The sequence below is a fragment of the Hyperolius riggenbachi genome, chromosome 8 (genome assembly GCF_040937935.1).
Source record: "Hyperolius riggenbachi isolate aHypRig1 chromosome 8, aHypRig1.pri, whole genome shotgun sequence".
Taxonomy (NCBI): Eukaryota; Metazoa; Chordata; class Amphibia; order Anura; family Hyperoliidae; genus Hyperolius; species Hyperolius riggenbachi.
In genome coordinates, this window is record NC_090653.1 from 259,537,578 (window position 1) to 259,609,666 (window position 72,089).

The following is a 72,089-nucleotide window of genomic DNA, read 5'->3' on the forward strand; positions in this document are numbered from 1 at the left end:
CTGCACAATAGATAAAAGAGGTAACATACAAGGTAGAACATACAGGAAACTCACAACAAAACAAGATCATGCAAATGATTTGATAATACAGTGTCATAGGTCAAAATAGAGATTGTTCTAGTCCACAAGAGGGGTGGTTGCGAGTAAGATTGCATAATCAAGCTGGAAACACTGGGGAGGAGGGCCCTGCCAGAGGCTTACAATCTAAAGGGTGGGGGTGGAGACAATAGGTGCATCTGTTGAGAGGGTGTCTAACAGAACATATTATGGTGCTGGTGTAGGGGGGTATGCGCAGGCGCGGAGCTAGGGGGGGTCGGGGTAGGACAAGTGCCCCGGGGCGCCGGGTCCCCAAGGGCGCCCAGCTGAGCTTCGGGTTTTTTTTTTTTTTGCGGAGACGTGAGGAGAGCAGCGCAGAGAAGAGAGAGAGCTGTGCGGACGGTGGGGAAGGGGGGCCATATCCCCCCTCCTTCCCTCACCTTAGGTGCTCTCTCTCCCTCGCTGTCCCCTCCAATGTCTGTCCGGGACGGTGCTGGCAGCGGCGGGCGGAACTCACCTCCGTCTTGCTCCAGCGCCGGCCGGAAGTTCGGGTGCGCAGCCGCTGCTCTGGTCTGGACCAGACCAGAGTAGCGGCAGATCCATCCTGCGCTGCGAGAGACGGAGGTAAGTTCCGCCCGCAGCTGCCAGCACCGTCCCGGACAGACATTGGAGGGGACAGCGAGGGAGAGAGAGCAGCTCTTCCTCTTCTCTGCGCTGCTCCCCTCCTGCTGGGGAGGGGGACACCTGACCTGGCTACCTACTCTGGGCACATATATACCCCTGGCTACCTACTCTGGGCACATATATACCCCTGGCTACGTACTCTGGGCACATATATACCCCTGGCTACCTACTCTGGGCACATATATACCCCTGGCTACCTACTCTGGGCACATATATACCCCTGGCTACCTACTCTGGGCACATATATACCCCTGGCTACCTACTCTGGGCACATATATACCCCTGGCTACCTACTCTGGGCACATATATACCCCTGGCTACCTACTCTGGGCACCTATACCCCTGGCTACCTACTCTGGGCACATATATACCCCTGGCTACCTACTCTGGGCACATATATACCCCTGGCTACCTACTCTGGGCACATATATACCCCTGGCTACCTACTCTGGGCACATATATACCCCTGGCTACCTACTCTGGGCACATATATACCCCTGGCTACCTACTCTGGGCACATATATACCCCTGGCTACCTACTCTGGGCACATATATACCCCTGGCTACCTACTCTGGGCACATATATACCCCTGGCTACCTACTCTGGGCACATATATACCCCTGACTACCTACTCTGGGCACCTATACCCCTGGCTACCTACTCTGGGCACATATATACCCCTGGCTACCTACTCTGGGCACATATATACCCCTGGCTACCTACTCTGGGCACCTATACCCCTGGCTACCTACTCTGGGCACATATACCCCTGGCTACCTACTCTGGGCACCTATACCCCTGGCTACCTACTCTGGGCACCTATACCCCTGGCTACCTACTCTGGGCACATATATACCCCTGGCTACCTACTCTGGGCACCTATACCCCTGGCTACCTACTCTGGGCACATATACCCCTGGCTACCTACTCTGGGCACCTATACCCCTGGCTACCTACTCTGGGCACCTATACCCCTGGCTACCTACTCTGGGCACATATATACCCCTGGCTACCTACTCTGGGCACCTATACCCCTGGCTACCTACTCTGGGCACATATACCCCTGGCTACCTACTCTGGGCACATATATACTCCTGGCTACCTACTCTGGGCACATATACCCCTGGCTACCTACTCTGGGCACATATATACCCCTGGCTACCTACTCTGGGCACATATACCCCTGGCTACCTACTCTGGGCACATATACCCCTGCCTACATATATTGGGCACATATACCCCTAACTACATATACTGGGCATATACCCCTGGCTACATATACTGGGCACATATACCCCTGACTATATATACTGGGCACATATACCCCTGACTATATATACTGGGCACATATACCTCTGGCTACATATACTGGGGACACATACCCCTGCCTACATATACTGGGCACATATACCCCTGGCTACCTGTTCTGTGGACATCTCTACTCCTGGCTACCTGTTCTGGGGACATCTATACTGCTGGCCACCTATTCTGGGGCTACCTATTTTTGGGGAACCACTGCTGTCAGATTGAGTGTATTTTGGGGAACTGCTGCCAGGTGAGAGGTGTCTACCATATTAAGGGGGCATTCTGCCTATTTATGTGAAATGCTGTCTATTTATGTGCCTCATGACTGCTGAATTTGTCTTGTTGGGGGCCTCATGGTTACTGAATTTGTCTTGTTGGGGGTCTCATGATTTGTTGGGGGCCTCAAGATCGCTGAATTTGTCTTGTTAGGGGCCTCATGATTGCTGAATTTGTCTTGTTGGGGGCCTCATGATTGCTAAATTTGTCTTGTTAGGGGCCTCATGATTGCTGAGTTGGTCATGTTTGCTCATGATTGCGGAATTTGTCTTGATGGGGGGGGGCTCATGATTGCTGAATTTGTCTTGGAACATGCTGGAAGGTACCTACTGAGGGAGGGTGGGTGAGCGTGAGCCTGCTAACCTCCATGTACATTTGGCTCCACCCATAACCACGCCCATATTTGGCCACGCCCCTTCACCTTAGGGGGCGCATTAATAGTCTTTGTCCCCGGGCGCTGAAAACCCTAGCTACGCCTCTGGGTATGCGAGCATGAAAGAGTGAGTCTTGAGAGCTTGTGTGAAGGTATTAAAGGTGGGGGCAAGTCTGGTGGCTGGAGGGAGTGAGTTCCAGAGAGTAGGGGCAGCCCTGGTGAGGTCCTGCAATCATGCATGTTTGTTTTTATTTGATGGAGTGGCTTGTGGGCTGTGCAGTTCAGATTCAAAGGCAGAGATGATCTAGTTAGATAGCAATAGTGTTCAGCAATACAAGTAAATCACAACAAAGATAATGTTACCTTAATGTGGTGCTTATTTCTGCTGAATTACTGGTGAATTTTGGTAAATTCATTTTTTCGCCCTTTGAAAGCTGCCCTTAGAAAGCGAACCTATTTGTCGGCGAACCGACAAAAGAATGAGCTCTCAGATACACAGAGCTAATCAGGAAGGCCTGGTCAGCTGGCAGACAATATGCTAATTAATAGAGGTGGGCTTGTCTCCTGCAAGTTCAAACAGATCTGTATGTGATACAGGCTTTGATGGAAATTGCAGGCCAGCCACCAGGAAGTAAAGTGTGAACAAACAATGCCAGAATTCAATAGTAATTACAATAATGTCTGTAATGTTACTCAGGTGCTTAAACTATTACAGAGGAAGATCAAGAAAGCAAAAGTGATCAAATACAAAAGATGGAAATTATCAGACATACACAGGCAATGCAGGATGAGATTAAGCGTGTGGTTGCAGATTTCAGTGCAGTTCAGATTCAAAGATGGAAATTATCAGACATACACAGGCAATGCAGGATGAGATTAAGCGTGTGGTTGCAGATTTCAGTGCAGTTCAGATTCAAAGATGGAAATTATCAGACATACACAGGCAATGCAGGATGAGATTAAGCGTGTGGTTGCAGATTTCAGTGCAGTTCAGATTCAAAGATGGAAATTATCAGACATACACAGGCAATGCAGGATGAGATTAAGCGTGTGGTTGCAGATTTCAGTGCAGTTCAGATTCAAAGATGGAAATTATCAGACGTAGACATACATAGAAAAAAGCAAACATGTAATGGCCTCAAGCTCCATTTCATCTAAGGTAAGACTTGCCCTTTGTGAAGCATTTGGCAATGGCAATGCATTTTGTGGGCTAAACCCACTTCATCAGGCCAAAGATTTATGTCAAAAACAATAATGAAGCCGAGTTTTGAACGTCTCAAAGCACAGCTACATTATTGTTGTTGGCACGAGTATGCGCCATTGGGGTTTATTCACTTAACAGCATTAATACTATCGAGCGCACAGCGATATTACCCTTATTAACGCCAGTAGGTACCGGGAGTTATGCTAATAGTGCGACTCACGTTATTCGAGAAGTGTGACCGCTATTACAGTAATGCTCATTAGTTACGCATGTTACCATAGCAACGGTTGCGATACTCGAGTACTGTGAATCACACTGTGATACACATGTGACATGCCTGTTGTATGTATGTATGTTTAGTGAAAAAGATTACTGTTCACATTCATATGTCTTTCTCAGAGGCGGCCCCAGGCCCCGCACCTAGAGAGGGCCCCGCATGTCATGCCCGCCATACCATGCTCATTTTGGTGGTGGTGAAGAAAAGGTCTACAGAAGTCTAGCTGTTTGTGTTCTGAGCGGTGTGTCATTTACAAATACTCAGATCTTCCTATTTTTTTTATGCACCTTATATTTTGCGCCGACCTCCCTTTTATTGCTTAGGTTTTTGCCTTCAGCATGCTTTACTGTACCATTGCCGTTTGCCGTTTGTAATGAATTTCTGCTCTGACATGAAGCTTGCCAAATGTCAGATTAAGGCAACGTGCAAGAGCCTCAGCCTGAGGGCCCCAGGGACATTTAGGGCAGTCGAGCATGGGCTGGAGCCGGAGGGGGCTCAGGCTAGAGCCTCCAGACTGACTGGGGATTGGTGCTAGGTTTGATGGGGATCTAGGGATAGCTAGAGGCTGGCTGGGGAGCTAGGGATAGGTACAGGCTGGCTGGGGAGCTTGGTGTGTGTACCAGACTGGCTAAGGATGGGTGTTAGGCTGGATGGGGAACTGTGGATGAGTGCTAGGCCAGCTAGGGAGCTGGAGATAGGTGCTAGGCTGCCTTTGAGAGCTGGAGATTGTTGCTAGGCTGGCTGGGGAGCAAGGGATGAGTTCTAAGCTGGCTGAAGAGCTGGGTATGGGTACTCTGCTAGCTGGGGAGCTGGGTATGGGTACTAGGCTAACTGGAGAGCCGGGGATGAGTGCTAGACTGGCTGGGGATGGGTGCTAGGCTGGTTGGAGAGCTGGGAATGGGTGCTAGGCTGGCTGGGGATGGGTGCTAGGCTGGTTGGAGAGCTGAAAATGGGTGCTAGGCTGGCTGGGGATGGGTGCTAGGCTGGTTGGAGAACTGGGAATGGGAGCTAGGCTGGCTGGGGATGGGTGCTAGGCTGGTTGGAGAGCTGGGAATGGGTGCTAGGCTGGCTGGGGATGGGTGCTAGGCTGGTTGGAGAGCTGGGAATGGGTGCTAGGCTGGCTGGGGATGGGTGCTAGGCTGGTTGGAGAGCTGGGAATGGGTGCTAGGCTGGCTGGGGATGGGTGCTAGGCTGGTTGGAGAGCTGAAAATGGGTGCTAGGCTGGCTGGGGATGGGTGCTAGGCTGGTTGGAGAACTGGGAATGGGAGCTAGGCTGGCTGGGGATGGGTGCTAGGCTGGTAGGAGAGCTGGGAATGGGTGCTAGGCTGGCTGGGGATGGGTGCTAGGCTGGTTGGAGAGCTGGGAATGGGTGCTAGGCTGGCTGGGGATGGGTGCTAGGCTGGTTGGAGAGCTGGGAATGGGTGCTAGGCTGGCTGGGGATGGGTGCTAGGCTGGTTGGGGATGGGTGCTAGGCTGGTTGGAGAGTGGGAATGGGTGCTAGGCTGGCTGGGAATGGGTGCTAGGCTGGTTGGAGAGCTGGGAATGGGTGCTAGGCTGGTTGGAGAGCTGGGAATGGGTGCTAGGCTGACTGGGGATGGGTGCTAGGCTGGTTGGGGAGCTGGGTATGGGTGCTAGGCTGGCTGGGGATGGGTACTAGTCTGGCTAAGGAGCTGGGGATGAGTACTAGGCTGCCCTGGAAAGCTGGGAATTGATTCTAGGCTGGTTGGGAAGCAAGGAATGGGTTCTAAGCTGGTTGGGGAGCTGGGGATTGGTGCTAGGCTGGCTGAGGAACATGTCTGGATAGAAATACAAACTTTGGAAACCCCATTCAGCCTAGAACCCATCCCAGGCCAGCCAAGAACCCATCAGTTGGTTAAAGGCCACTAAACCAATAAAGGGAATAAGTATACGTAATGTAATCAAACGGTGAATGTTAGTACCATTGGCCATTTAATTACATTACATATTGTAATTGTTCCTATATTGGTTGGCTTAAACTTTTGGGGACCGACGTAGTTTGAATCTACGTCCAGCAGGTGGTGCTGCCACCCTGACTGTACGTTGATTCCACGTCCGTGCTAATGAACCGTCCCGACGCGATTGTGCGCACCGGAGAGGGGAGATTAAGCTGTCATATGACAGCTGACATCTCCCCTCAGTGATCAGCAGCCATCGCTTATGGCTGGTGATCACTATGATCGCCGATGGATCATAGTGATCACTTACAGAGCTGCGGCGGTAGGGGGGAAAGAAGAGGATCCACTCACCTTCCCGACGTTCCCCCGGCGATCGGCGCTCCCCTCCGCTCTGGCTGGCATTCGTGCTGTAGTGACACTAAGTGCCGGGCCCCGGTTTGATGACGTCATCAAGCCGCTACCCGGGACTTAGCGTCACTACAAGCCGGGAAGCCAGCGAGAGCGGAGGTGTCTACAGTTGCTCGTCGCTGGAGCTTGGGAGGTGAGTAAAGGCTGCCATCAATATGGGGGCCACCTGACCACCCAGGGGGGACCATACCAAAGTGCCCACAGTACAGATCCAGCTGCCTGACCCAACCAAACGCCCCCCCCCCCCCCCCCCCCCCGCATGTAAAATGCCTGGTCCTTAAGGAGGGGGGGTAGGCAGTCGGTCCCGAAGGGGTTAATAGCCTTTAAAAAGTTTTTAAACAATAATAAGGCATACTGCATTAGAGATGGAAAAGCCTGTGAGTGTGGTGGTATGGTATATGGCATACATTTATGGCTCTAGGCCCCGCATATGGCACTCGCCCCAGGCCCTGTGTACTCTAAGGCTGCCTCTGGTCTTTCTTCTACTTGAGTTCATGCTGCAAGATGTTCTGGATGCTACCTGAGTTTACCAAAACATCTCATGGTCACAAAATGTTTGTGCATGAGATGTGCTGGATGATTTTGTTCTCTGTAGCTCGTAGTCACGGAATGTTTGTGCATGAGATACGCAGGCATAGTTACCTGAGCATTGTTTTCACATGTCTCGATCACACAGTCATGCGTTGTTGCTGCACAGGCGCACTGATCTGAACATGGGTCGGATGAAGGGGCTTTCGTAGTTTATCATGTGGTCTCTTCAGTACACTTGCGCAGTAGCCAAGACTTTTCTATTCTTAAAGGACACCCGAGGTGAAAATAAACAAATGAAATTGTATCTATCCTGCTCTCCTAAAAATGACTTTTTATGATATTCCACAATTTTATTTTATATTTAAATCTACTTTTTAAGTTTTTACTGTTTTATTGTTTTTGCTCAATGACACATTCATTGAAGTACGCCAGAGCTAAAAAATCTATAAACTATTGAACCTTTTTATCTCTTTCCTGCTCTGTGAAGCCATTGTCTGCTAGGAAAGTGTTTTAGAGTTGTAATTTCTTATCGGTGAGGATCACACTGTAGTCTGACCCAGTCCTGACTCAGACAGTCCTGACTGATCCAGTCCTGACTTAGACAGGAACTGCTACTTACAAACCTGATGTTTAACTCTTTTAGGCAGAGAAAGAAAAAAGGAACACAGCATGGTTATTTCTGTGCTAGGCCCTGTACATTCACATGTCTATCTCATCATGTCACTTGTCACACAGAAATCCGCAACTCAGAGCGGTAATCCTGTGCTTGAGTGACTTATATGCAGGAGCAGCTGCAGATCTCTCTGTGGTATGTTTTTTTCTTGTTTTGGGGTATAAAAGCTTGTGAAAAAATTGCACGGCTTTCAGACCCTAAATCTAAAAATAATCATAACGCCAAGGAAGGTAAGAGTAAGCACAAGGTTTAAGATATCTCAAGGAACTGAAGGGTCTTCTTATTAGTGTTAGGCATAAGCTAGGGAGAGGGTAGCCTTAGAGATAGTTCAGAGGTGAAGCTTAGTCTTACGCCTGCAAAAGTAGTACAGAGGTGCCAACAGGGTAAAAACAATATTTCTTTAAAATGGATAAAATTAAGTAGCTAGCGGTGGACAGAGGCGCCAGGCTATGTACCAGACCGCATTGGTGATATGCTCCTATTTATTGCCTGAGGAAGTGGGATATACCCGCGAAACGCGTTGCACCTTGTTTGGAGTATGTAAATAAACAGATTTTTGCTTAAAACAGCAATTTTTGTGTCTGTTTTGGAGGGGTAAGTCCACCGCTACCTACTTCATTTTATCCATTTTAAAGAAATATTGTTTTTACCCTGTTGGTGCCTCTGTACTACTTTTGCAGTTGTTTCCACCCCTGGTGGAGGGGAATTCCTCTTTTTTCCCGATCTACAGAGAGCGACTTCTTAACCCTGAGTGGGGACAGGTCTAATCTCCTCACCTGCCTTCATAGTGGTTACCTGGACGGTAACCCTTGTTTGTGAGTATAACCTACCTATACTTACCTTCCATACCCAATTTACAGTACATACTACACTATACTGGGCTCTCTGCGTCTTCCCTTATATTAGTCTTACGCCTGTTCGGGTTAGGCTAAGGGTAGGGGACTGGGGGTAATGGGACGCAATTTAGGTTTATATTTTTGGTGTTACAATTGTGCAAAAATCATACCACTTTAGGAAACCAATGTCCCAAGAAGCATGCTGTGAGAAAGGTGGACACATTTTGCTTTGGTCTCATGGTCTGGTTTGGGTGTTCACAACAAGGACCTCCTATAGTTCTATCTTCTCAGATATATTCTTACTAGTTTGGCTGGGTTCACTTCTATGCTGTTGCATCTTTGCAACAGTAATGTGTACACATATAATACAATGTTGGTTTTAAGGTTCATTCTCCAAACCTTTATATTAACGTCCTGCAGACTAAAAATCTGCTCAGCAGCACTGAAAAGGCTTGGTGTCTCTTTCACAGTGTAACAGCATCAGAACTTTGTTTTTCTTACCCAAGCCTCATTTTTAACTGCACAGAAGCTAAGCTCTGCCCCATCAAAGAAATTTCTCCCCTGATACTGTGCAAAGCATGATGGGATTTCTGATGTTGTTGTCAGAGCAAGGACAAGGTCCTCCAGCACCCAAGGCTGAGACACCAAAGTGCGCCCCTCCATCCCTCCCACCACAGCCGTCACACACTGATTGCTATTAGACTAAGAGGGCCACAGGGCCCACAACCTCCCCAACACCTTAATATCTAGTTATCTGGCTTGCAGTCACTGCGATGTATCCCCTTTTCTTATTTCTTTCTGCTTCATACACAATTAGGAATGACAGCTGAATGAATTGTGCACCCCCTCCTACACTGCTCCCTGAGGCTGGAGCCTCTCCAGCCTATGCCTCGGCCCGGCCCTGGTTGTTGTTCTCCTTCTGCTGTTTTGGCGATTTTTTTTTTTTTTTTTTAATTTTGAATTTGAGATTTGAAGCTTAGCGAGCAGCTGGGGAGGGGTGATCAGGACACGGCACAATTGGAACGGTGTCTCAAGCTCCCTGTCACCTCCTTTCAACCAAAAAGATGGCTGCCCCCATGAAATCACAAACATTTTCCTGTTCTTTTAAAACTTGGTGGGTAAGAGATTATATTACCTATCTATTTTAATTAACATAACTAATGTAACTTAATGACAGAATGTTTGTTTAGGCTGAAGTTCCCCTTTAAGAAGCACTTGAATAAGCTGTATGATAATATTCATCGTTCTTCTCTCTAAGTGATGAGAGAATTACCTTAAAGGACCAGTATGGCAAAAAATTGTAATATTTAAAATACATGCAAACATACAAATAAGTATGCTTCTTCCAGAGTAAAATGAGCCATAAATGTATTTTCTCTTACGTTGCTGTCACTTATAGTATTAGTACAAATCTGATGGAACTGACAGGTTTTTGACTAGTCCATCTCTTCATTGGGGAGTCTCATTATTTAATTTATTCTTTACAATGGCACTCACTGGAAAGGATTTGTACAAAGATGCAGGCCACTACTCCCACCTGTTTTCACACTATTCCGGCAGTTGGATTCAGACTGAGCAACTCCCGTTCAATAAGTGCTTTTGAAATTAAAGAAAACCCTGAGAATCCCCCATGAGGAGATTGGCAAGTCCAAAACCTGTCAGTTCTGTTATAATTCTACTATCCACTGTAAGTGACTGCAACATAGGAGAAAAGTAATTTATAGCACATTTTACTTTGGGAGAAATGTACATTTTATTTATGCGTTTTCCTGTATTTAAAATTTTTGGCAATAGTGGTCCTTTAAATAACTCTAGATCGCTTTCCACTGGTCCAAGTCAGTAGCTCACCATCACTAGCTATGGCATACTGATGTTGTTTTAGTCAACTGAATTATATTCTATCACCACCTAAAGTTCTTCCACTTTTAAAACCAGGAATAAATGCATGACAAACCAATCTTTTTTGGTGTTTTTATTTATAAAAGGTCGACAAGCAATCTCTGGCACTTTGCTGGACCTTAATGTGTGGTTAGTGGTAGACTTCGGCATACAACGCAGGCTGTGTAAATTCATAAAACATGATATTAACCTCCCAAGGTACGTTCACACGTCCAACAAAGTGCACGACCAACACAACAACAACATGACCGACCCCACGACAAACTGTTTTCGCGACTTGTATTCTTCACGCACCAACCAACTGAACAACAAAATCATTAACATACTGCACACGCAGGTGGAACGATGGACTGCATGACATGGCCGCATTCAAAACAAGTACATTGCTCAAACAATGTTGTACACATGTGGCCAACTGCATGATTTCACACCTACAGTTGTGTGAGTTGATCTATTGGATGGATCGGGCAAACTACCTGTTATCAGTCGCTCGTCTAGTCACTTGCCATGCGTACACACGCCTGATTGTCATCTAACAGACCAAAATCAGACAACAATCAGGCGGTTAGGTTGAGCGTGTGTACGGGCCTCTAAATGTCATTCGTATGAGAATTAAGTGAAGCTGGTCCAGAAAAGTTTTGAAATACGCGTTTCAGTGGTTTTATGCTACTCACTAATCAGCCCAGAGGTATTGCTCCTGGCGTGCAGCAGAAGAAATGTCTACTAGAGCAAGGTCAGCCTCATATATTAACCTGACCTATTTTGAGAGACTGGCCTGGTTACTTTTTGACTGGGTTGTCTGGCATTTGGGCAACATTACTTCAAATAACTCATTAACCTGAGGATAATCCATCCAAGTGGGAAACACCATACCAGGGCTCATGAAATTAAGATTTTTAGCTCACTAACTTACCTTTTGAGGTTAACCAACTGACCTCCAACTAGTTACACGTTTTATTGAAAGCAGCTTTACAAATAACTAACGGAGGTCAGAAAAGAATGGACTCTTGCTTCAGCCTTGTACCAATAGCAAGCAAAACCTTTTCACAGTACAATTGGCACCATTAAAAGGATAGACCCTTTGTAGGGTGTTAAGAGCATAGACCTCTTCAACTTGGTCTCATATCTGGTCCAACCACAGGTTAGTGTTGGGTCTTTGGCCTTCCTATTCCTCAAAAGAACACCATGTTATGTACAAAAAAAATCACAACTTATTATCAAAATACAAAATAAAGTGTTTAACATAAATAGTTGAGGGTGGGGTTGGTGATGTCAAGGGTTTTGAGTCCAGATGGATTCTGGTCAGTCTTTTGGGGTGAGAGGCACCCTCATAAATCTTGAGATAGAACAAAGTCTGGATTTTCATAGCAGTTAGTCTCGGGGGATGGAGTGTCCTTCACTGGGAGAGGCTGCTTTGATTTTTCTTCTTCTTCATCTGTGTGCTGAGAGCACTTCTTACAGCAGCACCCACACATTTTGTAGATCAGCTTGTCATAGGGTGCCAACGAGTGAAGCCAGATGGGTAAGAAATCCCAGTTCCTCAGGAATGGTGGTAGACACCGTGGTCGCTTCTTCTGAATGAAATTGATGATGATGACGGTGATAATGAGCACTATAATTGGAATGCCCACACTGGCCAGGACAATGACCCCAGCCATGGAGAGACCAAAGACAGCCAGGGGTAGGAGAAGGAAGCTGACAAGCAGGTACAGAACCGCAAACCAGCGGTATTTTGCTGTAATATCTCCAAATTTCTTTGCTATATGTATTGGAATACGCAGGTAGGGCACAACATACCAGAGGACAATGCCAGTGAGGTTGAAGAACAGATGGATGAAAGCCACCTAGATTTAAGAACAAAAAAGTCAATAATATGGCACAAGAAAGAACTTGCGTCAATCATAGCTCTTTTCATAACTTTTGACATCTTGTATATCTGATAGAAAACCTGTGCTCAGAACTTCGAAGGTCATCTTGGGACAGTTCTATCTTTATCTCCTCATGATGTGACAAAGTTCACTAAGGAACCTTATAAGTTAAACTTTCTAACAGACTTTGGACAGGAGCTGGAAAGTTGTATTTAAGAGGAAATTGTTTCTTGGAAATGTACTGTGCCAAACACCCTATCAAGTAATAAATATGGTGGGTTGCCCATTGGACTATTTGAAACATCAGGCTTACAGTAGTTTACCAAGGCCTATACTATAAAAGCTAAAGCAAAAGTGCAGTGGTTGCCTAAAGCTACCAATTAGAATCAATATACATTAAAGTGGACTACATGGACCACGTGGGCACAGCAGACAGGTGAGAACCAGGTCCTTCTCAGTGACCTACAGCTGCCTGCGAACTCTGTCAGTCTGAAACACTCCCGTTTATTAACTACATTGGCTATTAGGGAGGAGAATGCTATGTCATCTGAAGACTAACTGATAGCCGGTCACAGCTGCCAGTCTCTAGTATGGGGCAGTAGCTCTAGACTGGCTGAGAGAGAAGTAGGCAGGCAGCTGGTGAATGGTAGAACATCTTACCTGCACTGACTCGCTCAGGGACTCGGCGGGACTGGCCAGGGCCGCTAGCACAGCTGTGGTCGTTGTTCCGATATTAGATCCAAGGAACAGAGGGTACGCTCTCTTCATACTGATGACACCAACACCTGCAAAGAGAAGAAAGAGAAGCTAACATTAAATACTAGAATGTCAAATACAGAAATGATGCTAGAATAGTAGCAGATGAGAGCACAAGGCTGGGGGCAAACAACTTCGCATAAAAAAGTACAAAAAAGTTGCAGTTGCTTCTATTCCTCTTGTTTTAGCCTCATACAGCAGAACAAAGACTGTCACCCACCACGGATCGGGACTCTCCAGACAACCAAGGCTGGATTTACACTTTTTGTGCCATAAGGCCAAGTATGTTGTGGCTCCCCTTTCATGTGCAGCAGTACCCCCTCCCATTCCATGTGCAGCCCCCTCTTCCATGTGTACCATCCATGTGCAGCAGTACCCCTCCCATTCCATGTGCAGCCCTCTCTTCCATGTGTAACATCCATGTACAGCAGCCCCTCCCATTCCATGTGCAGCCCCCTCTTCCATGTGTATCACCCATGTACAGCAGCCCCTCCCATTTCATGTGCAGCCCCCTCTTCCATTTCTATCATCCATGTATTGCAGCCCCTCCCATTCCATGTGCAGACCCCTCTTCCATGTGTAACATCCATGTACAGCAGCCCCCTCTTTCATGTGTATCATCCATGTACTGCAGCCCCTCCCATTCCATAGGCAGCCCCCTCTTCCATGTGTATCATATCCATGTACAGTCAGCAGCCCCTCCCATTCCATGTGCAGCCCTTTCTTCCATGTGTATCATCCATGTACAGCAGCCCCCTCTTCCATGTGTATTATCCATGTACAGCAGCCCCCTCTTCCATGTGTATTATCCATGTACTGCAACCCCCTCCCATTTCATGTGCAGCCCCCTCTTATCCATGTGAATCATCCATGTACTGCAGCACCCCTCCCATTCCACGTGCAGAACCCTCTTCCATGTGTATCACCCATGTACAGCAGCCCCTCCCATTTCATGTGCAGCCCCCTCTTCCATTTGTATCATCCATGTATTGCAGCCCCTCCCATTCCATGTGCAGACCCCTCTTCCATGTGTATCATCCATGTAGCCGCCCAAGGCCCGGGCCTTTTTGACTTTTCCAGAAACCCGGCCTTGCAGACAACGCCATTTTTGTTTACAATTTCTCCCTCATTACATGCCTGTCCCTTGTCACCATCCGTCTCCCGAAATAAATGAAACATGCCACCAGTTCCACTGCACATTCTCCACACCCGCCTCCTCCCCAAAACATCCCCCTTCCCCACTCACTGGCTCAGCTATTATTATTATTACTGGTTTATATTGTGCCAGCATCTTCCATGGTGCTATACTACAGAATACAAAGTATAACAATACAATATAAACAATTAACAATAATGAACAGTACAAGACAATGATGGATTATAGCTGGTGCAATGAACAAATCAACTACAGATTTTTACATTGGGGTGGAAAATACATACGCAAATTACACAGCATTAAGAGACAAAGGGGGAAGACAGCCCTGGCCAATCAGCCTTACAGTCCAATGGGTTAAACCACTATCACAAAAACGATAAAAATGTATAATACATGTAAACACAATCAAATAAGAAGTATGTTTCTTCCAGAGTATAATGAGCTGAAAATTACTTTTCTGCTATTTTGCTGTCAATTACAGTAGGTACTAAAATTCGGACATATCTGACAGGCTTTGGACTAGCCCATCTTCTCATGTGGGTTCTCAGGGTTTGCTATCATTTCAGAAGCACTTAGTGAATAGCAGTTGCCAGGGGCATAACTAGGCCCCACCGGGCCCCCCTGCAGAATTTCATTGCGCCCCCCCCCCCCTCCCTGGGGTCCGCTCGGGGCCGTTTGTGGGAGCTGGAGGGGTGGCTGCATGAGGGGAAAGCCTTGGCCACAGTCGGTGGGGAGAGGGGAAGTTCTCCCCCCTCTCCCTCACCTCGGGGCTCTCCCCTCTGCGCTCCCCTCCAGCTAGTTACAGTGTGGGCAGTGGGCAGCGGCGGGCAGATACATACCTTCCGTGCGTTCTACCGCATACTCCTCGCTCTAGCGTCTGCTGTCACTTCCGGAAGTGACGTCAGCCGCTAGAGCGAGGAGTATGCGGTGAAACGCACGGAAGAAGGTATGTATCTGCCCGCCGCTGCCCGCTGCCCACACTGTAACTAGCTGGAGGGGAGAGCCCCGAGGTGAGGGAGAGGGGGGGGGGAACTTCCCCTCTCTCCGCCGACTGTGGCCAAGGCTTTCCCTTCATGCTGCCACTCTCGAGCCCCCACAAAATGGCCCGAGCGGGCCCCAGGCCCCCACGGGAGCAGGAGTTGCAGGGCCTATTGTTATGCCCATGGCAGTTGCTCTATCCAACTACCAAAATATTGTGCAGCGAGCAGGGAGGCTGGCCAGCATCTTTGTATAAATCCTTTTCTTGGATTGTCTCTTTAAAGAATAAAGGCCATGATCAAAATCCCCCATGAAGAGATGGACTAGTCCAAAGTCTGTCAGTTCTGTCAAATTTGACTACCTACTGTAAGAGACAACAACAACATAGGAGAAAAGTAATTTATGGCTCATTTTACTCTGGAAGAAACGTACTTCTTATTTGTTTGTGTTTACATGTATTTGAAATTTTACAATTTTTTTGTGATAGTGTTCCTTCAAGGGTGAGGACAATAGGCCAATGGAAGATGTGTACAGTATGAGATGGTACAATGGCGGTCGGTGGCCTAAGCGTCCTAAGTGAGATAAGTATGCTTGCCTGTAGAGGTGAGTTTTTAGGATGTGCCTTAAAGGACAACTGAAGCAAGAGGGATATGGAGGCTGCCATATTTTTTTCCATCTAAGCAATACCAGTTGCCTGGCATTATGCTGATCCTCTGCCTCTAATACATTTAGCCATAGACCCTGAACAAGCATGCAGCAGATCAGGTGTTTCTGACATTATTGTCAGATCTGACAAGACTAGCTGCATGCTTGTTTCTGGTGTTATTCAGACAATACTGCAGGGAACTAGGCCAGCAGGGCTGCCAGGCAACTGGTATTGATTAAAAGGGAATAAATATGGCAGCCTCCGTATACCTCTTACTTCAGTTCCCCTTTAAAAAGGGTAAGTCTGGGTGAGTGACGGATGTGTTGAGGGAGGGAGTTCCAGAGGAGGGGAGCGGATCAGGCCTGTATCAGTGGCGTAGCAATAGGGGTTGCAGAGGTTGCGAAACGCATCAGGGCCCTTGGGCCAGAGGGCCCACCGAAGAGCCCACCATCAAACATTGTATTAGCTCTTTATTGGTCCTGTGCTGGTAATAATCACAAGCTGTTCCCCATCCACCTCTGACACTGTGGTTGTCCTTGGCAGGTTTTGTGGTGCCGTATCAATTGTTATGTATACAGTGCTTGGGGGGCCCAATGGAAAACTTACATCGGGGCCCATAGCTCCTTAGCTACGCCACTGGCCTGTGCCCAACTGGAACATATTACTAGCTTTGTACAATATTTCATCTCAATCTTTTTCTTTATTGGTACAGGCAACAGTGCACTTAACTATGTTCTTATCAAAGTGCACCTGTCCTTGAAGCCTGCTCTCCTATATCATTAACTTTGATGCTAACTACCCTGTAATCATTGACAGTGCAGGCATGTATCTCTGGTATGGGTGACATGCTGCAGTGTTTATCTACGTGCCTCGGAACACACTTTAAATAGAAAGAGTCCTCTCCGCTGACGCAGCACAGTTCCATAAATAACACTCAGACATGCTGACACTCAAAGCCTGGTACACACATTGCATTTTACCACCTCCATGTAGACCATACATATCAAACTCCGGCCGGTAGGCCAAATTTGGCCCTCAGGGCCATCAGATTTGGCTCCCAGGTGGTTTCCCCACTTTGCATTATGTTTGGCCCACTCTAGATCACCAAAGAAACTATATTGGAGCCAGGGCTGGGCCGAGGCATAGGCTGGAGAGGATCCAGCCTCGGCGCAGTGTAGGAGGGGGCGCAGAATTCATTCAGCTGTCATTCCTAATTGTGTTTGAAGCAGAAAGAAATAAGAAAAGGGAATACATAGCAGTGACTGCAAGCCAGATAACTAGATATTAAGGTGTTGGGGAGGTTGTGGGCCCAGGGGTGCCTCTTAGTCTAATAGCAATCAGTGTTTGATGGCTCGGGTGGCAGGGATGGAGGGGCGCACTTTAGTGTCTCAAGCTTGGGTGCTGGAGGACCTTGTCCCGGCTCTGATTGGAGCGCAAGCCCTAGAACACCAGAGAAGCCATATGGGGAGGGGGACAGCACTGGATACCAGGGAACTGTATAGGAGAGGGAAGTTGGGTGCTACACATCAGGGAACTGTATAGGGGAAGGAGGGGTCACTACACACAAGGAAACTGCATAAGGGAGGGAGAACCAATAAACATCAGGGAACTGTATAAGGGATGGAGAGGGGCTATTAGACACCAGGCAGGGCCGCTTGGGGCCCCATTTAGAGTCAAAGGGGCCCCATCAGCACATAAACCAGCCCTCGCCATCCTGTCAGCGGTGGCTGGATGGTATGATGGTTAAAGGGACTCTGAGCAGTGCAGTAACTATGGAAAGATGCATATCATTTTAAAGCTCTCTTTCTCCTCTTTCCAATGATATATAAACCTCCACTCTATGCCTTTTAGTTTTCGCTATTTTCGTGATCGAAATCGATCATATTCATCCTCATAAGAAAAACTCCATATAGTGTAATACTGCTTAAAAAATTTATTTATAAAAACGCAATTGCACTCACATGTATCCTCTTTAAAATAGCGCGTAGAGTGTTGTTTGAGCGGGCTCTCCCCCGCATAGGTGGCCAGGCTGGCAGGCTCGTCTAGACGTATTCCCCCGTCTTCCGCCGCGCGTACGGAGATCAGGAACGCCACACGTGTCCTCCTCGCCGCCGCTCACCCACACACTGCACTTCCGCCTTCACGTCAGACTCCGCCCTATCGATTTCGTCACACAGTGACTCATCAGGGGCATGGAGTCTGACGCGTATGGCGGACATTTTTATGCCTGGTGCGCCCTCCGCGCAAACTCAGTGCCCCTCTGTGTAGCCTGCAAGTCTGCCGCCATCTAGGGTACAGTTTCATAATTACATCTTCCATAAAGATAAAAATTCTCTCCATTGCTTCTAATACCTAACACTTGTATACATGATAAAACTACTTAAAGAGACATTTATATATATTTGATTCCCACCCATACAATACCAATCCCTCATTATCACATTATTCCTTGCCATGTGTGCCATACAGTCCCGCTCATCGCACCCTCATGTATAAATTACACTCTCCCATATAGATCCACCTCCCCTCCATCCTTCCTACACCCCCCCTCCTCTCACTACTGTGCCTAAGCGGGGCTGCATGCTCCACATTTACATAAGTATTACATGTTGACAATTTCATCCTAGTTCCAATTCCATCCACCTATTACCAACTGTATGACCCCATTAGAACCCAAGAATACCACCCTTACTACCCAAACATTATGTATAGCCTAACAGGATGAATATGTTTTACTCTCCTCCACCCCCCATAGAATGGACTCAGTAGCACCTGCCCGCTATTTCGGTTATGGAGCGCATGCGCACACATCACACTCCTATTCCCCCAAAAAACAGACTAGGTCAATGTCTATATTTAGACCATCTGGTCTGAGTGTACCCATCCGGTGGATCCACTTGGTTTCCTCTTGTGAAACCTTTTTGATTTTATTGCACCCCCTCCAGTTTGGTATGATCTTTTGCAGACCACAGAAGGACAACTCCTTGGGGTTACAATTATGATGACTCCCAAAATGCGCTGAGACTCCATGGTTGGGGTACCCCTTAGTGATATTTCGTACATGTTCCCCCATCCTCTCCTTGAGGGTACGTGTTGTTCTACCAATATACTGCCATCCACATTTGCACCAGGCAAGGTATACTACAAACTTGTCATTGCAGGTAATGAACTCCTGAATTTTAAAATTCTTACCATTGCTGAAGGACACCACCCTATCTGTTCGGACACCATTTGCTTCCCTGCAGGCCTTACATCCTCTGCACGGGAAGAAACCAGCTGTTTGCCACCCCTGCATACGCGGAGTTTTCTTAGGCTCCACAGCTTGGTGCCAGAATTTGTTTCAAGTTTTGGGCCTTCCTATAGATAAATTTAGGTTGGGCTGGGATAATACTTCTAAGTGTCAATGCAAGTTATTTGCAGGATTTTGTAGGGCATTTCTTCTGAAAATGGATGCATTTGAACTAAGAGCTCGCAGAATTGTTAATCTTGATGAAATATTTGTAGATAGTGGGGAGATAGGTGGGAGTATGGAACAGGAGTTTAGGAAACTTCAAAATGTAATGATAAAGGAACAAGGCACTTGGTGGGACCTGGCCACACTGACCAAATATGATAAAGAGGGTATTATACCTAAAAGATTAAGATGGGATTTAGCAGCTAATGATGGGGAGGATGATGAGGAAAATGATAAAGAATGGGAGGATTATTTTGACAAGTGCGGTCAGGGCCTAGTCAAGTTGCTGATTAAAAGGAAGAATAAGAGATTGGAAAGGCTGGGAGGTGAAATAGAGAATATTAAAACCAAGATGACTCCCCTAAATAGTTCAGAAGAATACAAAAGCCGATCCAAAAGACTTGGTGAGATTCTAGAAAAAAATGAGAAAGAGATTCGAGTAGAAAAACAGAAAAAGTTCCAGCGAGACGCGGATGCTACAAGGAAAAAGGAAGTATATAGATGGCAGGTAAAAAAGAAAGAGGAAATTAAGGCAGCAGAAATAGCAGCTAAAATAGAAGCCAGCAAGCAGCAAAATCAAAGAACACAGGTGGAGGATCAGGGGGTGGAACAGAGACCGGTCCAAAAACCAGTGTATGCACCTAATCACGAGCAAGGAATAACATACGGCCACCATGGGGGTGAGGGGAGAGGTGGGTGGGTTAATGGGAATAGAGGATGGGGAGCTAATAGGGGTGTAGCTAGAAGCCCATATGGGGCACCCGATAGAGGGCAGGGGAGGGGTTACAGAAATGATCCTTATGGACAGTACTCGGTACCAACCTACAATCGATATGACCCTATCAGACAACACAAACAATTGGAGCCTTTTTTAGAGATTGCCCCGAGATATGGAGAGAGGGAATGGAGACAGGAGGGGGCAGGATATGCACCTTATCAGAACCAATATGGAAAAAGAGAGCAAGACGAGGCACAAGGGGTGGGAAGGGGAGCAAAAAGGATGAGACAGTAATAGGGGAAGGAGTATTCAATATTAGTGGCACCACCTTGAATGTTAGGGAGTTGACACTATTGGATAAAGGTTTGAAACATGCACCCAGGCAAGGTATGGATAAATTCACTACCTATATTGATATAAATAAATTTGCACGAAAACTTCACTTAAAGAAGTATTTTGCGGGTGGTCCCATACGAGATACTAAGAAAAGGGATCAGGATGGTTACATGCACACAAGTTTACGCACAAAATCTACTTTTAATCCACAAGATAATAATTATAATGCTATTGAGGTGTTTAAGAACATGGTTATTAAGGACATGAATAAAATTCCCGAAAAAAAAAATGGACAGGTTAGGGAATTAGCTAGAGAGATGTTAGAGGATAAAGGTTTGGTGGTGAGACCGGCAGATAAGGGGGGAGGGGTAGTAGTTCTGAGTAAGGCTCAATATAAAGTTGAACTGGACAGACTGGTAGGGGATAGAGAGGCCTACACTCCATTGAATGGAGATCCAACAGGCAAGTATATGGCTGAATTGAGGGAGATACTTAGGGAGGGGATGGATAGGGGTTTGATCACTGATGAGGAGTTCAAATACATTGTTCCAGATGTTCCAAGGATACCCATCATATATCAAGTCCCCAAAATGCACAAGAACAAAGCTGAACCCCCAGGGCGCCCCATAGTGAGTGGGATAGGGTCAGTGACCCACCGGTTGGGGCAATATTTGGATGAGTTCCTTAAACCTATGGTAGCAAACTTACCCAATATTCTCAAAGATACAAAACATATGCTTCAGATTATGGAAGGGGGGGAAATAAATGCGGAAGAAATAATGGTTACGATGGACGTTTCGTCTTTATATACAAATATAAAACATGAACTGGGGTTGGAAGCAGTAGACTTCTACTTTAAGAAGGAGGCAAAAATTAAAGATGAACAAAGGATATATATACTCAGGTTGCTTAAATTTGCCCTAGAAAAAAACTATTTCTGGCATGACGGAAAGTACTATAATCAAACTAAGGGATGCGCCATGGGGGCGAGCTATGCTCCTAGTCTCGCAAATTTATTCATGGGAAAATGGGAACAGGAGATACTTGAGAGGGGGGGACCAGTGAGAATGTGGCGCAGATTCATTGATGATTTGTTTTTTGTGTGGGGAGGTGGGAAGGTGCATCTGGAACTGTATCTGGATAGCCTAAATGACAATGATGTGGGTATTTCCCTCACTATGCAATCCAGTAAGGATAGCATCCAGTTTTTAGACCTAGAAATAATGAGGAGGGGGGATATTATGGGCACTAAGAGCTACTTTAAAGACACAGATAGAAATGGGTATATATCCACGGAGAGTTGTCACCATCCAGCATGGATTAAGGGTATCCCAAGGGGGCAGATCTTGAGGATGAAACGAAATTGTTCAGATATACAGGATTATTACAGACAGGCTGGTATTTTAAAAAATAGATTTATGGAAAAGGGATATAAGGGAAGAGAGCTCGATGAGGAAATACAAAGGGTTGGAAATATGGATAGACGAACAATGTTGGAGGACAGAGGAGAAGAACGGAAAAAGGGTGAGTATGAACTAGCTTTCATTACAGGATTTAATACCCAATATAAGAAACTTCAAAATATCATTAGACAACATTGGGGAATCCTGGAGACAGATTTGACACTTAGAAGTATTATCCCAGCCCAACCTAAATTTATCTATAGGAAGGCCCAAAACTTGAAACAAATTCTGGCACCAAGCTGTGTGGAGCCTAAGAAAACTCCGCGTATGCAGGGGTGGCAAACAGCTGGTTTCTTCCCGTGCAGAGGATGTAAGGCCTGCAGGGAAGCAAATGGTGTCCGAACAGATAGGGTGGTGTCCTTCAGCAATGGTAAGAATTTTAAAATTCAGGAGTTCATTACCTGCAATGACAAGTTTGTAGTATACCTTGCCTGGTGCAAATGTGGATGGCAGTATATTGGTAGAACAACACGTACCCTCAAGGAGAGGATGGGGGAACATGTACGAAATATCACTAAGGGGTACCCCAACCATGGAGTCTCAGCGCATTTTGGGAGTCATCATAATTGTAACCCCAAGGAGTTGTCCTTCTGTGGTCTGCAAAAGATCATCCCAAACTGGAGGGGGTGCAATAAAATCAAAAAGGTTTCACAAGAGGAAACCAAGTGGATCCACCGGATGGGTACACTCAGACCAGATGGTCTAAATATAGACATTGACCTAGTCTGTTTTTTGGGGGAATAGGAGTGTGATGTGTGCGCATGCGCTCCATAACCGAAATAGCGGGCAGGTGCTACTGAGTCCATTCTATGGGGGGTGGAGGAGAGTAAAACATATTCATCCTGTTAGGCTATACATAATGTTTGGGTAGTAAGGGTGGTATTCTTGGGTTCTAATGGGGTCATACAGTTGGTAATAGGTGGATGGAATTGGAACTAGGATGAAATTGTCAACATGTAATACTTATGTAAATGTGGAGCATGCAGCCCCGCTTAGGCACAGTAGTGAGAGGAGGGGGGGTGTAGGAAGGATGGAGGGGAGGTGGATCTATATGGGAGAGTGTAATTTATACATGAGGGTGCGATGAGCGGGACTGTATGGCACACATGGCAAGGAATAATGTGATAATGAGGGATTGGTATTGTATGGGTGGGAATCAAATATATATAAATGTCTCTTTAAGTAGTTTTATCATGTATACAAGTGTTAGGTATTAGAAGCAATGGAGAGAATTTTTATCTTTATGGAAGATGTAATTATGAAACTGTACCCTAGATGGCGGCAGACTTGCAGGCTACACAGAGGGGCACTGAGTTTGCGCGGAGGGCGCGCCAGGCATAAAAATGTCCGCCATACGCGTCAGACTCCATGCCCCTGATGAGTCACTGTGTGACGAAATCAATAGGGCGGAGTCTGACGTGAAGGCGGAAGTGCAGTGTGTGGGTGAGCGGCGGCGAGGAGGACACGTGTGGCGTTCCTGATCTCCGTACGCGCGGTGGAAGACGGGGGAATACGTCTAGACGAGCCTGCCAGCCTGGCCACCTATGCGGGGGAGAGCCCGCTCAAACAACACTCTACGCGCTATTTTAAAGAGGATACATGTGAGTGCAATTGCGTTTTTATAAATAAATTTTTTAAGCAGTATTACACTATATGGAGTTTTTCTTATGAGGATGAATATGAAGGGTGATTCCTTCTGAAGAAATATCTGGTGTCATCAGTGGAATTAACTGGTCGCAGAGGTGGGGGACGACCCGGTAATGGTCCCAAGGCGTATATAGACCATTGGTTGGTCTAGGATAGCGGTGAGTGGACCACAAAGGGTGTTGGTGGAGGTCTGCTGTTGAAATATTAGCCAGGAGTGTACTACTTGTGACATCAGGAAGAGGATTTATCCCAGCCATAAATTTGCTTTTAATTTTAGGGCTTAAGCACTTGGACATTGTAACTTTCATTTGATATATGGACTACAGAGGGATTACATTTTAACTGTTGTATCATATATGTATTTATTAACCCAAACCCATTGAGGGGTATGAGTATCCTGAGCGCCAACCTCTTTATATATATTATCATTGTTTAAGAGGAGGCGAACGGGAGTGCTGCCAAAGTTTATCTTTCCTGAATTAGCTGTGAGCGCTTACCTCTTGTGGATATACACAAGGATTCCTGTCTGTGCCTCTTCACTCGAAAGTGTCCCGGGCGGGGGCGGAGCTTCCTGCGGGTGGGCGGGGCTTATCACGGTCGGGACGGAGCTTATTTTCCGCGGCTAGAGGGGCCTTTTTTTGAAGATTTTAAAAAGGGGGGTGCCTGGGAACCCAGAGCACCCCCCTGTGCACGTGCCTGTTTCCATAGTTACATTGTATTACACAGGACGCCTTTTCTCCAAAGTCGGCAGCTCGATTCAGCACAATGCAATGAAATATAAGGAACCCAGGGGGATATAATTACAAACATCATGCTGGTAGGTGTGAGGATGTAATTAATTAGTTGTGGGTATGCTTAAAGGAATACCCACAGGCACTGCTCAGAGTCCCTTTAAGGGCTCTGCCTCTGACACAGGAGACTAGGGTTCGAATCTCGGCTCTGCCTGTTCAGTAAGCCAGCACCTATTCAGTAGGAGACCTTAGGCAAGTCTCTCTCACACTGCTACTGACTATAGGGCACTTCCTAGTGGCTGCAGCTCTGGCGCTTTGAGTCCGCCAGGAGAAAAGCACGATATAAATGTTATTTGTCTTGTCTTGCCAAATGATGCCGTGCGCTGCTGTTTGTCTTCAGAGCCAGGCTCTCCTCCTAGGTCCCCCTCCTGCTACTGTGCACTCTGCCGCTGCCCACTCCTCCCTCCCTTCCCACAGAGAACCACAGCTGCAGCAAGAATGATAGCAGCAGATGGTAAACACTCACTCACCTATCCATGATCCAAGCTATAGAAATCCCGTCATCTGAAACCCATCTGTCTCTTCTACAGTGCAGCCACTCGCTCTGAACTTCCTGATTCTCAGATCAGACAGGAAGTATGAAGTAGTAATAGTAGTGGTAACAGAGCAGTGGCACTCTACAGGAGTCTGATGGGAACTCTATTGCTTGGATCGCAATAGGTGAATGCGAGTCATCTGGTGCTGTCATTCTCCCCCGCTGCGGCTGCCTTCTCTGCTGGACTATCGTATTCACTGGGATGGAGGCTGCATGGTGGCTGTCTAGTTTGGGAGGAAATCGGTTGTTCGGTGTTGGGGGTGATTATGAAATTCTGTCTGGGGAACGGCTTCCGGTTTGGCGGTGTCCAGAGCTTTCTGCTATTGCCAGGCTGGAAATGCAGGGGGAAAGTGCTGCTGGCCTGCTGCTGTGATATCTGGCGCCCTCTTCACAGGGTTGCCCCAGTCCCTGAGTGCAAATGTCCCAGCCATTCATCTCTCACTCTGCATTTTGCTGCTGCTATTCCCTGCATTGTGCACCCACAGAGGAAAGCGGGCTGTTGCCCATAGCAACCAGTAGCTTGGCTGCCCCGTGTGTGCGGCATGTTACTGTGCAGCTGCATCTTCTGCTTCTATTACGACATGATGGGGAGGCCCAAATCAGTTACTTTGCTTAGGGCCCCATTTAGCCTTAATCCGGCTCTGACACCAGGGAACTTTATAAGGGAGAGCGGTGGCCCCTAGACATTGAGGTCGGCCCACGACTTGGTCCCAGAGCTCAACTTTGGCGCACTTTGTATGTCAGTTTGACACCCCTGATGTAGATGAAAGAAAAAATAGGGACACCGTAAGTCCAATATAGAGCAGTAAGTTGTGATACCAAAATACGAGTAAGGACAATATATATACTCACAAACCAGGGTTACCGCCAAGGCAACCACTGTGTAGCAGGTGGGGAGATTAGACCTGACTCCACTCAGGTTAAGAAGTCGCTCTCTGTAGATCAGAAAGATGGGGTAACACTCCTCCACCATGGGTGGACTAGAGTAAAAACTGAAGTGTTTAACAGAGGCGCCACAGTAACCAGTGGCGTAGCTATGGAGCTATGGGCCCCGGTGCAAGTTTTTCATTGGGCCCCCCAAGCACTCTATACAATTGATATGGTGCAACAAAACCTGCCAAGGTCATCTACTGTATTAGAGGTGCAAGAAGGGGATGGGGAACAGTTTGTTAATGATTACCAATATTCAAAGCATCTATAGAAGTGATTATTACCACCACAGGACCAATAAACAGCTTATACTGTGGTTTAGGAAGGGCCCCATGGGGCCCGATGTGGTGGCTACCTATGCAACCCCTATTGCTACGCCACTGACAGTAACATAAAAACAATATCCGTTTGAAAAGAGGAGGCAGTGGTGGACACCAAATATTGTTGGTTTAAATAAACAACAATTTATTCACAATGCTCCAAGCATGCAACGTGTTTCGTAGGTGTAATCCTGCTTCCTCAGGCAATATGATGGAGCCTTAACGATAGGGTCAGTATAAGGGCCAAGCGCCTCTACCTCTGTCCAGTATGAGGGCAAAGAGATTTTTTTGAATACTGTGAACAGATTGTGCAGGTACGATCTCATACTACATGGAGGTGGTACAATTGGTCCATCACTGGCCAATCAAAATTGGATGTGTGTACCAGGCTTAAGGTGGCCACTAAAGATACAATTTTATGAACGATTATTCATATGAAGGATCAGAAATGGTCGTTTGGGACCACTAATGCACAAAAAACTCCTAACCCATAAAATCAGATTAAAGGTGGCTACTAACGATACAACTTGCTGAACGATCGTTTGCAAATGATTCTTCGTGTGAATGATCAGAAATGATCGTTTGTGACCAAAAATGGAAAAAAAAAACTATTTATTTCGTCCTGGGTTTATTTAGGCTTTGATGACTACTCACCCATTAGTGGTACGATGGCCGCAGTGAAGACTGAACTGCTCTGGACCACAAATGTCATGATAGCACCGATGAGAATGGCCAGGTATCCAGTGAGCCAGCTGAATGGAAATGGGAAGTCTGTGTAGGTAAAATTACAAATCGTTATCTTGTAACTCTACGTCTCTAACTGTCTTACGCTAAGTATTTCACCGTAGTGGTTGTACAAAGTCTCTACTCTCTCACCTGCATTGATGATCTTCTTGATGACCTGTGCGATCTGACCCTTCAAGACAGAGTTGAGAATCTTGACGATGAGGATGAGGCAGGTGCACAGCACCAGCAATGAGGCCGTCAAGAGGATAAAGCCAACCGCCATATCCGGGAGGTTAACATACGTGAAAATATGGGTACCTGTTAGAGGAAAGAGAGCTTTATTATGGCCGTCCATCCGATTAGGTGAGAGGGATAGAACTGCTAATGGTATGTAGACAAATAACATTGTTGCAGAAAATCATGCGCAACCAAATGGAGGGCTAAAGAAGGATTCCAGCATTTGCTAAATGAGCCGCTTCTGGACTGCTCTGATTAAAATCTACGCCCTGCCGCACGCTCCCGCTGCTACCGCCGACTGTGCAGCTCTCTCAGCGCTGCAGCCCCTTCGCTCTGCCATGGGTATGATGCCAGAGCTCCTTGAGCCATTCAGAAGCAGTTTTCATTGGCTGCTGACCCTGTGATCACCGTGAGCCAATTACATTGGCTTACATTGATGACAGTCTCAGGAGCCAATGAAATCGGCTGGCTCAGGGAGCTCTGCCATCATAGGGACGGTAGAGCGAGTGGCCTACAGGATCGGGAGAATGACGTGAACAGCAGCAGCTGCAGGTCAGTCCGGCATGACTTCGGCAAGCACTGTTTTTTCAAACCAGCAGTCTCTGGTCCTTAAGGGGTTGGTACGGAAGTAGTTAAAGTATCCTTTTGTTTCCATCAGTAATTGGTAATCTTACATAATAAGCCCCACTTAGTAACTCTACACAGCATTATCATTGTATAGTACTTCGTAAACCATAGTCCTCTACAAAAACAAAAAACACTTACATCTCTCCAGGTTCTCTTTAATGGTGATATTTTTTTCTTCGAAGGTTCCATTTTCATTGGTGATGCAGGTGACCTGGCTACAGTTGGTCAGATCAGTGACTGGGAAGTATTCCGTCATCTGGAAAAAGTCAACATATTTAAATCTTTGCTAATTTCCTGGCACTGTATGAAGACACAAAAATTTAAAAACTGACCCAATATTAGCCCTCAGAACTAATAAAAGTTTGTCTGGAAACGCCAGAACCCGAACAGTCTGGATAATTGATTTGAGCAGTAAAGTGGCTTCGTTCAATGACCAGCTTTGCTTACTTACCACTGTCACGTTGGTGGAACACCATCTCTTGATCAGACTTTTGTTTGCAAATTCAGGATCTCCAATGGCATTTCCAGCGATGACTGAACTGTCCAGCTAGGAGGGGAGATTACAGTGATAAGTATCGATAAGATGGTTCACGGCCTACAAAGCTAAGATTTTACTATAACAGTCAACATAGAAGACAGTGTTCCGGGGCTCAACAGTAATAGTGGGCACAGTTTATTTTCCTCCCTCCCCTCCCTTTAGACAAGCTGCTCTATTAACAATACTGCCTGTGGAGCCCTCTGCAGGTGAAAGACCCATAGATGGGTCTATGGGTCAGTGAAAACCACCCAGCAACTTTCCAAGGTGAGGCTCTGGAACTGGGTTTAACCTCCTCGGCGTTCTATTGAGATCGCCAGGGAGGCTGCGGGAGGGTTTTTTTTTAATTAAAAAAAAACTATTTCATGCAGCCAACTGAAAGTTGGCTGCATGAAAGCCCACTAGAGGGCGCTCCGGAGGCGTTCTTCCGATCGCCTCCGGCGCCCATAATAAACAAGGAAGGCCGCAATGAGCGGCCTTCCTTGTTTTGCTTAGATCGTCGCCATGGCGACGAGCGGAGTGACGTCATGGACGTCAGCCGACGTCCTGACGTCAGCCGCCTCCGATCCAGCCCTTAGCGCTGGCCGGAACTTTTTGTTCCGGCTGCGCAGGGCTCAGGCGGCTAGGGGGGCCCTCTTTCGCCGCTGCTCGCGGCGAATCGCCGCAGAGCGGCGGCGATCAGGCAGCACACGCGGCTGGCAAAGTGCCGGCTGCGTGTGCTGCACTTTATTTGATAAAAATCGGCCCAGCAGGGCCTGAGCGGCAGCCTCCGGCGGTGATGGACGAGCTGAGCTCGTCCATACCGCTCAGGAGGTTAATACAATGGGCTCAATTTACAAAATATTACCGCATGTTGCAAACTTGTCAGATTTCAGCCATTATAGTTTACAACTAAAATGTGCTACTGTAGATAAATCCCACTCATTTGATTTGCCAATTTGTCCTGGTTATTACAACATTTAAATTATGTTGCTGGTACAATGTATGGTGACAATATTTTATTTGGAAATAAAGGTATATTTTTAATACTATATCCCTAATTATAAGCCCTTATTTGCAAAAATAACATGCAGTATACCCTCATGACTAATATATTAAAAAAAGTCCCTAAGGTAGCTATCTATTTATTTAAATGCTGTCACTTTATTTTGTTACATGTGCTTTATTTTGGTTACTATGGTGAAGGGGGTGGAAATGGTTAACCCCCTCCCGATCGCGGCAGAAGGGTGGCAGCCCCAGGACTACCTAACGGCGATTGGCTTCAAGAGTGGTGGGCAGGGATTAGCAGGGAATGCGCATGCGCGATCCTCCCCATAGAGAAGACCAGAGCTGTGCGGGGAGGCTGTGCTGATCTCTGGAACCAGGCTTGGTAATGTATAAACGGCTAGATCGGGGGGAACAGAGGCAATCGGGAGGTGCTGGCAACCTATACTAGCTAGGCTAGTGCTAGCTAAACCTTTTGCAAGCATTAAATCTATTAGATTCATTCTTGGGGACTCCTGATGCTAGCGAGCGCTGTGCCTGGTATACAGTAGTGTTGGGCGAACAGTGTTCGCCACTGTTCGGGTTCTGCAGAACATCACCCTGTTCGGGTGATGTTCGGGTTCGGCCGAACACCTGATGGTGTTCGGCCAAACTGTTCGGCCATATGGCCGAACTAAGAGCGCATGGCCGAACGTTACCCGAACGTTCGGCTAGCGCTGTGATTGGCCGAACGGGTCACGTGTAGTGTTGGGCGAACATCTAGATGTTCGGGTTCGGGCCGAACATGGCCGAACTCCGAACATAATGGAAGTCAATGGGGACCCGAACTTTCGTGCTTTGTAAAGCCTCCTTACATGCTACATACCCCAAATTTACAGGGTATGTGCACCTTGGGAGTGGGTACAAGAGGAAATTTTTTTTTAGCAAAAAGAGCTTATAGTTTTTGAGAAAATCGATTTTAAAGTTTCAAAGGGAAAACTGTCTTTTAAATGCGGGAAATGTCTGTTTTCTTTGCACAGGTAACATGCTTTTTGTCGCCATGCAGTCATAAATGTAATACATATAAGAGGTTCCAGGAAAAGGGACCGGTAACGCTAACCCAGCAGCAGCACACGTGATGGAACAAGAGGAGGGTGGCGCAGGAGGAGAAGGCCACGCTTTGAGACACAACAACCCAGGCCTTGCATGAGGACAAGAAGCGTGCGGATAGCAATTTGCATTTTGTCGCCATGCAGTCATAAATGTAATACAGATGAGAGGTTCAATAAACAGGGACCGGAAACGCTAACCCATCACAGATGTTCATTGTTCATGTTACTTGGTTGGGGTCCGGGAGTGTTGCGTAGTCGTTTCCAATCCAGGATTGATTCATTTTAATTTGAGTCAGACGGTCTGCATTTTCTGTGGAGAGGCGGATACGCCGCCGATCTGTGATGATGCCTCCGGCAGCACTGAAACAGCGTTCCGACATAACGCTGGCTGCCGGGCAAGCCAGCACCTCTATTGCGTACATTGCCAGTTTGTGCCAGGTGTCTAGCTTCGATACCCAATAGTTGAAGGGTGCAGATGGATTGTTCAACACAGCTACGCCATCTGACATGTAGTCCTTGACCATCTTCTCCAGGCGATCGGTGTTGGAGGTGGATCTGCACGCTTGCTGTTCTGTGTGCTGCTGCATGGGTGTCAGAAAATTTTCCCACTCCAAGGACACTGCCGATACCATTCCCTTTTGGGCACTAGCTGCGGCTTGTGTTGTTTGCTGCCCTCCTGGTCGTCCTGGGTTTGCGGAAGTCAGTCTGTCGGCGTACAACTGGCTAGAGGAGGGGGAGGATGTCAATCTCCTCTCTAAAGTCTCCACAAGGGCCTGCTGGTATTCTTCCATTTTGACCTGTCTGGCTCTTTCTTCAAGCAGTTTTGGAACATTGTGTTTGTACCGTGGATCCAGAAGGGTATAAACCCAGTAATTGGTGTTGTCCAGAATGCGCACAATGCGTGGGTCGCGTTCAATGCAGTCCTAGGCCGAAGAGGTCATAGCCTAGGGTCACAAAACCTGTTTATTGGGCAATTTCAATGGTGGCGAGTCTGACGTACATAAATCGCAGCAATGGCCGTTAGCAACGTCTGAATCTCACGAAATGTCTCATGCAGGTAGAAGACATATTGTTAGACTTGGGCTCCAAAGATGGGTTCCCTACATCTCTGCAAACCAGAGTTACAGGGGTCCAAAATTGGTAAAAACCCCCATAGGATTTCATTGGCTCCCTATTTCACTTTCCAAAATCTCACATCTTTTCAAAGGGCAATGGCTCAGCACTACCAAATTTTCTAGCATTGTAGGGACCCTTAGGGGGAACATGACTGGTGAGTTTCGGGCCCCTAGGCCGAAGAGGTCATAGCCTAGGGTCACAAAAACCTGTTTATTGGGGCTATTTCAATGGTAGTGATGGTGACGTACATAAATCGCAGCAATGGCCGTTAGCAAAGTCTGAATCTCACGAAATGTCTCATGCAGGTAGAAGACATATTGTTAGACTTGGATTCCAAAGATGGGGTCCCTACATCTCTGCAAACCAGAGTTACAGGGGTCCAAAATTGGTAAAATCCCCCATAGGATTTCATTGGCTCCCTATTTCACTTTCCAAAATCTCACATCTTTTCAAAGGGCAATGGCTCAGCAGTACCAAATTTTCTAGCATTGTAGGGACCCTTAGGGGGAACATGACTGGTGAGTTTCGGGCCCCTAGGCCGAAGAGGTCATAGCCTAGGGTCACAAAAACCTGTTTATTGGGGCTATTTCAATGGTAGTGATGGTGACGTACATAAATCGCAGCAATGGCCGTTAGCAAAGTCTGAATCTCACGAAATGTCTCATGCAGGTAGAAGACATATTGTTAGACTTGGATTCCAAAGATGGGGTCCCTACATCTCTGCAAACCAGAGTTACAGGGGTCCAAAATTGGTAAAATCCCCCATAGGATTTCATTGGCTCCCTATTTCACTTTCCAAAATCTCACATCTTTTCAAAGGGCAATGGCTCAGCAGTACCAAATTTTCTAGCATTGTAGGGACCCTTAGGGGGAACATGACTGGTGAGTTTCGGGCCCCTAGGCCGAAGAGGTCATAGCCTAGGGTCACAAAAACCTGTTTATTGGGGCTATTTCAATGGTAGTGATGGTGACGTACATAAATCGCAGCAATGGCCGTTAGCAAAGTCTGAATCTCACGAAATGTCTCATGCAGGTAGAAGACATATTGTTAGACTTGGATTCCAAAGATGGGGTCCCTACATCTCTGCAAACCAGAGTTACAGGGGTCCAAAATTGGTAAAATCCCCCATAGGATTTCATTGGCTCCCTATTTCACTTTCCAAAATCTCACATCTTTTCAAAGGGCAATGGCTCAGCAGTACCAAATTTTCTAGCATTGTAGGGACCCTTAGGGGGATCATGACTGGTGAGTTTTGCCACTGCTGAGCCATTGCCCTTTGAAATGGTGTGAGATTTTGGAACGGTAAATAGGAGGCCCAATGAAAGCCTATGGGGGATTTTACCAATTTTGGACCCCTGTAACTCTGGTTTGCAGAGATGTAGGGACCCCATCTTTGGAATCTAAGTCTAACAATATGTCTTCTACCTGCATGAGACATTTCGTGAGATTCAGACGTTGCTAACGGCCATGGCTGAGATTTATGTACGCCACCATCACTACCATTGAAATAGCCCCAATAAACAGGTTTTTGTGACCCTAGGCTATGACCTCTTCGGCCTAGGGGCCCGAAACTCACCAGTCATGTTCCCCCTAAGGGTCCCTACAATGCTAGAAAATTTGGTACTGCTGAGCCATTGCCCTTTGAAAAGATGTGAGATTTTGGAAAGTGAAATAGGGAGGCAATGAAATCCTATGGGGGATTTTACCAATTTTGGACCCCTGTAACTCTGGTTTGCAGAGATGTAGGGACCCCATCTTTGGAATCCAAGTCTAACAATATGTCTTCTACCTGCATGAGACATTTCGTGAGATTCAGACTTTGCTAACGGCCATTGCTGCGATTTATGTACGTCACCATCACTACCATTGAAATAGCCCCAATAAACAGGTTTTTGTGACCCTAGGCTATGACCTCTTCGGCCTAGGGGCCCGAAACTCACCAGTCATGTTCCCCCTAAGGGTCCCTACAATGCTAGAAAATTTGGTACTGCTGAGCCATTGCCCTTTGAAAAGATGTGAGATTTTGGAAAGTGAAATAGGGAGCCAATGAAATCCTATGGGGGATTTTACCAATTTTGGACCCCTGTAACTCTGGTTTGCAGAGATGTAGGGACCCCATCTTTGGAATCCAAGTCTAACAATATGTCTTCTACCTGCATGAGACATTTCGTCAGATTCAGACTTTGCTAATGGCCATTGCTGCGATTTATGTACGTCACCATCACTACCATTGAAATAGCCCCAATAAACAGGTTTTTGTGACCCTAGGCTATGACCTCTTCGGCCTAGGGGCCCGAAACTCACCAGTCATGTTCCCCCTAAGGGTCCCTACAATGCTAGAAAATTTGGTAGTGCTGAGCCATTGCCCTTTGAAAAGATGTGAGATTTTGGAAAGTGAAATAGGGAGCCAATGAAATCCTATGGGGGATTTTACCAATTTTGGACCCCTGTAACTCTGGTTTGCAGAGATGTAGGGAACCCATCTTTGGAGCCCAAGTCTAACAATATGTCTTCTACCTGCATGAGACATTTCGTGAGATTCAGACGTTGCTAACGGCCATTGCTGCGATTTATGTACGTCAGACTCGCCACCATTGAAATTGCCCAATAAACAGGTTTTGTGACCCTAGGCTATGACCTCTTCGGCCTAGGACTGCATTGAACGCGACCCACGCATTGTGCGCATTCTGGACAACACCAATTACTGGGTTTATACCCTTCTGGATCCACGGTACAAACACAATGTTCCAAAACTGCTTGAAGAAAGAGCCAGACAGGTCAAAATGGAAGAATACCAGCAGGCCCTTGTGGAGACTTTAGAGAGGAGATTGACATCCTCCCCCTCCTCTAGCCAGTTGTACGCCGACAGACTGACTTCCGCAAACCCAGGACGACCAGGAGGGCAGCAAACAACACAAGCCGCAGCTAGTGCCCAAAAGGGAATGGTATCGGCAGTGTCCTTGGAGTGGGAAAATTTTCTGACACCCATGCAGCAGCACACAGAACAGCAAGCATGCAGATCCACCTCCAACACCGATCGCCTGGAGAAGATGGTCAAGGACTACATGTCAGATGGCGTAGCTGTGTTGAACAATCCATCTGCACCCTTCAACTATTGGGTATCGAAGCTAGACACCTGGCACAAACTGGCAATGTACGCAATAGAGGTGCTGGCTTGCCCGGCAGCCAGCGTTATGTCGGAACGCTGTTTCAGTGCTGCCGGAGGCATCATCACAGATCGGCGGCGTATCCGCCTCTCCACAGAAAATGCAGACCGTCTGACTCAAATTAAAATGAATCAATCCTGGATTGGAAACGACTACGCAACACTCCCGGACCCCAACCAAGTAACATGAACAATGAACATCTGTGATGGGTTAGCGTTTCCGGTCCCTGTTTATTGAACCTCTCATCTGTATTACATTTATGACTGCATGGCGACAAAATGCAAATTGCTATCCGCACGCTTCTTGTCCTCATGCAAGGCCTGGGTTGTTGTGTCTCAAAGCGTGGCCTTCTCCTCCTGCGCCACCCTCCTCTTGTTCCATCACGTGTGCTGCTGCTGGGTTAGCGTTACCGGTCCCTTTTCCTGGAACCTCTTATATGTATTACATTTATGACTGCATGCCGACAAAAAGCATGTTACCTGTGCAAAGAAAACAGACATTTCCCGCATTTAAAAGACAGTTTTCCCTTTGAAACTTTAAAATCGATTTTCTCAAAAACTATAAGCTCTTTTTGCTAAAAAAATGTTTCCTCTTGTACCCACTCCCAAGGTGCACATACCCTGTAAATTTGGGGTATGTAGCATGTAAGGAGGCTTTACAAAGCACAAAAGTTCGGGTCCCCATTGACTTCCATTATGTTGGGAGTTCGGGTCGAACACCCGAACATCGCGGCCATGTTCGGCCTGTTCGGCCCGAACCCGAACATCTAGATGTTCGCCCAACACTAGTATACAGTGTCGGGCATACCACTCAGGAAGTTTTTTATATAAAAAAAAAACTAATGATCGCAGCAGCGATCAGAGACCACCAAAAGAAAGGCCTCCTAGTCACAAGAAAAGGAGGTAAGAGTCATTTGTGTGCTAAGTTATATGGCCCTTCAGCGAACTGTTACAGCTGCACAGTGCTGAATTGTGAAAAATCACCTGGTCACTGGGGAAGGGGGGGGGGGGGGTCGGGGAGTGTAAACCTGTGGTCCTCAAGTGGTTCATAATAACGGGGGATTCATATTTTAATTTACTTTAATGTATTTTACATGTATTTTTACTTTCTGTCCACTAGATGTGCCCCCGCACCGTTGCCTGTGTACTGACAAGTAATGTGTGTTTTTTTGTGAATGACCACAGGCATCTCACTGATGCTGGTCATCATTCACTACAGGCACTTTGATCAGCTTTGGGAACATATGTTCCCATCCACTGATTGCGGACTGGCGGGACGGCGACGGGGGCACGCGTGCCAAGCGCGAACAAACAATGATGCATATCTATGCCCCTGATCTGCCAGTGAAGTTTTGAAATATAGGTGACAAGGATCTAGAGCAGGTTAAGCTGATAAAAGTTGTATGTTCATTTTATACAGCTTGGACTTGCTTTACTTGTCAGTACAATAAAAAATGCTTTATGTATCGATCTGGCTTCCACTTTCCCTGAACTGCAATAATCTATCAAATACAGAATGAAATATCATGAGATAAATCTTTATGAACTGTCAAGAAGTTGTCTGATAATTTACCTCACATACATTTTTTTCCAAACAAGTCTTAGTGAATTGAGCCCAAAATCTGTTTGGGCACACTTGTGTCTCTCCTGGAACCTTATAGAAGGAAATGCCTCTTCCTGTGCGCTATATATATCTCATTCATAAACTCCTCACTCATGGGTTTGTAGATTATAAGGTGCCTAGTCTCTTTACCTTAATAATGAGATCGGTGAAGGGTCGGGTGATGACCTTCAGGATATCGGGGGCCTGGCCTCCTGCATGGATGTTGAAGCTCTTGATGATAACGTTTGAGAGGTGGTAGAGATATCCTGTTCCCAGCTCGATAGGGAGGAGGATAATGACCGTCATCCAGTTGAACATTCCATGCACAGCGGAACCACCAAAGGCCCTACAACCAATCAATTCACATCTTTACATTCAACTCTGGACATTTGTTTTCCTCTAAAAAGTCAATGGTAATGACAACAAACCTCACACATTCAGCTGTGAGTAGCACAAATTTCTCATAATTTAATTTTGCATTGTGATTTGTAATTACGATGGAAACACGTAAGGCAAAATTTCTCCAAAAATTATAATTTCACTTGTAATCAGGAATCATAATTTTATGCTAAATTAAGTGGTTAATAGGAAAGCTCCCATACATGCTATCATCACCAAAATGTTACAAGCTATGTATGTTAAGGAGAATAGATGGAACAAGATAAATAAAGAATTTTTCAAAAAAAGTTGTAGTTTTTTTTTTTTTTTTAAGATTCTTAGTTTTTTTTTTTATTGATTTTTAACATGCTTAAGAAAAATGGTTTTTGAACTTTTTGAAAAATTGTTCCGACTATTTTGCTTAACATACATAACAGTTTTGGTCATCATAAATGGAGGCTTTGCAATTAACCGCTAAAGCTGGCATGAAATTATGAGAAAATCATGCAAAATTATTAATGGATTACGCAAAATCAATTGTAAGTCCAAATCAAAAAACTATGTATGGCTATAATTAGGAAAAATTATGCTAAATTTTGTGCAATCTAAATTAGCAGATATCCGATTATCACTAACTGGGAGCCTAGAAATGGGGACAGATTTTTATAAGAATGGGTGTAAAGAACTGGAGAGAATTCAGGACACTCCCACATCAAGTTTAACTGAGCCACATAAAAAGATATTCGGATGTGTTTGGTGTATCTCATGTAGTATACCGTATTTACATCTTGCAAAGGGGGAGGAAAGCAGAGGTAAAAAAATGGTAACCTGTTCATCGAATTTTACATTTTAAGGTGACGCATAAATATAGTTTACCTTCGAAACTCGTTGCGATCTCCTGACTGTGCTAGAGATACCAAGGTACTGGTCACTGACGTTCCAACATTCACCCCCATAATTATGGGGATAGAGGCCTTCACATTCAGTACTAACAAAAAGGGAAAAGGCAAGTGTTTTTGATTACATTCTGATGAAGCAAACCACCAAAAATATGCAACTAGTTTGTATTTAAAGCTGTAACACAGGAAACTCAACAGTTGGGTCAGGGATTGATATTGACCCCAGGAGCATCACAGATATCTAGTGAGGGAATGAACCTGGGACCTGCTCCACCTCCAAAAAAGGCAAACAAATTTTAATAATTTGGGGTACCATTCTAGTTTCAGTCATTGAGCTTTATTTGATAAAGTCTAAAAATTCTAGTTTCAGTCATTAAGCTTTATTTGCTAAAGTCTAAAAAGGGAATTGTGCAAGTCGAGCTTGGAGTATTTAAACACTTGTCTGCTTTTGGATTAAACCTTTGTAGCCCTCAACTGGGTCAGAGCTGACCAAATATGAGGATTGTTAAAAAGAAAAGTTAAGTAGTGGTTGAGCTGGGTGAGTCACATGCTGGAATTAAAATAGCCAGCAGGAATATTAAAGGGACTCCGAGCAGTGGTTAAAAACAAAATCTGAACTTACCTGGGGCTTTCTCCAGCCCACCGTAGGTCGGGAGGTCCCTCGGCGTCCTTCTGGCTCCTCTCCCGGTCCCTCCGCAGAAATGGCAGCTGGCAACACAGGGACCGAGTGTCGGACTCCCTCTTCCTGAAAGATGACGTTAGTCGTCATCACGCCGGCCGCCACGGTGGGCTGTAGAAATTCACTGGTAAGTTCAGATTTTATTTTAATCACTGCTTGGAGTCCCTTTAACAATCTGAGATATGTCGATAATACCACTCTGATGGCTGAAACTGAGGAAGAATTGAAGAGCCGAGTCATGAATTTTAAACAAGAAAGTGCCAAAGCTAGTCTATTGCTTAACATCAAGAAAACTAAAGTCATGTCATCTGCTCCAATGAACCATCTGCAAACAGTTGGGGAAAAAATAGAAATTGTAATAGATTTAATCTTCCTGGGATCGAAGATCTCTGCAAATGGTGACTGCAGCCTTAGCCATGAGATTAAGATAGCGACACTGGAAAGCTGTGGAAAATTTGGACAACATACTAAAGGATAGATAGCTCACTTTACCAGCAAAGATCAGGATGGTTAAAGCTATGGTCTCCCAGTAGTAACATATGGCTGTTAAAGTTGGACTATAAATAAGGTCATGCATAGAAACAGTGAAGCTTTTTAAAATGTGGGTGTGGAGAAAGCTACTGAGAGTTCCATGAACTATTAGTAGATCTAACCAGTCAATACATAAAGAAATAAGGCCAGAGTGTTCGTTAGAAGCATTGCTAATGCTATTAAAACTAAGATACTTTGGTCACATATTGAGAAGACTGGATTCTTTGGAGAAATCCTTGATGCTTGGAAAAATTGAGAGCAAAAGGAGAAGAAGAAGGCAGAGGCTAAGATGGGTAGACAGCATATGTGAAGCTACAAACATGCCTATGCAACAGCTGAAAGAAGCAGTGATTGACAGGCACATTTGGTGTGAAAAGTATATATGGGCACAAAGAGTTGAACTTGACTAAGCAAATGAGGAGGAGGGATTGATTGAGTTCTTTCAGTAATGGCTGAAAGTTACCGTACTTAAATAGTGTTGTTTCACAATTTCTACTTCACTAACATTTTTCGGAATTTCCTTCCGTGGTCAACCTTGACCCAGGTAAAGCCTGCAAAATGCTTCATCCACTAGTTTTTACAATCTCTAAGCCAGGTATGTTGGATTCCTTAAATTCTCTAAGCTAGTCCTGGAGAACAACAGTTAATCAGGCTCACTGCATTGCAGTAGAGTTGAATCCAACTGAATTGTCTCTCTGGCCAGTTTCTGTGGCCTACAATTGGGAAAGGATGCTTACTTCCAGAGGATACCATGCTGACGATGATGGAAGATGATGTACTGGAGCTCTGCACCAAGACTGTTACCAGGACACCAATGACCAGGCCAGCAATTGGGTTAGCCAGGACGTCATTATCACTGAAGATGTCGCCAGTAAGTTTACCTGGAAAGGAGAACAAAATGGATGAAGATTTTAATGTGAAATGCATTTCGATGATGAAGGAGATGACATGAAATCAACTTGAAGAGTTTAAAGTGATTCATTGATCTGTCAGAACTTCATTCTAAGCATGATTTGCTTATGAACTAACCCTATAACACAACATCAACTCAGCAAGATGGAAACCGTTCTTGACTTGTTAAAGGGAAGTCTTACCTGTCTGGGATGATGGTCTGCTTATCAGTTCATTGTGCTACAATCGCAATCTTTTGTCAAGTGTCAAATGAATTCCCTTAATGAAGCTGTCTAAAGGTGGTCACACACGATACAATAAAATGATCCGATTTTACGGCAATTCGATAAAAACGATCGGATCTCCCGAAAAAATCAAAGGCTTTTTTTCATTCGACCGAAAAATCCGATCCCTGTTTTCTTTGATTTTTATCAATCCGGAATGCCAGATATTTTTCTTCAATTTCTCTAAAGATTGTATGGTGTGTGTTAGATTGTCAATTTATTAATATACACACCCTAGCAATTTTGACAGAGTTTCCAATCATTTTTATCATAATTGGGGAAAAATTGAACATGCGTGTGTGGTACATTGGTCAGATTTTTGAAATGTTACAATCAGTTAGAAAAATTGATTGCAATTCTTACATTGAACAGATATTTAAAAAATTGTATGGTGTGTGGCCACCTTAACATGGTGCCTGTCTGCCTGACCTTTGTGCTGCTCCTCTGCATTATATTTGGTGTACTTTGAAAGCTGCAAAAGTCATACACCTTTTTCATGTAGCACTCTTGCCTTGCAACATTAGAGAGCTAGCTCGATTCCCACTCAGGACAGGAGCCCATCTGTATGGAGTTCCTATGTTCTCTCCACATTTGTGTATAATTCCTTGGAGGACTGTGGCCCTTACCCACATCCACAAGACATTCTGGTAAAAAATGACCATAGAAAGTGATGGGGGTTGTAAGCCTGAGAAACAACAATGTGAATTGTTCAGTACTTTGTGTAAGGTGCTCTGTAATTTTTTGTAATTTTAATGAAAATAATTATTTAAAGCTGGCCATACTCAATCAATGTATGGCCAGATCGACCATTAGATAGATCCCTCTTTGATTGAATCTGATCAGAGAGGGATCTGGTGCCTGCCCATACACTGTCCAGTAATTTTCAATAGATTTATAGATTTCAGCATAGTACCGGTGCATGCGGTGACACTGAAGACCGAAGGAGGACAGGTCTCCAGTGAGACTTTAACCCTTTAGCAGCCAATTTGTTTAGAGGCCTGCAAGTGCTCCAGGCCAATTTATTTTAGCACATTTTTTATTTATTATTTGTTGCATTTCCCTGCTTCTAATTAGTACTGCTGTAAATGTGTATTTATGGCCACTTGTCACTAGGGGCAGTGTGAGCCAATAGCAGAGGACTTCTGTTTTTAGTTTCTATATTCTCTGCTAGTAGAGAGAGATTAAAGCATTAAGATTAAAGCATTCCAAGAATTTACAGCACAACAAGTTCTGCCGACTGAGGGCAAAAGCAGTGCACTTATCTCACCCGAGATAACTCTATTGAAGTTGCTAATAGGTTAAAACACTGCACTTGGGCACGTGTGTGTGTGTGTGTGTGTGTGTGGGGGGGGGTACATTTTACGCTTTTGGGTCTGTCAAAGTCCATTGATTGTTAAAGGAGTACTGTAGGGGGGTAGGGGGAAAAAGAGTTGCACTTATCTGGGGCTTCTAATGGTCCCTCGAAGCTGTCCGGTACCCACGCAGCCACTCACCGATGATCAGTACGGTCTGCACCTGCGCAGTACGCTCCTGGTGACGTCAGCGGGAACGAGGACACGGCCGTGCAGGCACAGTGGTGAACCGGCGGCGGGGACCAGAGTATTGATGAGAGGCTGTGTGGGCACAGGACGTCTGCAGGGGACCATTAGAAGCCCCGGGTAAGTTCAACTCTTCTTCCCCCTACCCCCCTACAGTACTACTTTAAGTGATATCGAACACCATTACCACTGTGCCCTCGATTGAGCCTTTGCAACCAAGATTTTCCAGCATGTCTAATTGATCCTTTAAAACGATTTTGGCCAAAAATTGATTGCAAGATCGATCGGGTGTCTATGCTGCAGCACTAATTCTCTTCAGATTCAATAAAATGATTGAATAGGAAGATCAATCAGGCCACAGTATCGAGTGATGTATGGGCACCTTAAGAGTGAGTATTTCGGTTATCACAAATGCCTCAGATACCCATTCATGGCGGGATTAATATATTGCTTTACCATTTTAGTGGAGCCATTGTTTCATGGCTTACTTACTTCCAACCAGCTGGAAGGCTGAGCTCAGAACATCCAAGGAACAGATGAAGAGGTAGAGGAACCCAAGCAGTAGACAAGTCTTGACCACAGCCATCACAACTCGTTTCACCCTCTGCTTATTATTTAGCTCTAGAAAGAAGATCGCTCAGATTAGCCAGTCTTTATGGCATGTTATGGCATGCTGCTCAAGTATGAACTGAAACTGTTGTAATGACCCACCTTTCCAGGAAGGGCCAGCAGCTTGAAGTTCCGGCAGGGCCCAGGGGTCTTCTTCTGACACCCCATGTGGCAGTTCGTAAACAGGGTCTACAGAGAGATATTAAGATGTAAGATTTATAATTGTAGATCCAAAGTTGTAGCTTTATCAGAGTATATAAATAACTATTAACAACCATGTCCCCCACACCATTCGTTAATCTGATTTCCATGCAGTGGGGAATTATGGGAAAGTCACATGATTTTAGAAAGCTGTACCGAAAACTTTGTGACAGTTGTGTACACACTGGCTTTTGTATTTTTCTTTTGCTGTGTTGTGCAATAACATGAATAGGTATGGAAAATAAGTAAGGGACTCCATAGGGCTATCATATAATTTAGCTCACAATCTTATTTTACTGTAATCGATTGGCAGTATTATATCACTGGAACATTATATTGTAATATCATATGCAAATCAGTTACAGTTCAATAAGGTTTTAATCTTGACTAATCAATATTTATACATTTAAATATGAAATATATAATGAAATATTAAATAATATATAATATAATACATATAATCGGGATATATATATATATATATATATATATATATATATATATACATATATACAGTATATATAAATATACACACACACGTTTAATATAGTTTTAATATTCATATTATTTCAATCATACCATCCTTGTTTATATACCAATATATGTGTGTGTATATATATATAATATATATATATATATATATATATATATATATATATATATATATATATATATATATATATATATATATATATATATAAACACATGTATACACTAATAATTATAGTAGCATTGCATTCATTCTGCTATATCATATTGCTAATGTTTTTTTATTTATTCTTGGACTGTAAAGAAACGTTGGAAATCAGTGATATCGTAATATCAGTTTTAATGCATAGTTATATAGTAGTATACACTTATCTCTGTGTAATTGCCATTATTGTTCATAGCTATAATTCCCTATCAATAATTGTCCTCACTGTTGATAATAGTGCTATATTAGCACATTATATATCTTTTTTTTACAGCCGATGTCTGAGAGCGGAGGAGATGTTTGTGTTTTATGATGAGGTGACCTGGTTCCTTCCCAGCCATATGGTGCTCCACAAGAGTAATTCTGCACCGGTGAGAATATCCTAAAGGACAGGACCTCTCCGTGTGTCAGCAGAAGAATATTATACTGCAATGCCATAGGTCACCATTGGCAGACACGAAGGAGGAGGAGAGATTGGTATCTTTCAGCCACGGCTGCTGACACTTGTGTTTCAGAGGCGCCAAAATTAAATATAATAGTTAAAGACAGATTAAAACAAGGAAAAGGAGGTAGATATGAACTTACCTCCTCTCAGGTAAAATACTCAAGTGCTGATCTAGTTTTTGGCTCTTTTTTAGATTTTACTCTTGATATTTGCCTGATGAAGTGGGAACCTAGTCCTAAGAAACGCGTTGAATTCTATGAGAGTTGTTTTTTGGAATATTAAAGCTAATTATTTATCTCACTATTGAGTGTTTCCCCTGAGATGGCTTAAGTTCATATCTACCTCCTATTTTAAACTGTTTTAAACTATTTTATTTCATTTTGCCGCTGAAATTTTTTACCGCATTGTGAGGCAGATTTTTCCCCTGGATTTTGCCCTACCCACCTGCCTACTGTGTGGCCACTGCTGTGGCACATTTTTGTGAGTATAACAGTTCACATTTATCTTCCCCCTGTGGTAAATTAAAATTGGCCCGCTGCCTCTTTCCACATTCCCCTCCCTTTTCTTCTTTTTGCGTCTCACCTGCTGGAAGCTCGTCCAATGGGATCTTGACTGGGGTGTCATCTATGGGCAATTTGATATCCGATAGAGGAATCTGAGGGTTGTTGCTAGTGAATGGCATGTTGGAGGCGTTCTTTTCAAACTCTTTTTACATTTACGGTACTTGTATTTATGCTGAACAGGAAAAAAACAAGGTTTTAGACTCAAGAAATTTTGGTAAGAAGATGCAGTAACATATGACATTCGAGAATTCCATTCCAACAACTCAACAGATGAACATCAAGTTAACATGTAGTAGTGTTTCTTAAATTGTCCATGGAGTTGTACTTGATTGTCTACAGTCACCAGCTAGAACACTTTTTTACAGTGCTTTACTGAGTACACTAAATAATTCATATCACTCATTGTCCATCAAAGGACCTCAAAATTCAGTTGGTTGGTGCACGGAAAATACAAGTCGTGTAAACGGTCATGTCATGGTGTTGGCCATGCACTTTGCTGGACGTGTGCCCATACCTTAACACGTAATGGCAAACACTTTCTTAATATATCCAGGTCAGATCAGCTGAAACCACTTACATATTCCAATGAACTTTAGCCTTGGTAAACTAGATTAAATCAGGCATAGAGTGTTTACAGAATTTGGCTCTGGATGTCATTTCTTGGCACCTTCCTCTGGTTTGGCCAATTTGTGCAGTGAACCTGAAGAAGGAATTTCTCTCAAGGTGTCACCACCAGTAATTAACTAACTTTTCTTTGACCAAAGCTCTGGTCTGATAAATCTAAGGCAAGGGTCGCAAGCTTTAGCTACCTAATAACAAATGGTGTTAAATCACTCCAGACCTGGTCTTTAGGATCATGTATGTTTTCCAATGAACTTCAGGCTTGAAGAACCACAATAAATTATGCCCTGAGTGTTCAAAAATTGGCTTCTGGGCTCCACTTTTCTTTATACCTCTCCAGTTTAATAACATTGTGTAGGGAACCTGAAGAAGGAGCTTTCCTCAAGTATAATTAAAACCACTTTTTGAACTGAATACTGGTTGGCAGTCTGTCTTCTCCAACCCCATGAAAAATAAAGTTTAACCGTATGGGGAACAAGCAGCAAAAAGTAAAACATTTTTCGTACACTAGAGAACAGTTAAACCTTCTCTAAAAAAAAACACAAAAAGGTAAGAAAAACAAACAAAAACTATAAAATATAATTTGTTCTTTGGACGTAACATTATTTTATTTATTTATTTATTTTTCTGGTTTACCTTGATGGTCGAATGTTTTTTTTTTCAACCAAACTAACTATGTAACTGTAACAATGGCCTAGATAAATATGAACCTTCACAGACCTAAACCCTAACTCACTTTCTCCTAAACTAACAGAAAATGGATCGCAGAAGTTGGACTTTTTTTACATTTCCTACAGTGCAGGGAAAGTCAAACCGACAACAAACTGGAAGTTGAACTCCAACTCTAAAATATAACCTGTGCCTCGATGTTGCTGTTATCTCAGAGTCTCTCTTAGTTATCATCTCCGCAGTAAAAAGAAATATTTTCTCTAGTACGTGTTACTAGAAGTAAAATATATACTGCTCAGCAGTTAAGTAGTGCTGTTGTTTTACGTGATTGTTTTATACTTGTACAAAGTGCAGCCGGGGAAAGGAAATTCTTAGAAGGTGCTTGTAATAATTTCTAAAAGTTTTCCCTCTTTTTCCCTCTTTAGTGGTAAAAGTTTTCCCTCTTTGTGAACTTTTATACATAGTGTCAGTCAGGGCTGGGTTTGCATCACTGGAGCCTTAAGGCACAGAAGTCCTGACACTTTACCTCCACCCTCTGGCAAATCAACGAACACACAAATCCAAGTACCAAAGCGGGTTCATGGATCTGCTGGCTTCAGTTGTTCCCTAGCAATCTTGCCATCATCTCCTCCTCTAGTGCTCACCATCTTGAAGTCGAACTGTCACTGCCCCTGGACCATGGAGAGCTGGTTAGGTGGGCTGGATGCTCAATCCCATGTGGTCTGCCCATCCAGCTCTCTATGCACCAGAAGTGGTGACATCAGCATGGCTCCAGAATGATGAGCGTGGTTTTGGGATCCCATATTACGCTCACCTCTGCACACACTAGCACCTCTAGGTTTGTGCCTAGTGTGCTGTGTGTTAAGTCCAGCCCCGGTGTCAGGGTACTCTCTATTGCACAGAGAGCAGAGGAGCCAACATATAGATTTTAGATTGTAGTTTGACCTGTAAAGTGCCATCTATCCACGTGGCCAACGACAGCCTGGATTAGCCGAGTGAGCATATTGCTTCTCATTGACAGTGGAGAGGAGCAGGAGACCTCTCATGACACCTCATAGTGTTAGGGTTACCATAAGGAAAGTGTTAACTACATTGTGAGGGCCAGTGTTAGTTATGCTATGTAGGTTTCATGTGGCAATCTAATGTGTGTACAGGTGGCCTACAATGTTGGCAGCTGCCTCCGGAGAATTTGGCCAAGTTGGTACATTTCTCAGCCAAACTTTAACTGGACTTCAACTGCTCATCATCCCCCTCTTCGTAGAATAGAATGGGCTGTTTGGCTCTATCTTTACAGTGGTGGGTCAACTAATAATGATCGCAAAAATTCACAGCATAGTTTCCAGAAAAGTTGCTACCCAATAATGGCAGTTGGCAGTGCTTGAATCATCGTCCGGATGATGATTATTATTATTATTTATTAGATTTATATAGCGCCAACATATTGCGCAGCAAATTTTGTATCAAGCGTATCGTCCAACTTCAGAAAAAACAAGGTTTCAACGAGGCTGTGGGGAGAAGGGGGGATTTTACAGCACTTTTTAGGTGACCCTTCCTAGCTCTTCCAACAAGACCGGAAAAAGGAGTATAAACAAAACTCAGATCACAGTTCAGAACTACCAAGCAAAACCTGCTATTAGCACAGGAAATCAGCACTGCAAACCCAGGCAGTCAGGTAATAAAACACAAATAACACAAAACATGGTTTAGGTGCAACATGCAAAAAACTCAAAAGTCTGGACTACAGCTTTAAAATAATACTGAAGCGGGAAAAAAAGTTTGATACTTACCTAAGGAAAGAGAAGGCTCTGGATCCTATAGAACCATCCCTGGCATCTCTCGGTTCCGTCATTCCAGGGCTGCCATCCCCGTTGCATGAATTCGACCAACAGGTGAACGCCGCATGCGGGAATACGGAGCTGCCCGTCTTCGGGAGCACTCGTGAACACAAGCATTCCCGAAGCCTTCCGAGGACTCCCGGAGCGGCGGTGAATTGGAACGGCAGACAGTGAGGGAACCAGGACACAGAGAGAGGACCGGGAAGGCTCTATAGGATCCAGAGTGTATCTGCCTTTTTTTTCTCACTACAGATTTGCTTTAACCTTTGTGTGCAGTAAAGACATCTTCACTATCAGTACATTGATTAGATAAAAGAACACATACTGTATCTACTAAAGGGGCCCATACACTGGTCGATTTCAGCCATCGATCGATCGATCAATTAGATAGAATCGATCGATCAGAAATCGATTCTATCAAATTCCCCATTTGATCGATTTGTGGCCGATTTCGATTTGATCTATCTGACAGGATGGAAAATCTAGGTCTGCCAGCAGCAGATCGATGGCCCAAAGAGTTGCATCGGATCTAATGGTGCAATAAAGGTGGCCATACACTCGTTAGATTAGCAGCAGATAGATCATCAAATAGATTTCTGATCTATCTGATGTGTTTAGGAACATTTTTTACTAGGAACAGATTCCCAATAGATTTCAGTTTGAAATCTATTGAAAATCGATCTGATGGCATTTTTTTTTGCCATCAGATTTCCATTAGGGCCAATGCAAAATGATAAGCCATCTCAACACATCGACCTAGATTTTCTAGCCTGCCAGATCGATTGCAATCGACCAATCGATCGACCGATTTTGACCGATCGGCCAAAAATCGGCTTAGTGTATGGGCCCCTTTATGCATTTAGATCGCTTTCCAATAGATTTCCAATAGATTTAATTCTAAAATGTATTAGAATTCTGTCCCTAGAGTGTGGCACACATCATATTCGACTTCGACAGACATCTGCCAGAAATCTATCTGATGGTCGAATCTGCTGCAAATCTATAAGTGTATGGCCACCTTAAGGTCTATTAGTGTCCTAATGAATGGTGCAATGAGATACCAAAATCATAGTAGACGCCACCATTTTTAATACTGTAATTATTTGTTCAGTATTGACGACAGACTATGTCATTTCTGACTCCACCCAGCTTCACACAACAGATTTAGAGACCTAAATAGAGTTGATTTCGCCAACGCTGATTGTACAATTTTACCACATCTATAAATGTTGGCGCTTTATGAATCAATAATAATAATAATATAAATTGAGTAACTAAAGTATTTAAAATATATCCCTTCAATTTACTTTTCTACTATATAGATTTGGTATAATCAAGACTGTATTATTGATGTGCACCTTAAAGCTCCATACACCATGCTACATGGGGTGTATGGCAGCTCCCAACCCCTAACGATTGCTTGACCAGCGATTCAACATGGTGGATCGTGTAGGCCTGAGATACAGCCGAGAGCACTGTTTACCGGTTTATCCCGCCCGCCGTGTGCCAAATTGTGTTCAATTACGCTTTAGCATATTTTCCAGGTGACCGTTTTTTTCATCTAAGACACTCAAAACTAATATGTCTGCAATTTTTGAAGAACATCAACATTTTCACTTATTTTACTTAACAAAATAGTTGGTTTAATTTAACCATTAATTTAGTTTTTTTGTTAACACTTAAGATTACGCTAAAAATATTCTCCCAAAATCTGTTTTGTAGAAAGGTTATCAATATATATAACGTCACTAAGGAATGTTGTAAACTTGGTGTATATAATTATATTTAGAACAAAGAAATTAAGGAAAAAATAATTACAGAAAGCGATGATAGAGTAACATGTGTCCTCAACAATTTGTAGATTTTTCTGACTTAATTTGTACCTCATAGGAAGATTTTTACTAATTTGTGAAAATTTTGGTACCCGTCTGCTGCTAAATTTTTTTGGAAACCTAAGCATGTTAAGTATTTTAAGTGAGTGAAATAAGATATTAGAAAGGAAGATATTTTGAGGCATTTATTTGTGTCACAAAATGTATGAGGATTTTTATTGACTGTTAATTTTCATGCAGGAATGGGAAACAACTGGGTAAGTTAAAAGGGTTTTTCAGGCAAAAGGTAAGAGAAGGGAAGGGTGAGGTCTGTGACAGGAATTGGGATAAAGGGTTTGTTAACTATAGAGAAGTTTGCAAAGTGCTTCAATACTTCTGCTTAAAAGCACAAAGCTTTCACATGGGCATTTTTAAGTTATAATTTACATTGAAGTAATAAACTGTGCAAATAACATTATTTGGGCTGGTGCACACCGAGCGGGTTTTCTCACGTTTTTACAGCCGCTTGTGGCTGTGGAAATGCGTGGGTAATGTATTTCAATGGGGTGGCTCACACCAGAGCGGGAGGCGTTTTGCAGAAACGCATACTCCAGGGCTGAGGAATTTTTTGGATTTCGGAGCCGTTTCTGCCTCCTATGTAAGGTATAGGAAAAACACAAACCACTCCGAAAAACGCCAGTTCAGAGTGGTTTTGCAGGCGTTTTTGTTACAGAAGATGTTCAGTAACAGCTTTACTTTAACAATACTGTATATGAAATCTAGTACACAAAAAACGCCACTCAAAAACACAAAACGCTAGGTGAAACGATTCATAAAAATAAGAAAAAGCGTTTCAAAAACCGCTAGCATTTTGCGGATCTGCTAGCGGTTTTTGGTGTGCACCAGGCCTCATTGAGTATTTATATAGCACTGACATCTTCTGCAGCACTTTTTAGAGTACATAGTCATGTCACTGACTGTCCTCAGAGAAGCTCACAATCAAATCCTACCATAGTCACAGTCTAATGTCCCACCATATTATTATGTATTTATATAGCACTGACATCTTCTGCAGCACTTTATAGAGTACATAGTCATGTCACTGACTGTCCTCAGAGAAGCTCACAATCTAATCCTACCATAGTCACAGTCTAATGTCCCACCATATTATTATGTATTTATATAGCACTGACATCTTCTGCAGCACTGTACAGAGTACATAGTCGTGTCACTATCTGTCCTCAGAGGAGCTCACAATCTAATCCTAACATAGTCATAGTCTACTGTCCTACTATATATTATTATGTTTTAATATAGCACTGACATCTTCTGCAGCACTTCATAGAGTACATAGTCATGTTGCTGACTGTCTTCACACTCTGATCCCTAACATAGTCATAGTCATATGGCCCATTGTAGCTCAAGGCCAGTTTTTGGAAGGAACCGAACTAACCTAGCTGTAAGTTTTTGGGATGTGAGAGGAAACCTAAGTGCCCTGAGGAAACTTGTGCAAGCATGCAGAGAATATAAAACTTCATGCTAATATTATCCTGGTACAGATTTGAATTGGGGACTCTAGCTGCAAGGCGAGCGTGCCTATGACGCCATTACAGAAACATATATTCAGCAGTGTTGCTCTGGGAGACATCTCAAGCTCACTCCAACCTGAATTATCGCAAATTCTTTCTGTTTTAGGAAAGCAAGTTTTTGTTTTTCTTAACATCTTAGTAAGGGGGCTTTTGGGACCATTGTAGTCCCTTACACACTCCAATGAGTTCTGGGTCACCATGAGCTTGCTGGTTAGTCTGTGCCTCACAGAAATATCAAGGGTACTTTATGTCTAAACAGAATCTATACCTGTCCATATTATATTTACAGATAATGTGAGCTTTGAGTGGGCATGGATTATTCAGTCTTACTTTCAACCTACCAAGAGGCCATCCAAGCCAGAACAAACCAAACCAACAACCGGTAACCCCAGTCAGAGAAACAATGGCTAATTCTATGGCTTGGAAACTGCAATGGTAGTAGTAGGGGCTTTATGAAGACAAGACAAATAACATTTATATTGCGCGTTTCTCCTGGCGGACGCAAAGCTCCAGAGCTGCAGCCTCTAGGACGCACTCTATAGGCAGTAGCATTGTTAGGAGTCTTGCCCAAGAATTCCTCACTGAATAGGTGCTGGCTCACTGGACAGGAAGAGCCAATATTCAAACCCAGGTCCCCTGTGTCAGAGGCACAGCCCTTAACCAGTACACTATTCAGCTACCGCCTTCTAAAGTATAAATTAGAAGAGTTATTATAAAACAATGAAATAGCAATTTTCACGGGGTAGTGTTCTCCTTTAAGATTGTGTGTTTCCTTTACATGATAACTGAAGTGAGAGTGATATGGATATTTATTTATTTCCTTTTAAACAATACATGTTGCCTGGCTGTCCTGCAGATCCTCTTCCTCTAATACTTTTAGCCATAGCCCCTGAACAAGCATGCAGCAGATCAGATGTTTCTGACATTATTGTCAGATCTGACAAGATTAGCTGCATGCTTGTTTCTGGTGTGATTCAGACACTACTGCAGCCAAATACATCAGCAGGGCTGCCAGGCAACTGGTATTGTTTAACAGGAAATGAATGTGACAGCCTACGTATTCTTCTCAGTTCAGTTGTCCTTTAAGATTGTTGCTATTTATGGCCCATACTCACGAGGGACTTTTGTCGCCTCAACACGCGGCGCGCGCGTGTTGCGGCGACAGGTCGCCCGTGAGTATGGGCCGTCGCGCGCGCACCCCGAACTGTCGCCCGTCGCTCATGTCGCCATGCGATTGAAAGTTTCAATCGCATGGCGACAGTCGCCGCCGCACCTCCCCCGCAACTGTCGCTAGTCCGCGTGAGTACGCGGACTAGCGACAGCAACCTCCATTGTGGTAAATGGAGCTTCCGGCGGGGGGAGGAGGAACGTCGGCGACAGCTTCCGTCTCGCCGCTGGTCCCTCTTCCGCGTGTGTACGCGGAGGGACCTGGCGAGGAGCTGTCGCCGGCCTGTCGCCCACACGCTCACGTGTGCTGGCGACAGGCCACTTCTGCAGCCCGTGAGTACGGGCCATAGACTCAAAGCACCAGAGCAGCAGCCACTAGGATGCGCTCTATGGGCAGTAGCAGTGTTAGGGAGTCTTGCCCAAGGTCTCCTACTGAATAGGTGCTGGCTTACTGAACAGGCAGAGCCGAGATTCGAACCCTGGTCTCCTGTGTCAGAGGCAGAGCCCTTAACCATTACACCATCCGGCCACCACCAGATGGTGTATAAGCACTACCATTTTTTTTTTTACTGATTTTAAATAGCCGTAATACTTTATGAACAGGTGGACCAAAGTTTTTCAGACAAAAAATAAATAAATAAAAAAATTTTATCAATATAAATAACCCCTTTCTATCCAGTCCATATATACTCATGACCAGTAGCTGACATCATACATGTACAGTAAACTACTTGTAAACATATCAGAATCAGAATCATTTTATTCTCGCCAAGCTCGACTGGGTCATGCCCGGAATTGGTTTTGGCACAAAAACAGGGCTTAGCACATAAAAGGACACACAGTAGAGATGCAAGGATAGACAGGGTAGCATACATCAGGCATATAATCTCAAGTCTTACATTTCATAATAACCCCCCTTCCCTGCCCACCACCACCACCGCCAACAGAGGACCATTCACTCACCTGGAGAGCAAGGTGTTCAGCCAACCCAACTGCAAAGAGAACAGCATGGTGACTTCTATATATAAGGCCCAGAAGCAGGGTCAAAGGTTTCTGCACGATCAGCACTTGTCTCTCTTCTATTACTCTCATTATTATTAATGTTTACTGAGAACATGCAGAGAAACAATCATCTGTACCTTGCATGTGTCGCTGTCCTCATTTGTTGCTGGAGTATATGGCTGTGTTTACTGTGGCATGGCTGATAATAAATTGATATGTTTGTAATACCTGAAAATATAAACCTTATTCAAGCCCAGAGCATAAAATACAAAAACAAGCATTAATATCTCTCCAATTGCTTACTGAGCTTTGCTGGCTGACTAGTCCACCTCTCTTCTTGCTTCTCAACTGCTGCTCCTCTCTGTCAAACTCTCCCCTGGGTGCCAATAAACAACAGGATCCACTTCAAGCCCCTAACTCTGTCCTACAAAGCTCTCCTCAATCTGTTTGCTCCATATAGCTCCTAATTTCTAGACACAATCCTAACGAAAACCATTTTTTTTTCAGATTGCAATAAAATCACCACACATTTCCGTTTTCAGGACTTCTTGCAAATGTCTGCACACCGGTGGAATTCCCTTCTAAGAGCTGGTGCACACCAAGAGCGCTTCTTGAAAATTCCAGCGCTTTGAAAAGTAGAGTAGTACAGAGGCGCCAGTAGGATAAAATTTGCTAAAATGTTTAAAAAGTTAGGGTTGCGGTGGTGGACCAGCCAACCCAAGACAGACGCAAGTACTGTCAATTAAAGTAGTAAACAAATTATTTATTTATATACTCCCAAGAACAGTTGCAACACGTTTCGCAGGCAAAATCCCGCTTCTTCAGGCAATAAACAACAGGAGTGATACATTCCTGTCTTTATCGCTGCTATTTATCTCTGTCATTTTCAGTGTATCACTCCTGTTTATTGCTTGAAGAAGCGGCACTTTGCCTGCGAAACGCGTTGCAACTGTTCTTGGGAGTATATAAATAAATAATTTGTTTACTACTTTAATTGACAGTCCTTGCGTCTGTCTTGGGTTGGCTGGTCCACCACCGCAACCCTAACTTTTTAAACATTTTAGCAAATTTTATCCTACTGACGCCTCTGTACTACTCTGCGTATCAAGAATCCACCCTTGGTGGAAGGATGTTATACCCTCTTCTTTCCTCCTATCCACAGAGAGCGACGTCTTAATCCTGAGTGGGGACAGGCTTGCTCTCCCCACCTGCCTTTTCAGTGGTTGCCTTGGAGGTAACCCTGGTTTGTAAGTATAATACTAACGTTTCACATTACTTTTTCCACCTTCCAATACTTACTACACTATATTGGGCTCTTGATTTTCTACCTCTTATACCGCTTTGAAAAGCGCTTGGCTAATGTATTTGAATGGGATGGATCACACCAGAGCGATGTGATTTTCTCCCAAACGCGGGTCCTGCAGCAGTTCTGCTGATTTCTGAGGCGATTCAGCTTCAATGTTACGTATAGGAAAGTGGAAAATCACTCTGAAAAGCGCCCAGATCAGAGAGATTTTCCAAGCGTTTTTGTTACAGAAGTTGTTCAGTTACAGCTCTACTGTAAGAAAAAATAAATGCCACACCAAAATGCTCCAAAAATCTCTAGGCATGATTAGAAAATCACTAGGCACATGCCTAGAATCGCCTAGAAAAATCACTTCAAAAGTGCTGAGCGTTTGCGATTACGCTAGCGCTTTTTGGTGTGCACTGGCCCTTAAACACATTTGTCACTCTCCATCCCTTGAAACCTTAGGTGTCACAAACTTAAAATAGTAAACACTTACCTAAAAAGAGGGATTCTAATGAGGCTTCGATTGCTGTCCCAACCAAACCATGGATCAATAGAAAAAAATTGCCTGGTCCAATGGATCACATTTTATTTGGCCTCCAATTTCCCATGCCAATTCGATTAAGGATCTGTGGGTTGTGCTGTAAAACCATGTCCAAACCATGGCGACTCCAACTTGAGTAAAAGCATAATGGGTGTATTCAGTAAATTAAATTCAAAGGATTAAGTCCAGGAGCCAAAAAACACAAGAGAGAGAAACCAGGAGCATCAATATAGTGTAGTAGTCTAACCGATATAAGAAATACTACTTACGGGTTGCTGAAAGTCGACCACAGTGACAGGGATGTAAAGCATTCCATCTCCACATAGTAACCTTCTCGCAGTACGGTGTTTCACCCTTTGTAGAAAACAAGAAAAAAAACCTGCTGGATCTAGTATCACAGGAGAAACCCCCAAATAGGGCGACCAAACTAAAATAGGTAGGAGGAAGCCCCCGCCCCCCTGAAGTTGGAAACAGTTGGGAAGAAGGCCCTACCAAAGCGCTCTACAGTTTCTAATTCAGGGTTCAGCAGCAGTAACAGGCACTGATTAGCAGCTGCCACTGCACTACCTGCAGTCGGTATATGGGTCGTTTCCCGAGGAAATGTTTTAGCAAAATGTTACAGGCAAAGTGTACCTAATGGCAATCAGAAAAAATTATGTTTATTTCGCTAGTTTGGCTAGCAAAAAACATTGAAATGGTCCTTGTCCTAAACAGTTTGGCAACCCCTGCTGTAGGTAATATGGTTTATTTCACAGTGTTTCCCAGCTGTTCACAATTGTTTAGGACGTCTCCTCCCATGTCTTTGAGTAAAAGGATCTTTAGCTGAGATCTTAGTGTCTGATACCACACCTTCACAGGTCTCGTGGAGTCCATGACTGTTGAGTCTAGGTTGGTTACCATGAAGTTTATCATTCCATTCTAAACAGAAAGTAGAATTCTAACCATAAACAGAAAACTACAGCGAAAGTTTTTTATTTTTCATTTTTGGAAAAGAATGCATAAAGATATTTAAAAATGGCAAACCATTAGTAACCAACAGGCTATGTTCATTGAACAAAGCTAAATGCTTCATATTTACCAGGTATGAAGATGTTCAGGTATCTTCCCATGATTGGCCACATCAAGTTTGAAGTTGTACCTCTTTATTTTGACCAGATGGCTGAAAGATGCTAACCACAAGAGCAGTATTACAGTTAGCAGTCGGTGTATCCGGCAAGGAACCCTCGGATGATGAGCTCCAATACTGCAAAATAAAGAAACAAACAAATAAACAGGAGTGCCAATATAGTGTAGTGGGATAGGAAGCAAGTAGAATGCTACTCACAAAGGTGGATTGCTAAAGGCAACCACAGTAGAAGGCATGTGAGAAATTCCTTCTCATTGCGGATAAATCTTAGTTCTTCTCTTAACCTATTAGCAGCTTCAGACTACATTTTTTGGTTTGAAAGCTGCTGTGGATTCTAAACCTCTGTCAGCATATCTAGTTTGGCTGCCTAATGCAGGGAGCAGTTATATCTACCTGTTCCGTACGGCTTCTTCTCTTCCTCCACTGGCAGCTCTGAACAGGGCCGGTTCTATCTCCAATGGGGCCCCGGGGCAAAAGTAACTGAGTGAGATGGTTCCTGAACACCCCCCCCATCCCCCACTGCTGAACCCCCTCCACAAGTATTCCTCGAACTTGTAAATTGTGATCAAAGAGAATAAAATTATACATACCTGAGGCTTCCTCCATTACCTTTAGGGTAATTGGTCCCTTGCCATCACCTAGATCATCTGGTAGATGCCCTGTTATCTTCGCCAGTCAAGGCATGCTGTGCGTGCACAGCCCGGCTGCCCCGCCGTCACTGTGAGTGTTCTGCGCCTGCAGGTGCAGAACACTCCCAGCCGCTGGATCGTGACCTTCACTGACTGGAGAAGATAATGGAGCATCTACCGGAGGATCTAGGTGACAGCGAAGGACTGATTACCCTAAAGGGGCTGGAGGAAGCCCCAGGAATGTATAATTGTATTCTCTTTGATCATCTCAGGTGCACTGTAATCTAATTCAGTGGTGCTCAGCAGAGCTCGAATATTCGAGTAGCTTGAATATTCGAGCTCTTTTTCAGCTATTCGAGCTCGGTATTCGAGCTCCGAATAGCTGGAGCTATTCGAATAGGCTATCCGAGTACACTCGAATAGCCCATTCACTATTCGAGCTATTCGAGCAACCCGGCGCTATTCGAGCTCGGTACCGAGCTCGAATAGCGTCATAGCCCAGATTGATGTCCTTAGAGCCAATCAGAGGGCTCCCAGGCCCTCTGACGGCAGCCAATCACAGAGGGGGACCCTGGCCAGCCCCTACCCTATAAATAGCGGCCGCCATGTTCCGTTTCTCCGTGCTTGCCTGAGACTTGTACAGAGAGAGAGTTGCTCCTTTGTTCTTTGGCTTAGCAAGAGCTCTATTGTGGTCATTTACCTAGCGTTTTTGCTCACATACACCTCCTATACACACCTATATTGTTGTTAGTTATTTAGACATTGTATTTTAGTTAGTAGCTTGTGTGTTACATTAGAGACAGGCAGCTGCTGCAAGCTTACAGGTTTAGGCCTCAGGGGGGCCTTGCCTCTGTGGGCAGCTGTCCTCTGTTTATTTCTCTCATCTATACCAGTATTTCTGCTGTCCTTTACTAATAGTATTGTAGTTATACTGTACTAGGAGTAGGACACTCACTGACTGTCACTGTTTATAGGCTACTAGCTAGCTCCTGCGTGTGTGCACTCACTCACTGTCTGTGTGTACACACACTCTATTTCCTTCTGATTACTGATAGATTATTGTTAGTTAGTTGTACTTACTTACTACTTACTCTTACTGTACCCGTAGGGACACTCACTGTCACTGTTCATATAGGCTACTAGCTCCTGCGTGTGCGCACTGCACTCACTGTCTGAGTGTACACACACAACACACACTCTATTTCCTTCTGATCGCTGATTGATTATCGTAATTAGTTAGTTGTACTTACTGTTACTACTTACTCTTACTGTACTAGGAGTCTAGGACACTCAGTCACTGTCCATAGGCTACTAGCTCCTGCGTGCGTGCACTCACTGTCTGAGTGTACACACACCACCCACACTCTATTTCCTTCTGATCGCTGATTGATTATTGTAATTAGTTAGTTCTACTTACTGTTACTACTTACTCTTACTGTACTAGGAGTCTAGGACACTCAGTCACTGTGTTCATAGGCTACTAGCTCCTGCGTGCGTGCACTCACTGTCTGAGTGTACACACACCACCCACACTCTATTTCCTTCTGATCGCTGATTGATTATTGTAATTAGTTAGTTCTACTTACTGTTACTACTTACTCTTACTGTACTAGGAGTCTAGGACACTCAGTCACTGTGTTCATAGGCTACTAGCTCCTGCGTGCGTGCACTCACTGTCTGAGTGTACACACACCCACACTCCATTTCCTTCTGATCGCTGATTGATTATTGTAATTAGTTAGTTCTACTTACTGTTACTACTTACTCTTACTGTACTAGGAGTCTAGGACACTCAGTCACTGTGTTCATAGGCTACTAGCTCCTGCGTGCGTGCACTCACTGTCTGAGTGTACACACACCACCCACACTCTATTTCCTTCTGATCGCTGATTGATTATTGTAATTAGTTAGTTCTACTTACTGTTACTACTTACTCTTACTGTACTAGGAGTCTAGGACACTCAGTCACTGTGTTCATAGGCTACTAGCTCCTGCGTGCGTGCACTCACTGTCTGAGTGTACACACACCCACACTCCATTTCCTTCTGATCGCTGATTGATTATTGTAATTAGTTAGTTCTACTTACTGTTACTACTTACTCTTACTGTACTAGGAGTCTAGGACACTCAGTCACTGTGTTCATAGGCTACTAGCTCCTGCGTGCGTGCACTCACTGTCTGAGTGTACACACACCACCCACACTCTATTTCCTTCTGATCGCTGATTGATTATTGTAATTAGTTAGTTCTACTTACTGTTACTACTTACTCTTACTGTACTAGGAGTCTAGGTCACTCAGTCACTGTGTTCATAGGCTACTAGCTCCTGCGTGCGTGCACTCACTGTCTGAGTGTACACACACTAAATTGACTTGTGATTACTACTGATTATTGTAACTGCTAGTTGTACTTCCTGACTGTTACTACTTACTTACTGTACTAGGGGACACTCACTCAGTCACCTCACCAACCAACCCACTCCATTAAAGTACCCCACTTTTCACCCGCCCTTTTAAAAAACTTTTGTCTATACGCCCAAAACATTGAAGATGTCTAGAAGTGGCAGCCAGCGCGGTTTGGGCAAGGGGAAGGGCAGCAAGGGAATCAGGAGGAGAGGGAGCAGCATTGTGGCAAGCCGCGGCCGCGGGCGCGCCACCATGCACAGTTCCGCAGCAGCAGCAGCAGCGTCAGTGGCTAACATTCCTCCCATAGCCACTGGCCGTGGACGCCTTGGGCGCCGCCCAGCAGGAGCATCTGCAACTCACGCTGCAGAGACACAGCAGCAGCAGCGTGTAGCACCTGCTCCCATTTTCCTCCAGCCGGGTCAGAAACGTCCCATTGAGGAAAAGGATGCAGACACTGTGGTGCAACTCATGACGGAGGATGAGCAGCCCGCCATCAGCTCTGCATCCGAGGCCTCCACCCTCACCACCACCACCACCACCACCACCACCACCCCTGTTCGCAGCAGCCGCCCAGCAGGGCCTGGGGAGGAGGCCAGTTCACCATCAGTCGCCGACCTGTCACTCAGCAGTCTTTTTACCCCAGGCACCATCAGGGTATTGTCTGCTGTTGTTGGCGATTTTGAGGAGGAGATGCTGATGGGCACTTTGGGGGAGGAGGGATTGGACAGCAAGACTGTGGCGACAGTCAAGCGTCCCATCCATGCATCAGGAGAGGAGTTTGGGGGGTCATCATCCCAGCAGGACATGTTTCAGGAGGGGCATGATGATGATGACCCGGTGACAGACAGAGACTGGGTGCCACCACCTCCAGGGGATGTCGTCCTCAGCAGCTCTGAGGAGGAGGAGGAGGATGCGCTTGTGGGCCTTGCAAGGAGGCGCATCATTGCAAGCATTGGCAGCGTCCCACAGCCTGCTGGTGTCTCAGGCTCAGCAGCAGCAGCAGCAGCATCAGCCAGTACCACCACCAGCCGCACCCAAGCCCCCCCCCCCAACCACCACAGGGAGACAGGCAGCAGCGCTTCCATGCCGTAGGGGGAAGTTTCTGTTACCAATCTGGCGGTTTTTCACCATGCCCACTGTGTACAGCAAGTACGCCACTTGCAACCACTGTCAGCGGAAGTTGAGCAGAGGTGCAGACCCCTTAAAGTTCAGCACCAGCTCGCTCATCAACCACCTTGCGGCTAAACATTTCCACCAGCATGAGGAGTTCCAGAGGCTGAAGGCATCTGCTGCTGGCAGTGGCACCACACCCATCACTGCACAGCCTTCAGCAGCAGCAGCAGCAACAGCAGCCACCCGCCCTCCTGCTCCTCCAGCAGCACCAGCAGGAGTGCGGAAACGCACTGCTCCTCCCCCCTCTGCAACTCCTGCCGCCGACACTGAGGCCTGTTCTGGCAGCCAGTCCTCAGTGGCCTCCTCTGCTGTGTCTGCTGATTCCCGTGTCAGCAAAAGGCCACGCCAGAGCCTTTTGAGCGAGTCCTTCCAGGGGGTGGTTAGGGCTCTGCCTCCCAGCAGCCGTCGCGTGCGGCAGCTGAACGGCTTGCTGGCACGGGCCATGTGCTCCCAACTCCTGCCGTACACGCTCGTGCAGGAGAGGAGCGACATTCGTGCGCTGCTTGCTTGCGCAGCCCCAGACTGGCAGCTCCCCAGCAGACACTTCTTTGCCCGCAAGGCCATTCCTGCACTGCACCGCTTTGTGATGGCCAATGTGGAGCGAGGGCTGGAGCACGCGGTTGGTGAAAGGGTCCACGTCACCATGGACTCCTGGAGCAGCCGCTTCGGGACAGGCCGCTACCTGTCCTTCACTGTCCACTGGGTCAGCTTGGTGGAAGGGGGTGAGGATGGGAGAGCAGCAGCGGGCACAGCAGCAGCAGCAACACAGTGGGTGGTGCCACCCCGCAGGGTCAGGGGAACTGCAGCAGGTTCCTCCGATCCTCTGCCATCCTCCGGCACACCTGGCCAAACCCCCCGCCTCAGCAGCAGCGTGAAGGCCCGCCACTGCCAAGCGCTGCTGCACTTGGTCAGCCTTGGGAAGACCAAGCTGACGGCAACCCATGTGTTGGCCAAACTCCAGGAGCAGGAGAGGATTTGGCTGACCCCCAGAGGCCTCAGAGTCGGAGAGGTGGTGGCCGACAATGGGGCCAATCTGGTTGCCGCAATAGACAGGGGAAACCTGACCCACATCCCTTGTCTTGCCCACGTGCTGAACCTGGTAGTGCAGAAGTTCTTGCGCACCTACCAGGGGATGGGCGAACTGCTGGAAACGGCAAGGAACGTTGTGCGTCACTTCCGGCGCTCGGTTGCAGCCTGTGCGAGCCTGGAAGACGTGCAAAAGGAGCTGGATCTGCCACGCCATCGGCTGATCCTTGACGTTCCGACTCGCTGGAACTCCACCCTGGCGATGTTGGAGCGTCTGGTTGAACAGAAGCGCGCTGTCAAACAGTACCTTGCCCTGGCCACTGTTTCCGCCGCTCAGAGAAGGGACAAGACCAGCAACATCCCGTCCATCGTCCCCGATGATGACTGGAGGCACATGCAGCAGGTGTGCTTAGTGCTGGCTCCCTTTCTGCAGGCCACTAACATGGTGAGCAGGGACCATGCTATGGTCTGCGAGTGGGTGCCCCTGGTTTGTCTGCTGAACAGGGCCCTCGATGCTTTGCTGGAACAGGGAGCGGCAGCCTTGGACCAGCAGGAGCGGCAAGCAGCTGCACAGTCCACCTCTGAGGGGGAGGAGGAGGAGGACTTGGTGGAGGTCCCTGACCTTGCTGCTGATGAGGGGGAGCAGCACAGTGCAGCTGAGTTGGTGCAGGGGTGGAGAGAGGATGAGGCTGACGAGGCAGAGGAGGAGGATGAGGACAGCAGCACTGCCGTCGATGTGCCAGCAGACGTGGCCCGCCTCTTCCCAATGGCAGCGCACATGCTGACATGCCTGCGCAGAGACCCCAGGGTGATCCAGATGAAGCAGAGGGAGGACATCTGGATCAGCATGATGTTGGACCCACGCCTCAAGGGGAAGTTGAGCCAGTTCCTGCCGCCTGCAGGAGGAGACCCAGCGCAACAAATAAGGAGCTTGCAGCAGGCCCTTGTTGAGCGCTTGGAGGAAGCCTTCCCCCAGCCTTCCACCCCCACTGTCCAGCAGCCAGCACAGAGGCAGCAGCAGGTGCCTGCATCCAGCAGCAGCAAGCGCCCCACAGACCTGCTGTCTCTCAGCCACGAGCTCTACAGGACTGTAGAGGCTCCGGCAGCAGTGACTAGAGAGGAGATGCATGCAGCAGCATCCTCCTCCGGTCACAGCCAGCGCCTGACCCGCATGGTGGCTGACTACATGGGGTCGTACAGCGGGCTTGACAGCGATGCCCCTGTTGATCCCATGGAGTATTGGGTCAAGCGCATGGAGATCTGGAGCGAGCTGGCGCAGTACGCCCTGGAAGTGCTGTCCTGCCCCCCTTCCAGCGTGCTGTCCGAGCGCTGCTTCAGTGCAGCTGGTGGCGTGGTCACCGAGAAACGCTCACGTCTGTCTCACAAGTCTGTGGACAGACTGACGTTTCTCAAGATGAACCAGGCGTGGGTGGAAGGCGAGTTCCTGGCCCCTGTTGTCGGCGAGAGGGGGACATGAACTGGCTGCCGGAACCATCGTTAATGTGCCTTACCACCCTTTACCACCTCCTGGCTCCTGCTCACTAAGCCAGCCTGGTTCACTTTGACTATTACGTCGCCTGCAGCCACACATTTTACACCTACAGTGGGCTGCTGTGTACTGCCCTTCTGCTGTCTGTCTGTGTTTCCCACTGCCAGGGTACACAGAATTACCTTCTTCTGCTGCCACTCTGCCACCAGCTATTACGTCAAACAATAGCTATATTGGTTGTAAAACCAAAAACCAAAAAACCATAAAAAAAAAAAAAGGTTTAATTTTTCTGAGGTGCCCGGGTTGAAAACTGTGTTGTCCCAGTTGTGTATTGGACACAATGTGGGCTGCACGACCGCTGTCTGGGACCTCCTGTTGTGTTTATTTACAGCCCTGGTATCACCCCTAGGTACCAGGGCTATTATGTCACGCTGCCTACCTGCTGCCACACTCACACTGCTCCTCCATACCTCCTCCTGCTGCTGCTGCTGCTGTCTGTCTGTGTTTCCCACTGCCAGGGTACACAGATGATTTACCTTCTGCTGCCACTCTGCCACCAGCTATTACGTCAAACAATAGCTGCTCGCCTACTCCTCCATTCCTCCTCCTGCTGCTGCTGTCTGTCTGTGTTTCCCACTGCCAGGGTACACAGAATTACCTTCTTCTGCTGCCACTCTGCCACCAGCTATTACGTCAAACAATAGCTATATTGGTTGCAAAACCAAAACCAAACAACCCATTGAAAAAAAAAAAAAAAAGGTTTAATTTTTCTGAGGTGCCCGGGTTGAAAACTGTGTTGTCCCAGTTGTGTATTGGACACAATGTGGGCTGCACGACCGCTGTCTGGGACCTCCTGTTGTGTTTATTTACAGCCCTGGTATCACCGCTAGGTACCAGGGCTATTATGTCACGCTGCCTACCTGCTGCCACACTCACACTACTCCTCCATACCTCCTCCTGCTGCTGCTGCTGCTGCTGTCTGTCTGTGTTTCCCACTGCCAGGGTACACTACACAGATGATTTACCTTCTGCTGCCACTCTGCCACCAGCTATTACGTCAAACAATAGCTGCTCACATTACTCCTCCATTCCTCCTGCTGCTGTTGCTGTCTGTCTGTGTTTCCCACTGCCAGGGTACACAGAATTACCTTCTGCTGCCACTCTGCCACCAGCTATTACGTCAAACAATAGCTATATTGGTTGCAAAACCAAAACCAAACAAACCATTAAAAAAAAAAAAAAAAGGTTTAATTTTTCTGAGGTGCCCGGGTTGAAAACTGTGTTGTCCCAGTTGTGTATTGGACACAATGTGGGCTGCACGACCGCTGTCTGGGACCTCCAGTTGTGTTTATTTACAGCCCTGGTATCACCGCTAGGTACCAGGGCTATTATGTCACGGCGAGCTGCCTGCCTCATTGACTGCCTGCTGCCACACACTCATCCTCCTCCTCCTGCTGCTGAATTTACCTCCTGCTGTCTTTGTGTTTCCACTGCCAGGGAGCACATACAATGGCGCTTCCAACATGCGTGCGCCCACCAGCTATTTGTTACGCTCAAAAATAGCTGCATTTCTTTAAAAAAAAATTGAAAAGAGAAATACGTGAAGAAGAAGAAGACGATATTGAAAAAGAAGGAGAAGATGAAGATGAAGAAGAAGATGAAGAAGAAGATGATGATGAAGAAGAAGATGAAAAAGAAGAAGAAGATGAAGAAGATGAAGAAGATGAAGAAGAAGAAGATGAAGAAGAAGAAGATGAAGAAGAAGAAGATGAAGAAGATGATGAAGAAGATGAAGAAGAAGAAGAAGAAGAAGGAGATGAAGAAGAAGAAGAAGAAGATGAAGAAGAAGAAGAAGAAGATGATGAAGAAGAAGAAGATGAAGAAGAAGAAGATGAAGAAGATGAAGATGAAGAAGAAGAAGAAGATGAAGAAGATGAAGATGAAGATGATGAAGAAGAAGAAGAAGAAGAAGAAGAAGAAGACAATATAGAAGAAGAAGAAGAAGATATAGAAGAAGAAGATCTAGAAGAAGAAGAAGAAAGATAAAGAAGAAGAAGAACAAGTATATACAGTAACACTACTGAACAAAATTAAGGACACAACTTCTCTTTCCACATTTTTTTTTAAAGGAACATCCCCACATAATCACTTGCTGTTGTTACTTGGAAAAAAAGATGTTTCTTGCATCATTCACCCTCAAAACAAGTGTTGGAAGCTATTTAAGGCCAATTCGAATAGTCAGCTCGAATAGTGAGCTTGAATACCGACTCGAATAGTGAGCTCGAAGTCCGAGGTCGAATCGAATAGTAAAAATTATTCGACTCGAATATTCCACTGACCTCGAATAATTTACTATTCGAATTCGACCAAACTCGAATTTTAAAAAGGGGTATTTGAGCATCACTAATCTAATTTGGCCATTAGATCTGACATCAGTAACTTGTGAGGAAATAATACATGTAAAGTGTGTACTGTGTAGTTACTGGTCTCCAGTCCACAGAAGCAAGAACACTGGAGTCTGGACGCTTTAGAGGAAGAAGGAAGGGAACTGAATGACTGTGTCTATAGCAAATGGGTGTTGGCCAGATAGAGGTTTCAGAAGTCAACGTGGTGTCAGTCTTGTTCTGCACAAAAGAGATTTATCAAATACCTCTTCATACAGTAGCATCCAATGTCGGGAGATCGGTAGAGTCAGCCCACCCGCGGTGATAGCAGGGAGCCTCTCCCTCCTCACAGGTGTTATAATTTAAGTAGGCCTCAGTTATTTGGACTGAGTTTTAGGTAAAAGGCTTGTTCGCAGAATATACCTTTAAATAGAGGTTTTCGTGATGCAGGCAGAAGCATCTCAGTGTCTGCTTGAAGCAAATGATACAAGCAGATACTGAGAAGATGTTCCTAGTCCAAGGTCTTAGGCCTACACTGCCCCAGACAAATGGACTACGGGAACAATCAACATGGGCCATATTTATAAAACAACATTCTTGCAACTAGGGCATAATGTCTTATTGAATATTAATCGAGTAGGTGTGTGTCCTGACATCACAAGGGATCTGAACCAATCATAGATGGCTCAGTGAGGTCACATTTAACTCTTTCTGGTTCATATAAAGAGGGAGCACGGAGGGAAAAGGGGGGCACTCTACTTTTCAGCTATCCGGCTCTCTATGCTTCCTAGTTAGAATACTAGCTTCCTGTATGTATGCTGTAAATATATGTGATGTACATGAAAGACTATTTATACTTTGAAGAAATCAAACTGTAACACAAGATGCTTAATAAACCCCTTTGAAAGGTGAAGAAGGCTGTCTCCGCTCTATCTCCTGTATGCGGTCGCTGTGAGTTGCAGCTCTGATGAGTTGCTGGTGCCGGAGCTAAAGGTGATTTATTACAGTTGGTGCCGTGAAAACCCTAGGCCAATCCCAGGTCGTTGATTGGTGATCCAGGTGGGCACAAGAGTCAGTCTAATTGAGACTTCTCGAAGCAGCGACTTAGATCTCTGTGAGGCAAGCACAAGAGAACAGGAGAAGCTCAGAGCGAGCTGAGCTGGAAGAGTTAAGAGCGGACTACGGAGGCCAGAGACGAGAAGTGCAAAGCTTATCAAGCAGAGATAAGCTCTGTGCGGAGTGAGTCGGGAAAATCCCAGCGGCAGGGTTGATGTGGGCGCCCTAATTGGAGTGGACGTACGCCACACATAGGGGAAGGCAGTCCAAGAGAATGGGTTTGGCCAGATCCCATTAGGACCTTCAGCGCATCCGACGCCTGTGAGGAAAACTTGGGCCAAGATTGCTGGGAGACTCAGAGCTCGTTTCTGGTACAGAGGCCACACACCGCAAGAGGTTTTGATAAGGCGAGTATGGTGTTATACATGTTTTCTTTTACTTGTCAGTGCGGCGCCCCCCCCTGCAGCAGAGGCGAGGGGGCTGTGTGTCTGTGTGTGTGTCTCTCTCTCTCTCATGTTCTATGGGTTATATTTCTCGGAGTTTGGGAGAGAGAGAGACAGAGAGATGAAGTTGTTTTTTTACCCTTTGCCTTTCTGTGAAGCTGCAATACGGCATGTCATTTTTTACGTGTTTTTTTTCGAGCTTAGTAAGGCGTGCATAACAGTGAAAATGTTTTCTTGTCCATGAGTTATCTGTTTAGTGAGGTTTTTCGTTTCGCATTCCTGAGAGAGGGATATGAAGCTGCGCTTTAGCTAGTAGTTCCGTTCGTACGGTTATGAGTTATGCCCTCTCGTGTGGGAGGGGTGATTAATGTTCGAGGTGTGTAACATTCCAGAGCGTACTTGCTGCGTGCGCTGGTTCAGAGTTTTTCCTCAGCTGTGTGTTACATTCAGTTGTATTGTTGCAATGTGATATGCTAAAGTGTGCATGCAATGTTTTTTCTAACTGTTTTATTCTTTCCATACATGCATAGAGTTTGCTATGAGAGATTGCATAGCGGCCATCTTGTCTGATGTTCCATGACTCAAAATGGTGTCCCAGTCTTCAGGGGGGAGGATCCCAGGCAGTCATGACGTTCTAATGGGAGAGTCTTCTGAGCCCAGGGACGAACCCTCACCCCCGCCCCCAGTGAGGGAGGTAGGAGTGGAGGAGGAAAGCGTAGGAAATTCAGTAGGGCCTGTGGGAATGGTACCACCCATAGGTGTTTGCTGTTTCCTATGCTGAGTGCTGGGCTAATACAGAAGCACCCTGACGAGCAAGTGAAGCTGGGATATAACTCCACGGAGTGTGGCCACAATTTGAGTGGGAGAACATCAGACAAGGGAAGCACAGTAGCTGTCAGATGGCTACTGGTGACATAGGAAGCAGCTCCCTGGGTATGCATTCATATAACTTAGAGCATATCAGGGGGGTGCCGGTAGTGATTTTATTCACTGTAACATGAGTTCCCCGATAGAGGTCAGGGGGATAAAAGGGTACAGAGCAAAGGGAAAAAAAAGAAAATAATACAGGAAAAGGGTTGACCAATCGAGCCGTCTGTCGGAACGTTACAGAGCGGTAAGCGTTTTTCGGTTTTTGTCCGGGACAAAGCCAGAGTTTGACAGAGGTCAAGGCTGGGCAGTTTGTGCGGTTTTTGCGTCTGCGGATTGGTCAAAAGGTATTTTTTTTTTCTTCTTCCAGCTCGTACCAAGCGTTCACACAATGCACAGAACTGACAGCAGTCCAAGGGGCGAGATTGCCGTGTATAGTGTGACAGTGTATTTGGGGGGTGGTAGTCCTATGTTCAGTCTAGGATCCCCTACACAGTCAGGAGTCAGAGACTCCCATGCAGTTGTCGTGTGAATCCCTGGATGGGGTTCTGCTTAGTTAACAGAGTAAGCACACCTTCCTACAGGAAGTAGCGGTGTTTGTTTTTGGGGCAAGTGCAGAGGTAGTAGCATTGCCGATTGGTTCACAAATAGGACTTCCGGCAGAACTGGTTGCGATATATGAAGTCCTAGGTAAGTACCCTAAAAGGGGTAAGAACATTTCAAGCTCAACTGCGCGTTGCAGTAGTGGGCAGGTGGTCCCTACTCAGTACATACTGCGGTCAGCGTTGCGGCCGAAGTATGTACAGGGGGGATGTAGAGGTCAGTGCTTCAAAAGGTGAGATCCGAGGTAAGCACATTGTAACAAGATAAGTACTTCTGCTATGGTACATAAAGTAAGGGAGAGAGCTTTAGAGCCTTCCCATAATCAAAAAGTTAATAAAGTTCAAGTAAACTATAAAGAAACAAGATCAATTACGGTAGATATTGATCCATTTAAAGTGTACAGAGTACAAGCCGCAGGGCGAATCCCAAATCATTAATAAGAATTGATTTGTTTGTATTTTGATTTCAGGAGTTGGGCAATATGGAATTGAGACAGCTGTAGTGCTGGCAGCAAAGATGGAGATGTCAGTCGGATAAGCGAAAGGTTCCAGATGCCAATCTAAGTTTGGAGAAACACGAGATTCCTGAAATTGGAAAGAGACTAAAACACGAGATTCCTGAAATTGGAAAGAGACTAAAACACGAGATTCCTGAGATCGGAAAACGTCTGAAAAAACTGACTGAGCAAAGCATAGTGCAAATTGCTAATGTTTTTCTTTCCCAAGGTGGTGCTTTTATAATGAAGAGTACCGTGCTGATGGTGATCCTAGGTTGCCATTCCGTCCTAGGAGAACGAAGAGAAGACACTCTCATGTATAATAAGGGGTTAATAAGATTGCAGGGCCCAAGCACGTTAATGTTGGGTGACAAAGGTACTAATCCTTTCACACCTCCCTCCGCTTGGCACAGATGGACCAAGCAGGGATGGAGGAAAAGAGCACTTGTGCCAGGAGAAAACAAATTTCATGGCACAATGTGGTTGAAAGGTCTGAAGGGTCAGGTGTGCTGGAAGGGTGACGTGAACGGCAGTGTAAATCTGCTATTGAATGTCACACTCCCAGAATCGATGCACCAATCCAAAGAGTTGTTAAAAGGTACATTGCAGTACAATGGGTACATGCAAAAGGTGGAGTGTGTGATTCAGGGGTACCTTGTCTTGGTTATGCAGAGTGAGATGGTTCCAGATTGGAGAGGAACGAGCAGGAGGCGTCAATTCTCCTGCCGGAGAGACGCAGGGGACAACATCACACTCTGGAGCTACCAACAGAGAGTGCCTCTGAAACAACTATACACACGTAAAGGCTGGAAAGCCGAGGGTTGGTGGTTCTCGAAACAAGAAGTAAAAAATCGAGATCAAGCCACATTTCCAGGTGACAAAGAGGGTGGGGAGAGCGGTCCCGGGGGAGGGAAAGCCAACCCAGGGAACCCCATTTACATTACACGGGTCACAACAGGGGACGATATTACACAGTCCATATGCAGCCGCTTATCCTCATGCTAGTTGGGTAAGTGAAGAGGTACTCTTAATTGAAAGATTGCAGAGAGTACAGTCTTCCCGACCTCAGGTACATATTGTGCCTCAGGACATAAGGGGGGGAAGAGGTCCAATCAGGACAGTTGGGGGCATATTTTGTGAGCGGAGATCCCATATGGATCCTGTCATCCAGGTTGGATGACGTTATTTCTCAAAGTGTTAAGAGAACTCTAAAGTGCAAAGTTTCACGGGTAGTTCCCGTCCTGAAAGAGAACACGACATGGGACAAAGGGGAACAGGGTTTGATCCAAGACGACCACATTTTGTTACAAAGGTTAAACAAACAGTACACTAAGTTAGAGGTAAGATTTCACCATGATACAGGTGATCTTCACGAGGTAGAACACAAAAATGAGCAGGTGAGTTCCAGTCTGACCTGGTGGAAAAGGTTTCCGGTGATGTTCCAGGGACACTCGGACTGGGCCTCTGCAGTTCCAAAGTTCTTTCTACACCCACTGGTCGTCTGGATGGGGATGACAACTTTAGGCATCATTATCCAGGTGAGGTTGCGTGTTAAAATTACGTAAAACATATTAACCTGGTCCAGAGATTGGTGCCTCATAAACAATCTCCTGAACCGATATTTTCAAATTAAGGGATATACAGGGTTACGGGTATAGGTTTAGTAGTACCTGTGATGGAGCTGATTGTATAAAGGCGCTCTTTTAGAAGGCACCTGGTACTGCTCCATTGAGTAACAAACACACAAGTTTCACTTTTCTGTGGTCATGCAAGTTTGTGAGTGATACGCAAGTGACGCAAATGCTGAGCATGTGGTATAGAGGGACTTAGAAGTAGGGCCTCCCCAGAGAGCCTGGTTACAGGAAGACCAAGAGGTCGTGCTCTCTCTCTCTTCAAGGGGTAACCGTCTAGAGCAGAGAAGGTGTGTGAGCACGAGCATTGAAAAGTGAAACAAAGGAAAGAAACCAGGTACTGCTGGGTTCCGAAGCTGGGATCTGCGGATCAAGCCATTTTAGGGGAGATTGTTATAATTTAAGTAGGCCTCAGTTATTTGGACTGAGTTTTAGGTAAAAGGCTTGTTCGCAGAATATACCTTTAAATAGAGGTTTTCGTGATGCAGGCAGAAGCATCTCAGTGTCTGCTTGAAGCAAATGATACAAGCAGATACTGAGAAGATGTTCCTAGTCCAAGGTCTTAGGCCTACACTGCCCCAGACAAATGGACTACGGGAACAATCAACATGGGCCATATTTATAAAACAACATTCTTGCAACTAGGGCATAATATCTTATTGAATATTAATCGAGTAGGTGTGTGTCCTGACATCACAAGGGATCTGAACCAATCATAGATGGCTCAGTGAGGTCACATTTAACTCTTTCTGGTTCATATAAAGAGGGAGCACGGAGGGAAAAGGGGGGCACTCTACTTTCCAGCTATCCGGCTCTCTATGCTTCCTAGTTAGAATACTAGCTTCCTGTATGTATGCTGTAAATATATGTGATGTACATAGGACTTAGGAAAGACTATTTATACTTTGAAGAAATCAAACTGTAACACAAGATGCTTAATAAACCTCTTTGAAAGGTGAAGAAGGCTGTCTCCGCTCTATCTCCTGTATGCTGTCGCTGTGAGTTGCAGCTCTGATGAGTTGCTGGTGCCGGAGCTAAAGGTGATTTATTACAGCAGGCATGTGAGACATGACGTCACATGCCTGCGTCACGTAGGGGAGAGCACCGCTGTGGTTGGCCGCGATGTGTCCCCTCAAGAAAGGAAGGTTGCCATGGAAACAGGAACAACGCAGGCGCAGTAGACACAGGTAACGTACAGGGGTTGGACAAAATAATGGAAACACCTAACATTTTGCCATCATAATCTTTGAACACGTTTTAAGCAATCCAAACTATACATATGTTAAATTTCTTTTGTTTATTATTTTTGTTATTTGATATGTTTAATTAAAATAATTGTTTTTTACAGATATTTAAACAAAAGTTGGTTATAATTTATAAAAATGGCAGATCTCTCAGACTTTCAAAGAGGCCAAATTGTTGGTGCTCGTATGGCAGGCGCTACCGTAACAGAAACTACCCGAATGCTTGGCATTTCAAGAGGTACTGTCTCAAAAGTAATGACTGCCTTTGAAAGAGAAGAAAAAAAGTCCTCAGCAAAGCACAGTTGTGGCCCGAAAGTCAAAGTTGTCTTTGAGAGACCGTACGACTCTAAATAGAATTGTTCGAAAAGCTCGCAAGACCACGGCTCCAAAAATCAGTGCAGAGCTGAATGAACGCCTACAGAACCCAATTTCCACAAAAAACTGTTCATTGGGAGCTGCACAAATCTGGATTCCACTGAAGAACTGCAATTAGAAAACCTCTGCTCTCAAAGACAAATGTTTCAAAGCGTTTAGAGTGGTGTAGAAACCACCAGAATTGGTCCCTCGAGCAGTGGAAAAATGTGATTTTCTCTGACGAATCACCGTTTACCTTATTTCCGATCTCTGGCCAAGTGTACGTTTGGAAACAGCCAAAAGAAGCATTTCATCCAGACTGCCTTTTCCCAACCGTAAAACATGGCGGGGGTTCTGTGATGATCTGGGGTGCTATTTCTTGGAAATTCGTCCGGCCAATGATTTCCCTTCATGGAAGAATTAACATTTGGGTCCCATTGAATGGCAGATTAAGAGTCTGATCACCTGCAAAACTCAGTTTGTGGTCTATGCAATTCTCTGTGATTGTAATCTTCTATATATATGTTATGGCCAGAACCCGAAGTTCAGGCATGGTCGGAAGAGCCAATTTCCGATTCCGCGGTAATTCCGCATACCGCCACTACCGAAATTCCGCTTCCGCTACATTCCGGTGGAATTCCGCTACATTCCGCGGAATTCCGCGGTATTCCGCCACGTGCACTTTCCGTATTTTTAAACGGACTTCCGTAATTTTTAAACGGATTTCCGTAAATTTAGGAGGAAACACTCAATTGCTCATTTGAAATATCTATTGTTAATAAAGTTGATTTGTACTTTGTAAATTTGGATAAAAAAAATGTT

The 72,089-nt window shown here is 45.4% G+C and overlaps 1 protein-coding gene and 1 long non-coding RNA gene across 2 annotated transcripts; one reads left to right on the top strand and one right to left on the bottom strand.

Annotated features, from left to right (window-relative positions):
- Positions 1 to 10,527: 10,527 nt before the first annotated feature.
- On the bottom strand, positions 10,528 to 43,975 carry SLC34A3 (solute carrier family 34 member 3). The gene is made up of 12 exons (XM_068249867.1): positions 43,835 to 43,975; positions 42,015 to 42,101; positions 41,796 to 41,924; positions 39,328 to 39,471; positions 37,358 to 37,469; positions 36,254 to 36,449; positions 28,059 to 28,154; positions 27,746 to 27,863; positions 26,894 to 27,061; positions 26,672 to 26,788; positions 12,948 to 13,072; positions 10,528 to 12,263 (listed from the first exon to the last, which is right to left on the bottom strand). The coding sequence occupies exons 1-12, from the start codon at positions 43,932 to 43,934 to the stop codon at positions 11,748 to 11,750; spliced, it is 1,908 nt and encodes a 635-aa protein (XP_068105968.1). The 5' UTR covers positions 43,935 to 43,975; the 3' UTR covers positions 10,528 to 11,747.
- On the top strand, positions 26,659 to 27,935 carry LOC137528537 (uncharacterized). The gene is made up of 3 exons (XR_011023422.1): positions 26,659 to 26,792; positions 26,866 to 27,106; positions 27,790 to 27,935. It is a non-coding gene; the product is annotated as an uncharacterized lncRNA (long non-coding RNA).
- Positions 43,976 to 72,089: the final 28,114 nt, after the last annotated feature.

Excerpts from the sequence above, each read along its gene's own strand:
- SLC34A3 (XM_068249867.1), bottom strand. The coding sequence starts at position 43,934 with ATGCCATTCACTAGCAACAACCCTCAGATTCCTCTATCGGATATCAAA. Across the intron at positions 41,925-42,014 it reads TGCTGGCCCTTCCTGGAAAG|AGCTAAATAATAAGCAGAGG; the intron begins GTGGGTCATTAC and ends TCTTCTTTCTAG. Across the intron at positions 26,789-26,893 it reads CAAGAAGATCATCAATGCAG|ACTTCCCATTTCCATTCAGC; the intron begins GTGAGAGAGTAG and ends TTACCTACACAG.